Source organism: Solanum dulcamara, chromosome 7 (genome assembly GCF_947179165.1).
Source record: "Solanum dulcamara chromosome 7, daSolDulc1.2, whole genome shotgun sequence".
Lineage (NCBI taxonomy): Eukaryota > Viridiplantae > Streptophyta > Magnoliopsida > Solanales > Solanaceae > Solanum > Solanum dulcamara.
Genome location: NC_077243.1, coordinates 13,268,497 through 13,340,585, shown reverse-complemented (window position 1 = coordinate 13,340,585; position 72,089 = coordinate 13,268,497). Strand labels below are relative to the sequence as shown.

Below are 72,089 nucleotides of genomic sequence, written 5' to 3'. Positions count from 1 at the left end.
CAAAATGGTCCGTGAGTGACACCCACACTTAACCTCCTAAGTGGAAGACAACTTCACCACCACTCAATAGCTTGATGGAACTCCAATCTACAAAACAAAGAAAAAAAAAAGATTTAAAAAAAAAGTTTAGACTCGAACCTTCGTGGGTTCTTAGCCTAAATTTCAACTTCAATCTCCTATTTTCCGTGAAGAAAAAATATAGATTGAAAGCTAGAAATTTTCACAACTTTTAGGCTGGGGACAAAAGTCCAAAATACTAGCCAAGTTAAGAAAATTTCTAACTTTGGGGTGGTTAAAAAAACTCCTCCTTCTTCTTCTTCTTAATGAAAATATGAGCCTTTATATAGGCTCCAAAACCCCCAAGTTTTCCATGTATTTTCGATGTGGGAGTTTGGGATTATTTTTTTTATTTTTTTTTTTTAGAAAAAAACTAAAATTTTCAAAAATGCAAACTATAATTAAACTAACCTAACTAACATTGTATTTAGTAAAAAATAAAATCTTTTAAGGTAATTTTTGAATAACCACATAAATATTAATCAAATATATAGTTATATAGAAATATGTATATTATACTAAAATTTATAAAAAGATAAAAATAGTTAAGAATAATATGAAAATATATATATTTTTTATAAAACCTAATTGTTTCAAAATGTTCAAATTCAAAGAAACTCGATAGCTAATTTGCGTTGTGGATGGCCAAAATTGGGTGTCAACAGCTGTCCCTTTCTTTGGATATGATTGATAAAAGAGATCGTGGACAAAGAAAATTGACAAATCCAATTTTGGCCGACTCCATTTTCATCTTTTTGAAAAGGGGTTGGTACGAGTTTTGAATTATGAATGAACCCCGAAATAACCACACGCCTTCCGATAGAAATGTAGTTTATTGTGGTGGAAGTCGTTTCCTTAGCTCGTGTCCTATGAGTTTGACATTATTCTTTGGACTGTGTCCCAGTTCGCTGCTAAAAGGATTCCACGTTGTGCTGCATCCTCTTTGATGTCGTTCGCACTTTCTTTCATCCTCTTTGCATGTTGGAAAAATCCTCATTGATTCGTTGGTAGGATAATGCTGCACTATCGGTAGGATGGTGATCCATTGATAGGATACTTGAAAAAATAACTATCTGTCCATCGGTAGGACAAATGAAGATCCATTGGTAGGATATGTTGCATGTCAGTAGGATGGTGATCCATTGATAGGATACTTGAAAAAATAACTATCTGTCCATCGGTAGGACAAATGAAGATCCATTGTTAGGATATGTTGCATGTCCATTGGTAGGACGAATGAAAATCCATTGGTAGGATATATGCAATGACCTTCTTGGCAATGAATATGCAATGACCCTTTTGGCAAATGAAAATGCAATGGCCCTCTTGGCAAATTGAAATGCAATGACCCTTTTGGCAATGAATATGCAATGGCCCTCTTGGCAATGATGAATGCAATGGCCCTCTTGTCAATGATATTACCACCTCCGGTAATATAATATGAATAAAATAAAATATGAATGGCCCTCTTGGCAGATGAAAATGCAATGGCCCTCTTGGCAATGATGAATGCAATGGCCCTCTTGGCAATGATATTACCACCTCCGGTAATATAATATGAATGCAATGGCCCTCTTGGCAATGATTATGCAATGGCCCTCTTGGCAATGATGAATGCAATGGCCCTCTTGGCAATGATATTACCACCTCCGGTAATATAATATGAATAAAATAAAATATGAATGGCCCTCTTGGCAGATGAAAATGCAATGGCCCTCTTGGCAATGATGAATGCAATGGCCCTCTTGGCAATGATATTACCACCTCCGGCAATATAATATGAATGCAATAAAATATGAATGGCCTCTTGGCAAATGATATTACCACCTCCGATAATATAATATGAATAAAATAAAATATGAATGGCCCTCTTGGCAATTATGAATGCAATGACCCTCTTGGCAATGATATTACCACCTCCGGCAATATAATATGAATGCAATAAAATATGAATGGCCTTCTTGGCAAATGATATTACCACCTCCGATAATATAATATGAATAAAATAAAATATGAATGGCCCTCTTGGCAAATGAAAATGCAATGGCCCTCTTGGCAATGAAAATGCAATGGCCCTCTTGGCAATGATGAATGCAATGGCCCTCTTGGCAATGATATTACCACCTCCGGTAATATAATATGAATGCAATGGCCCTCTTGGCAATGATTATGCAATGGCCCTCTTGGCAATGATATTACCACCTCCGGTAATATAATATGAATAAAATAAAATATGAATGGCCCTCTTGGCAGATGAAAATGCAATGGCCCTCTTGGCAATGATGAATGCAATGACCCTCTTGGCAATGATATTACCACCTCCGGTAATATAATATGAATGCAATGGCCCTCTTGGCAATGATTATGCAATGGCCCTCTTGGCAATGATGAATGCAATGGCCCTCTTGGCAATGATATTACCACCTCCGGTAATATAATATGAATAAAATAAAATATGAATGGCCCTCTTGGCAGATGAAAATGCAATGGCCCTCTTGGCAATGATGAATGCAATGGCCCTCTTGGCAATGATATTACCACCTCCGGTAATATAATATGAATGCAATGGCCCTCTTGGCAATGATTATGCAATGGCCCTCTTGGCAATGATGAATGCAATGGCCCTCTTGGCAATGATATTACCACCTCCGGTAATATAATATGAATAAAATAAAATATGAATGGCCCTCTTGGCAGATGAAAATGCAATGGCCCTCTTGGCAATGATGAATGCAATGGCCCTCTTGGCAATGATATTACCACCTCCGGCAATATAATATGAATGCAATAAAATATGAATGGCCTCTTGGCAAATGATATTACCACCTCCGATAATATAATATGAATAAAATAAAATATGAATGGCCCTCTTGGCAATTATGAATGCAATGGCCCTCTTGGCAATGATATTACCACCTCCGGCAATATAATATGAATGCAATAAAATATGAATGGCCTTCTTGGCAAATGATATTACCACCTCCGATAATATAATATGAATAAAATAAAATATGAATGGCCCTCTTGGCAAATGAAAATGCAATGGCCCTCTTGGCAATGAAAATGCAATGGCCCTCTTGGCAATGATGAATGCAATGGCCCTCTTGGCAATGATATTACCACCTCCGGTAATATAATATGAATGCAATGGCCCTCTTGGCAATGATATTACCACCTCCGGTAATATAATATGAATAAAATAAAATATGAATGGCCTTCTTGACAAATGATATTACCACCTCCGATAATATAATATGAATAAAATAAAATATAAATGGCCCTCTTGGCAAATGAAAATGCAATGGCCCTCTTGGCAATGAAAATGCAATGGCCCTCTTGGCAATGAAAATGCAATGACCCTCTTGGCAATGATGAATGCAATGGCCCTCTTGGCAATGATATTACCACCTCCGGTAATATAATATGAATGCAATGGCCCTCTTGGCAATGATATTATCACCTCCGATAATATAATATGAATAAAATATGATATGAATGGCCTTCTTGGCAAATGATATTACCACCTCCGATAATATAATATGAATAAAATAAAATATGAATGGCCCTCTTGGCAAATGAAAATGCAATGGAAATGAAATGCATTGTCATCTTCTTGGATGATTTGACAATTTTTTTTATTTTTTATTTTTTTTTTATTTTTTATTTTTTATTTTTTATTATTATTATTATTTTTTTTTGAACAACTCGTGTTCGTTGGAACTCATGTCTTTGATAGAAGTTATACGAGGCCTCGGTGGCTCGCAACTTGAATTTGAGTTCGCTTCATTCTAGCAATGTTGGAGATTATTTGAAGTTGACTTCGAACTTCTGACAATTCTTGATGGAATTTTTGAGATCTTCTCAAAAATTCTGTCCCAGTTGCATATATTAACATGATATCCAATCTTGACTTGCTGGAGATAGTATCTTCTTCTGAATTTTTGAGAAGATCTCAAAAATTTTGTCCCAGTTTTCATTAAAAGGGAGAAATGAAAATCTTACGGGGAACATGACCGAGCCATTGTGGCGCCTACATATCCTGTTGGTGCAGGAATCAGGTCAAATATAGTTCCAATTCTCTGGATGATGAATGCTGCAAAATCTGAGACAAGATAATCAGTAGACACATGTGTAATATGAGCATAATGACATGGAAAACTGTATTACTTACAACATTTCCAGCTTAAAACACGAGATATTCCACCAGTTTGATATGGACGATCCAATGAAGTAAAATAGGCATCTCACATCAATGGGATTACCCACTTTCAAAGGACAAATGCAAGAGTTTTTTTTTTTTTTTTTTTTTAGTGAATGTAAAGAGATAGTCAAATTTTGACTACAATTGGTATCAACAGTTAGGAATGCATAGAAATATTTCTCATTTCCTTTCTCATAACTGAGATTGACTTCAAGGTAATTCTTATAGCTTCAAGTAGTACCTCAAACATACTTAAGTGTCGACAAGATTTTTTTCATCCTGCTTCCAACAAAGGTTTAGAATTATACCAATCATCATGTTTCAAGTGCCCTCACAATAAAGAAAGTTCTATTTCGCACATATATGAAGTGTTTGATTTTGAGAACATTTTACAAAGTGCACTCACACTCTCAAGAAAGTTCAACGCATGCAACTGTGATACCATATGCTTGGCCTGCATGTAAGTCTCCACTAATGTGAGAATATTTGGAATGAGATCATATAGGGCTTGTTTATTGGTTTGTAATGTAGGCTAAGGGAACGGGTGGGATATTAATTTGGGATAAAAGTGACTTAATCTCTCCTTGAGCATCACACTGAATTTGTGCTTTTGATGATTGATACGCCTTTGACGTCTAATCCTCTTTCTTTTGTCTCAACTTCTTCGAGTCTTTATTTGATAGAGTTTTTCCTCTTTTCACCTCTTTCTTTTGTCTTGACTTCTTTGAGTCCTTAGTTGTTAGAGCTTTTCTCTTTTCGTTCCTTTTTGAGGTTTCTCCTTTTTTGTTGGAGTAGTTTCCTTTTTGACTTACATCGACCTTGTAGGAGGTTCTTTTTTTTATGAGAAAGTCGTCTTTGCTTTCTTGACTTTGGAGACTTTACGTCTTTTGCCTTTGGCAATTTCGAAGTTGGATCTTCTTCTATAATTTGCGCGTCTTTGGTGCGCTCAAGGAGGTTGGGCCAAGAGAGGGATAGTGCATGTAAGCACTCAGAAGGAATAAGGCCAGGATGTGGTTGTCCAAAGAAAATGTTTTAGACTCAAAGTGGGAAAACTAGGGATTAATGTTATTTGGTAGGCTCTGAAAGGCACAATCGGGTCAAAAAAGGCCTACAATCCTTTCTCAAACCAAACATAACTCAGGATTTCGCCTCAACAAACATATCAGGCCAAGTTCTAGATCAACAGTGCGATGCAATTGAATTTTAATCTAAAGCTCACCACACAATGCACATGAAGCCATGAAGTTGGTTATATTCTTACCTTGAATGCCCGCAAGAGAATTTTCAAGCATCACAAAAGTACGAATGAAAGATACCAACAGAAGCTATGGTTTACCACAAAGCCAATCATTTTCATCATACCAAATATTTCGCATGCTCCTAACTGTATTCGTTCCAATCAAGAAGATATGACACTTAACATATGTACGCAATTTTTTATTTTATTTATTTTCTATTTTTTTAATCATTTTTTTTTAAAAAAAAAAAGAAATACCGAACCCAAGAAGGGCTGCCTACGTATCTCATCAAGATGAGAATCAGGTGTGCGTAGTTCTTGCAGATATGATATATAAAATAATTTAGAGCTTTAGACAAACTTGGTGTGGTCTTCCAATGTTAATATTTTCTGTGGAGATGCTGCAGCGTGCTTTATAACCTCTCTTGGTCGGAATGTTGTGGCTTCCAACTTCATTACTCCTGATTCGACTTTGGAAAGGCCAATGATGTCATTTATTAGTTGAAGAACCAAATCTTCTGAAGACAATATTACATTCACAAGCTGACGATGTTCCTTATCCAATTTTATGGTAGAAAAAATCTCGATCATATTGACCACTCCTGACAAAAGGATCTAATCTAATGAGACATGGTTGCAAGCATTTGTTTTTCTCGCATAGTTTTCTCTGTTAAGTTCAGTCTCCTTGGCTTTCTGTACAACTATCTCTTCTTGCAATTTTGCCATTTTTTTCTCTTTTCCTTATCTGATCAGTTATCTCCATTCCTATGTAATTTACACCAATTGTCTCTCCTGCCTTACTGAACACAGGTTCAACATATATTAGAGAATTTTTTGACCCAAATAATCCCTTCTTTGCCGATATTCCCCTTTCCAAAACCTCTCATTTGAAGTCTCGAGATTCCTTTACATCAGTACTAGTAAAATCTTTACATTTATTTATTGATGATGTCCTCTTCATGCAGACTTGACAAACAATTGTAGATAACATAACTCATTGTCCTGGTGACGGATAATAACGGGTGCATTTTGGAGGACAAATTGTATGAAATTATCTACTCTTTTCAGAATTTGGGACAATTCTTCTACTGGAGAGGATTGTCTTTCAATGTTTTCTATGCTTTCCTATAATTTCTCAATTAGTATTTGCATCCTGTTGAACACTTGTTTCCAATAATTTGTCCAAATATTTAGCTCTCTGCTTTCAGTATTTTATGCTGTCATACTCAGTATCTATTTCTTATTTATCTTGAATTTTTACATTATTTTTAGGAGACTCTTGGAATATGTATCTCTTTAATTTTTCATCTAATATAGACGTTGGATGTTTATCACCCTATATCTTTCTTCCTTAAATTGATACTTCTCCAATAAATCCAATTTCTTGAGCTCTGGTTATTGTTGTTGTGTTTTTCTTGAGGATTGTCTCTTATGATTTGAATTCTTCCAACTATTCAAAGAATCATACGTTGTTATAACCATCCCCGACTATTGTCGGGGACAGTTTTCCTGCAAAGATATGAGAAAAGTATGAAAGCGGGGCCATTATAAAAAAATAAGTAACAAGATATAGGAGTAAGATTTCATAGTCAAAGACTCCCCCGATTTATCTTTCAGGCTGTGTATTGGTGTCTTGTGAAATTTAATGTCATCGTTATTTCCCATTAACTCTTTGTCTCGTGATCCCCTCTCTTGAAATAATGTCGTCTCTTCTGTGTACAAAGAAAACTTCTTAGTTAGGGAGAGGGAATTGACCTCCAAATTGAGATCCTTTCATTTATCGCATGATGTCCTTTGATAACAGCCCCTACAAAGAAAGAAACAACTTTGTTGAACCCTCGATCTTTGAGAAGTAAGCAAGTTTGTTTTCCGACATAAATTAGTCTTTCCCTGAAAAAGAAAAATAACTCAAAAGCCAAAGTATTAGTTTGTGCTTATAATAATTAATGCAAAATATCACATAAAGAATTAAACACATAAATGTTGCTTTGTTTTAAGACAAACTAATCTATGGGTGAAGAAAGAGTAAACAGACAAAAATTAATTTTATGATAAATGTGTGAGAAAAGTTGACTTGTGAATCACAGATTTTTTTTTTTGCGTTTCAACTTTTGTACCCTTGTTTTTCTTAGATGCAGAAAAAGTTCTCAATTTCTTTGAAAGAATGAAGAAAACTGAAAACTTCAAAAACAGGGACCGAGCCTTGAAAGACTGCCTACGTATCTCACAAAGGAGAATTCAGGTCCTACGTAGTTCGACCACTTATTTTTTTTTGTGTGGAGATGAGAAAGCAAAGTTTATGATTTGAGTGTAAAGTTCGAATTTTGTTGGGAAATTAAAGACTCATTGAATATTTGGATGCACTATCGATAGTGATCGATATTTATGCCTATGAGGCTCTAAAAAAAATCTAAAAAAGTGGACTAGCTTGTCTCCAAATAAAGCAACATATTCACAAAACAGTTATAGCATATAGCACACAAACAATTATTGCGCATCCTAAACAAATATGTGACCTTTTTGTGCCAAAGGTAGGCCTAACGATTTGAAGGATGTATTACGTCATTTGAAACATTCCATTGCCCCCAAACTTATATTTATACAAATATTATGAATAATTTGAATGGGGATACATAAATGGAAAAAAGGGATATAAATAGTCAGTCCCACGCAGGGGTACAATCCTAACTAAGCCTTCGTGGAAAATCCTTCTTGACTTCTTGACATCTTCGAACGCCAACGCCTTTTGGATGAAGTGTCATTTTGTGAAGATCCTTCTTTGACTAGATTAAGCTACAAAATAAACTCCCAGCCCCGAGGGACAATGGTTTGCCAAACCGCGTATACAACCTTCAAACTTACACATATAGGTATGATTGTCCATTTAGGCCGAGGGCCATTTTGAACTCAAGGTGGTCTTTCTAATGGGCCCAATACGCCTTGGGTATTGGGTCGTCTTAGGCCAATGCACTAAATTAGGGATTTGGCTTTGCTCTACGCTAGGTTGACTAAGAGTGGCTTTTGCAAGACTGGTAACCCAAACGGACAACTCAGGCTGGAACTTACGACAACCATTGGACGCATGGCGTATCAATAAATTGTCGATCGTTTCCGAAAAGGGTTAAGTATAAAAAGCCCGACTGCGGTACCGCAAAATCGTTCTTTCATATACTATACATTAAATAGAAAAAATGCTATGAATGCAAATAACAATTTAATATATAAATTAAACACATAATTGCACAATTAAAAAAAACAAGAATTACTAATTATTACAAACCCAAATAGTTAGTCAAATAAATAATCAAATCTAATGGTTAGAACCTATTTAGTCCCCAGCGGAGTCGCCATTTCTGTTATATCGAAAAAAGACGGTTTAAAATTAATTTCAACTTTTTAGAGAAAAAATCAATTTTAGAAAAAAGGAGTCGCCACTCAATTTTTTTAAAGAAATTAAGAAAACTTAATTTAAAAGACCCTAACAGATTTAAGTCTTAAAAATTCAGAGAAAAAGGTACGAGGTTCTTATTTCCACTTTGAGAAGATATTAAGCATTCAAAGTGGCCGCTAACGCGCGGTTATCCGACGATTTAAAAATTATTTGACTAACTTTTGAAAATATTAATTTAAAGTGAAATGAAGACTTTAGAATTATTTTTAGAAAAAAAAAAAATTAAACTTAAACATTGAAAATAATATAGATGTATATATAAAAAGTAAAAGTTTATCAAACAACTAAGTAAAGGTAGAAAATCATTTAAAGAGTAAAATTAACATTAATGGTTTATCTTTAGGGGAATCTAATTAGGTTAAAATAAATTAAAATTAATATCTAAGAAAGTATAACTAACATAAGTAACTAAATTATTACAACCCGAATCAATATAAATACAATAAATAATACATGAACAACAATAATAATAACAACAATAATAATAATAAGAACAACAATAATAATAACAAGAAAAACAACAATAATAATAATAAGAACAACAATAATAATAACAAGAAAAACAACAATAATAAGAACAACAATAATAATAATAATAATAATAATAATAATGATAATAATAACAATAATAATAATAAGTACAATAATAATAATAAGTACAATAATAATAATAATAATAATAATAACAATAATAAGTACAATAATAATAATAAGTACAATAATAATAATAAGTACAATAATAATAATAATAATAATAATAATAATAATAATAATAATAATAATAATAACAAGAACAACAACAATAATAATAACAATAATAATAATAATAATAATAATAATAATAATAATAATAATAATAATAATAATAAGAAGAAGAAGAAGAAGAAGAAGAAGAAGAACAACAACAACAACAATAATAATAATAGTAATAATAGTAATCAACAACAATAATAATAACAACAACAATAATAAGAACAACAATAATAATAACAACAACAATAATAACAAGAACAAACAATAATAATAATAATAGTTAATAATAATAATATCAAACTACTTGGAAAAATAATTAACAAAACTAATACTTTTAATGAAATAATCCTAACATATTCTAGCTAATTAACTCTAACACATGCTAGCTAATTAATCCTAACACATACTAACTATAACAAATTTATATCATTAATCTAATTATTCTTATATACATACTAACAAAAAAAAATAAGACTATGAATCAACTAAATATAAAACATGAAATAATTAAATAAAATAAAACTAAAAAAATATTTTACCTCTTTCCAGGCCAAGATTGAAAACGATGAGCGGAAGACAACTTCACCACCACTCAATAGCTTGATGGAACTCCAATCTACAAAACAAAGAAAAAAAAAAGATTTAAAAAAAAAGTTTAGACTCGAACCTTCGTGGGTTCTTAGCCTAAATTTCAACTTCAATCTCCTATTTTCCGTGAAGAAAATATAGATTGAAAGCTAGAAATTTTCACAACTTTTAGGCTGGGGACAAAAGTCCAAAATCCTAGCCAAGTTAAGAAAATTTCTAACTTTGGGGTGGTTAAAAAAACTCCTCCTTCTTCTTCTTCTTAATGAAAATATGAGCCTTTATATAGGCTCCAAAAACCCCAAGTTTTCCATGTATTTTCGATGTGGGAGTTTGGGATATTTTTTTTTTTTTTTTTTTTTTTTAGAAAAAAACTAAAATTTTCAAAAATGCAAACTATAATTAAACTAACCTAACTAACATTGTATTTAGTAAAAAATAAAATCTTTTAAGGTAATTTTTGAATAACCACATAAATATTAATCAAATATATAGTTATATAGAAATATGTATATTATACTAAAATTTATAAAAAGATAAAAATAGTTAAGAATAATATGAAAATATATATATTTTTTATAAAAGCTAATTGTTTCAAAATGTTCAAATTCAAAGAAACTCGATAGCTAATTTGCGTTGTGGATGGCCAAAATTGGGTGTCAACAGGACTCAAGCCTCCACATTATGCTCTTTTAGGAAATGAGTTATTGGAGATTGAGTAACATTAAGTCATTTTAATTTATTTTCCTTTAATATTACCGTGTCGGAACGTGACACCCGATCCAAATATACCGTGTCGTAATATGACACTCGATCCAATAATACAGTATCGGAATATGACACTTGATCCAAATATACCGTATCGGAATGTGACACCCGATCCAAATTTAATTAATTTATCATTTCTTATTATTACATTCCACTTCGTTAGCAATATTTTATCAAGCCTTTTTTATTCAAGGCGCAAATTTTTGATAGGGCAATTTCAAGATTATGGATTTCACGATCTCGAGGTTTCAGACCAATCACAACAGCATATCAACCATCCAAACCACAACAACTAAATGCATAGTAAACTTCACACATTACTCAATGACTATCAATCTCTATTAAGAGTCTATCTATGATATAGAATAAAACCATAACCTACCTCAACTGAAGAACCGAAGTCAAGCAAGCTAATCCTCCAACGTCTTTCCTTTCCTCAATGCCTTAGAATGTTTCCAATCTAACAAATATATAATATTCGTAAGTAAATGAGTCCATAGACACCCATATTACTATATATATCTAGATTAAATCCAAAACTTACTTGAATCTATAATTAATTTCCTCAATCTCAAGCTTAGGGTTAAGCCTCAATTTCTTTCAATAACATAAATCTCATTATAATCATATACTACAATACGCCTATTATTTAATTAGCTATCTTAATATATCAAAACTTGAATTATAATGTGATAATTAATATACAAAATCTGCATACTAGAAGCTAGACTCAAGGAACGTTATTGCCAAATTATCTAATAATCACAATTCAAGAATTTCAATACAAATGATATGCACTTCTGAAAAAGAACAAAAATAAAATAAAATAAAAGTAAACATAAAATTTTATGCAGAATCTATCTATGAGCAATGCAATTCTTATCTATCCATCATTATCTCATCATCACATAATCATAGACATCATTATTATCCTTGTTCCTGTGCCTGCCACTTCTCTCAATTTTCAACCCATATCAATTCACTCATCCATCTCTCTTCTATTTTTACCAAATAGTGATTACTATCCATCCTGATAACAATTAACTATAGGCATAAACAGTGCACAAACTAAATAATTTCTCACCTGAAAACTCGATATTTCTTCGGTTTGTTTTGTGTTCACGCCAAGCCGCCCACAAACTTTTCTTTTCTAAAATTCTTTATTTATTACAATTTATAAACCATATCCTTTTACTTTAATAATTGGTATAGAGTATTAAATAAATTATCAACTTAGCCCACTAATTAAATTAGTTATTTAAATTTACCCCTAAATTATATAACTATGGTTATCGAATACTCCAAATACCCATTAAAAGTTTACGGAATGAGTCTTTTATAAAATAAAAAGTTCTAGTTCTCGAAGTGACCTAATGGGTCGTTACAATTCTACAATTTCGAGGGTTAAGAAACCTAAGGATGAGGTGGAAAATAACTTAATTGTCTAAGTTTTACAAACAACATATCTAACGTAGTTCACAAGTGAAGTCTGAAAAAAATAAAATACATTATAAATTTTATTTTTATCTTTATGGAATAAAAAGATTATTTTCGGGAGACCCTTACTCGAAAGTTACCATTTTAGTTAAATCCAATAAATTATATGGATGCATGAAATCATGAGGAGTACAAGAGAGAGCTGACTTTTATGACTTTTTTTAAAATCTTTTTTATGATGAGCACGCAGCTCTTTTGGAGAAACACAAAAGTTGGTAATTTATAAGCAACATCTTCTCAACGAAGCAAAGCACCTAATATATATATATCCTTCTAACCAAATCAGTCAAATGCCCCTCTATCTCCTTTCTTAATAAGGATCTTTGCCTTTTTTTTCCTCAAAGCTAAAAAAGCATATAGCTTTTTTCTTCCTTTCTTTTAATTTGTTACTTTAGAGCCAAAAGATTTTCAAAAAAAAACTATGGCCCCAAAAGAAATGCCACTTATTCACGGTACCAGATTTCACTCTCTAATTTAATTAATCAATTTATAATATATAGGCTTAATTAAAGAAAAGATGATGATTAGTGAGGCAATTATAACAAAGAAGAAGAGGAAGATGTGGAGAGATGAGCTTTTTAAGTCAGAATTCCAATATACCAAAGTGAAAGACTATGCATCTATCAGCTCAATGCAAAAGTAAAACATTATGACTTGAGGTTATTTTTAATTCAAATTAAAAAAAAAGGGGGCGGGGGACAAAGATTAGTTTTCTCATATTGCAAAGCTACTCCCTCTATTATTTCAAAAAATTAAAGATTAGATGTCTGAGTTCATACTAAACATTACTAAGTTAGTTTGACATTTCTATTCCGATCAAACCACATGAATTGAAACAAAGACAGTACTTTTTTTCTTCTTCTTCTAAATATTGAGGCTAACTAATAGAAGCTCGAAATGTATATTACCTACATATTTCAAATAGAACTTGATCTCTAATTGAGTAGCTATTTGATAACTTTACTTTTAAACATATTCACTTTTATGTTTTAACATAGTGTATATGTGTCCATAGGACTTTCAGTCACTATTGCTTTTTATAGAAAAATAAAGAAACGTTAGTAAGCGTGAATATAGAAATAGGAGGTTAGACATGCACTATTAATGGTTTACTTTACTGCTTTTTATTACTTTATAAGTTTGAGACAAAATAATGCATTTGTAAGTATTGGATTATGACTCAATTGTGTCGAAATTAGAGTCACAATAAAGTAAACCATTGCATGTTCTATAAAGCAATAATCTTAACTCCAAAAAAAAAAATTGTCATATGAATTTGAATTATAATATATTCAACAATAATGTAAATTATTTTATACCATTAATTACTACAATTTGACGATCATAACAAGTAATCTTTCTATAAAACTATGCATACATATAGGTAAGTTTCTAGGAAGGTTGGGGGGGGGGGGGGGGCGGGGAGGGGGACGTTTTACAGGTACTTTTTTTTTAGTCAATAGGTACTACTACTAAATACCAACTTTAGTGCTTAAATGCACGAGGGCGTGCAACTTTATTGAGCTCGTGTATCTCTTTTTCTTTTTCTAATTTACTAGTACTAATTTATATGTTGGATAATTAGTAGTCAATTCAAGTGGAAAATGCCAAAAATTGCAAGTGAAATGATATATAGATCTTTTTTTAAAAAAAAAATTCCTACCTAATTTTATTATGTTCTAACATTAAGCTTTTCAACGTTCTTTCTTTATGGTTAGATAGGAAACGACTTCCAAATGCATTAATAATTGGATAGTTAATCTATAGACAATCACTATGAAAGAAGAAAATGGAATTAGTTATGAACTTCATCACTAATTTATTAGTTAATTATTTATACAATAAAATAATAGATTTTATTATTTAGCTACAAATTTGTTCTATGCTAATTTCTATCTTTTAGTAGTGAATATAATTGAGTTTGTTTATATGAATAAATCTACCTGTAGTTCCCAATAAAAGAAGAAATAAAAGCATTATGTCAAGGTAGGTAGGTAGTTGTATTTCATGTGGAGGAGAATTTTATTCTCTTTGATGAAGCTGCTCGTGTTGTCCGCTTTTATTGCAAGCTAGATAGTATTACATCGTCTGCGGCGTTCTAAAGAATTCTAATGGAAAGCTTTTGCTTCTCTTTGAAGTTTTTAAGGATACCATAAAAGATTAACAAAAGTTACCCAATATTCTTTAACAAAAGAAAAGATAAAGGTTAAAAAAAAGAAGAAGAAGAGGAGTTACGAGTACAATACATATATAGAGAGAGATCACTTATGTATTTTAATTTTAGTACTTCCACCATCCTAATTTACATGCCATCTATCAGATTTGACGTCCAAACAAGTTTTTCTTCGTAAATTTTTCATACGGAGTATCTTTTAAAATATTTTGAATTATTAATTATTCTAACTTATAGTATTTTTTACTTAATCTAAATATATTTCAAAAAAAATTAAAGATTCCAGACCTTAATTAACAGTCAAAATTCGAATTGTGTCAAAGTATGATTTAAGGTATACATACTAATAATATAAATATTTCTTTTACATGTGTAATTCAACACGATATACAAAGTAATGTTAGTAATTAATCTATCTTATTCTTCAGATTACTCACCTCACTTAATTATGATCAATTATTTGGATTTAATAATTATAGTTTTAAGTTATATATGAAATTTGTGATCTTCAAAAATAAGATAGGTGACCTTGTATAATTTACACATTAATTAAAGACGGCATGTATAAATCAATCTTTTTAATAGCCAGCGCATATGCAAAATTACTTGAACTCTTGAATATAGAAGGAACATTAAAGGAGATCGATTAATTAGTTTGTGTTGACATATATATTATGCAGGAACTTCTATTATAGGTATACGCAAGGAATCGTAAGGATTAAGAGTTCAAACTTAACCTTACTTTAAATATAAAAGAAAAAAAAGAAAATATACTTTTGTCCCATGATCACAAAGGGTCCCCCTCTACACCTCACAAAAGATTGTTTTTTTTTTATAAAAAAAAGCTGCGTACATAAAAAAATCTATTTACATTTGTTCTTACTATAAATACTCATTACGTACTTATGCTTCTACTCACCACACTTCCAATCATACGGAAACAAAAGTCTGTCGATTCACTTCCCGTTCTCTCTTAAATAAATAAAGGTTGCCCTAATTGAATCGATCGAGTATTTTTCTATTGTTCTGTTCCCGCCGCGAGATTTATTGAATTGATGGACAAGTTCAATTTTGTGAAAGATGGAGCGATAAAACTGCCTCCTGGTTTTCGGTTTCAGCCCACTGATGAAGAGATTGTGTTTCAATACTTGATACGCAAAACATTTTCTTGTCCCTTGCCTGCTTCCATCATCCCTGAAATCAATATTTGCAATCACGACCCCTGGGATTTACCTGGTAATTAACTTTCCTCCCCTCTAATTCTTTAAAGTTTGAATTAAAGCGTTTCAACTATTTTGTTCTTCTAATTAATGAGATGATTTAAATTTTTTAAAAAAAACTTGCTAAATCTTCCATTGTGCATGAAAAAATGAGTTCCTTGTTTTTGTACTAATGATATGATTGTAGAGATAGCATAATGAATTTTTAAACTATTAATAATATATTTTATCATATTAATTTCACTTTTTATGAACAATAACTAATAGTTATTTTTTAAACAACCTTTGTAGTGCAAATATTCTTTCATAGAGTCAGTGTATATATGTTGAAGTTAACTCCTAGCATAAAGAATAGTTTAATTAGAAAATAAAATTCATCACACACAATATGACGCATGATACATGTATGATGCAGGTGACATAGAGCAGGATAGATATTTCTTCAGCAACAAGGAAGCTAAATATAGAAATGGTAATCGAGCAAACAGGGCAACTACAGGTGGCTATTGGAAGCCAACTGGTTTAGACAAACAAATTACATGCAATAAGAGGAAACCAATCATTGGCATGAAGAAAACTCTTGTTTTCTATAAAGGAAAGACTACTTCTCATGCTGATAGAACTGATTGGATTATGCATGAATATCGTCTTGTTCTCCCCAAATATTCATCCTCCAATTTACATGGCGATTTCAAGAAATCCTCTCAGGTATATAATGCCCCATTTTTCTCTATTTCAATTTATGTGACACTCTTTTTTTTTTAGTTAATTCAGACAAAAAGAAAATGACATATTTTTGTACAGCAACATACCAGTGTAATCCCACAAATTAAATAAAGTATGGAGACGACGATACATCGTATAGAGACCTTACCCTAAATTATAACAATTTAACTTCAAAATTTCTATTTTACAACACAAAAATATATGACTTAGTTTTAGATTAAAAATTTCTTTTCATTCTTAAATTTTATACCCAGTTAAACACCGTCCTTCACACTAAAAGAGAGCAATATATATACTATCATCTATATCATTGGCATGCATAGAGTGTCGGTTTATTGTCTGTTAAATAGTTTACATTGATTTATTTATTCAAAATGCATGGATCATGACAACCCTTAATATATTAAAGTGTCTCTCTTGCTAGGTGTCAAATGTTTATTAATCTAAATTATCTATTTTGCATTTGCAGATTCAAATGGGAAATTGGGTTCTTTGTCATATATTCTTGAAGAAGAGAAATGGAAAATGTGATGAAGAAATTGTTGAGGCTGATTATCATGATGATAATTACAAGGCTCATGATGTTCAACTAGCAAAACCAATAGTGTATTATGATTTTATGAGGGAAGATAATTTGAGTGATACTAGAGATGCAGCTTCCTCTTGTTCTTCTTCTTTGAGCATTAATGATGATGCAAACGACGACGTTTCTTCATCTCCAACTACTCTGCTACAACATCAACAATCTACTAATCCACCTCTTTAATTCATAATATTGTACTTTTTAAATCTTCTCATTGTTTGATGCAATAATAATTTCTTATTTTCTTCAAACAAAATTAAAACATTTATCTGGTGTATCTCTTATAAAAGGATTAATATTAATAGTAATAGTGTTCTCTCTTACTCTGCTCGAATATTATAAAAGAGTTACTTTATTTTCTTTCTATCGCATTAGTATTTAATGGTTATTTTGTACACGTGCTTAATTAAGAGTAACTAGTATATTTCGCTTTAGCACGCCTTAATTTTATCCTTTAGATAATTGAAAGTTAAACTAATTCAAAGGCTGATTTTGTAAATAATAAACATATATACGCGTAGTGTTAGAGTTTATTTTTAATTATACGGAAAAAGAATAATCCACTTTTTATTGCTTACTATTAATATTTAATAGAGCTGATACAAGGGCCTCCCTCTGAAAAAAAAATAATTAAGGAAAGGCTCAATCAATGGAAACTCAAGTAGTATAAAATAGAGGGAAATGGTTAAAGATACCCCTCTATTATACAAAATATTTTAATATTGTAATTCAAAAGAAGAGAAGTAAATTTGGACATTTTTTTCTACTTTATTTTGACACGTGGATTCGACCCAGTCAACCCTAGAACTCCAAAAACTTCTAGTGAAAATCAAGAGACGATTTACTGCAGTAAAAATATAATATGAATGATTTTAAAGTAAAATTAAATATTTTATATGATAAACGAGTATAAATCTGGCCATTGAACTTTTCCTAAAATTTAATTACCAAATCCAATGGCAATTTTACAAGTAGTTAAATCATTTGCATAATTCCAATAATTTCCGGAAGTAGGATTAGAGATATTCCCATCTCCTTCCATATTAGTTGATCATTATATTAAAAATAGTTGTTCAATATTAATTATTCACCTTACTAAATTAAGAAAGCATTCATTAATTATTTTTTTATATTTCCTTGCAATTAATTCTTTTTAAAAGTGTTTATATTTATTCATAAAATTTCCAAAAAAAAATTTAAGGAGTGAATTAGTAACTTATAAAATAAAAAATGATCAACTAAGAAAATAATATTTTTTCTTTTATATACTTCTTCTGTTTATTTTTACTTTGTCGTGCATATTTCGCTTCTCGAGATGCAAAAATAAGTCAACTAATGCAAGGAAAAAAAGGGGGGGAATTATTTCCCCTCCAATGAGAAAAAGTGAACTCAAGAATCCAACTTTTAGACATAATTTTCTAGCTAGAAGAAGCTGCGCTATGTACGAATATAAAAGATGTAACTTTTTATTATTTTTCTGCTCAAAAAATGATTAAAACATAAAGCAGAGGTTGGGGAAGAAGCAAGCAAGGTATATACTCTTTTTCTTTTACTGTTTTTCTGTGCTAAATATATTCTTTCTTTTTATTTTATTTTTTTATACGTTAGTTAGCAGCAAAATTTATACGAACCCAAAGAACATTTGCACATGCGCCTACTTTCTCCTTTCTTTTAGCGGAAAACTCTTTTGAAAAAAAATAAAATAAAATTCCCCAAGTAAATGTAAAGCCGCAAAGTTTCTCTTTTATCACTTTTTATTAAATTGGGATAGTAGAGTTGTCGAAATTAGCCCAAATTCGTCTAACTTGTACCAACCCGCTCAAAGTTTGATGGGCTTCACAAGTATTTAAATGAGAAATTGATATAAATAATTATTTCTTTCAGATATTAATCAATAAGTGTATAATATTATTTTTGTTTGAGCGATCAATCAACCGTGTAACTTTTGTTTTTATTTTGCATTTAAATCAATAGATAGTAGAGTATGTCAACATCCGAATTAAGAAATTAAAGAACGAATGAATAAAATATTAGAATGAGTTTGTAAAATTATACCCAATATTGTGATTTTTAATTTGAAGTTACTGTTTAAGGCAAGGTAATATCCGTCCATGTTGATAGCTGTAACATTTTTTTTTTATATAAGCATGTCATTTATTGGAATAAATTAGTTGTTGAAATTAAATTAGGCCATCAGATTGAAGCCTTTGATGTTAGAACCATTTCAATATCAAATCGCATGCAGGGGTGATAAAAAAGAAGACCCCCAACATCAGTGAAAATGACACTTACATGGTCTTGAACATTTTTCTTACTCTTGAGCTACATTATGGAAGTTAAGCCCAAATTCCGTTCAACACAACTTTTATTTGAAAGAGAATGTGTGTAGATTTGACAACTCAATCCAGCTATTTCTTTTTCTTATTTTTAATTCTGAAAATAGACAATCTCATTTTAGCATAATTTGTTTTAGCATAATGTCATTAAAAATAAAATGAATATTTTAAAATTAAAATATTACTAAAGATAGAAATTCGTCACTCTTGACTAAATAGAAAAGTTAGCTTTTCCCTTTAAAATATGATTTTGACATTGAGATTTCATTTGAGAACCTTTCCTTCAGAAGGAAGAACTAAAAAGAAAAACATTTTTCTGGTAAAAGGAAAAAAAACATCAAATTATATGCAAAAATATCTTTTACTCCATATTATCGCGACCTTATAAGTTTTTTTTATCATGAAAGATGTTATATAAAGCAAAATTATTGTACGCGACCTTATAAGTTGTACACATTCTATGTTTTTTTTTATTTCTCACTTAAGTATCCGTTTGACAATGAATAGTTTTTACTTCTTTCTAGAATTTTGTTCCAGATAACTGTTTGAACATATAATTATTATTCAGAATTTTTGTAAGTCGAAAAATTCAAAAAAAAAAACCTTTTTATTTTTCACTCCAAATCATTCACAAAAATTCAAAAATAATCTGTATCATGTCCGAACACAGGTCCAATTGTCAAATACAATTTCAACTTAAAAATAAATACTACTTTTTTTTTTCAAATTTAACAATTTTTATGTTCAAACGCTCACTTAATTAGAGTAGCCAATTTGGTTCGGCTACACTCGATACTCAAAATACGCATCAAAGTCTTACTTTTGGGGTAATTAAACAACACCAAAGGCAATTTCATATTTAAAGTTCAAAGTTCAAATCGTCTAAATAAGAATGATAGACTACTTATCATCCCACCGTGAGTAAAATCTCATTTTATTGCTCTTCCTTAACACCTTATTTGGATGGTTGTTATCCATTGTATTATATTATAATGTATTGTTAGCTTAAATACAATGTTTGTTTTGATTGTTACTTAAATTATATTGTATCATATTGCTTAAATCCATCATTTGGTAACGACGAAAAGACTCATTTAATGTAACGACTGATTTGGTGTGATCGCGTCGTTACCTTAATATTTTATTCTCATTTTGTCTTTATTTATTATTTAATAATTATATTTCATCTTTTACCCTACATTTTCATAGTAGCTTTATCCCGTACCCTACTTTTCTTGTAAGTTTATCTTTCAAATCATGAATGTGTAACATTATGTAACGACTGAGAATGATACAATCTATCCAAACACTGTATTTATTAAAACAATATAATAAAATACAACACAACACAATATAATATAATACGATACATTGTGAAACAATACGTAACAATCATCCAAACAAAGTGTAAAGGTCCATTTTGTCAAATTATATTTTTCTTACACGTTGCTTTACACATTCCATTGAATCATTTTATTACCTCCCTATTGCGCTGGCCAGAGCTCGAAGTACTCTTTAATTTGTTTTATGATTCCAGAGATTAATTTCACAAGATTTAATAGTCTATTTTTTATATCTAAACATAAGCTCGAGATTCTTGAAATTAATAATTTTTATTTTTCTAACAACTATTTGTTGTCTTTTCATTAATTAATTTATTAAACTTACCGAAATCCATGCTCATCCACATGTCCGTTAGCCTCACAAATCAGAATATACAAAAGAGGAAAGTGCAATTCCTTCAAAGTTCAATTAACCATATTCCATTTTGATTATATTTTTTTTTGAAAAAATAAATTTTTAAAAAATAGTTATTGTGAAAAACTCAGAACACATGCATGCATTTCTTGGATACCCTAGATTCCTCTTTCTTGGAGGATAAAACCCTTATCATTAATTATAGTAAGTTCCTACAAGGAGAGAAAAAATTTAGCCATATACAGTCAAAATCTCTTCTTTTAGGGCCATTCTTTTTCCCTTAACAATAATTAAAGAATGTGTTTATGAATCAACAAGTTTTCATTTCCACATCATGCAACAATTCCTTCAACAACTTGTTTGATCAATTAATTAGTAATCCTCATTCCGATCTTCATCAATCCTACTTGCTTAGGATTGAGGCATTAGTTATTGTTGCTTTCAACCCGTCTTACAAAAAATCTTGAAAAATGGGGAGTCAAATCTCTAAGGTAAATGCCAAGAGCAACAGGATCCCCCCAAACTTCCTTCGTCGACGATTACATGACATGAGGAAACGAAGGCGTTTTAGTAGGCCAACAAAACAAACTACACCTTCAAAGAAAGAATTGCTTTCGTATGTTATAGAAGAAGATGAGAATTTAGAAGGAAGCCTAGGAAAAAGGGAGCATGCACCTAAGGATCATATGAAAAGATTAGAAGCACATGATGATCAAGAAAGGGTGGCAAAATTGATAGAAGCAATTGTTCAAGAAGATGGAGGGGATCATGGAGATGTTGAAGATGAAGATGATAATAAAGATGATCAAAGGATGATAAAGCCTCATGCTGAGGAGGGACCTGGTTCACCAAGTTTTAGAGTATATTTCACAAATAACAATGTTGAAGACAAAAAGATTAATGAAGTAATTATTGGTATGTATTTACTTTAATCAATCACATCATCAAAAGATATTTAGAAACCATAGAATGTAATTATATAAAACTCTAGCTCAAATATATGCAAGTCCTTGTTGAAAAGCTTAAGAGACCCTCGTACTCTAGAGGTGAAGTTAGGCGTGAGCCAGAGTTCAATTGAATCCCCTTCATCGAAAAATTATAATGCCCTTAACACAAAGAAAAATTGTAATATAATGGCAAAGAGGTTTCAAAAATTTCTTTGGTCACCATAGATCTTAATTATTAGGTGTGACATTTAATCACCTGGTATATATTCCTGGTTCCGCCATTGTCTAGCCAACTCTAAATTTATTTCCTAATATAATTTTCCCCTCTAACCATTTAATTTGCAAATGCAGGTAACAAGGATGTCATTAAGAAAACAACACTAACAACCCTTATTGCTGCTACCATACCATCAATAGAGGTATATATGCATGTGATTCTTTAATTTGTGTCAAATATAAATGGCTTGGAATATTATATTCCTTGATATAAATGCCTGTTATTGAAAATTTATGCATCCTAGAGATGCCTGTTATTTCATCTTTTCCACTCTAAATAGGCAAATTGAGAATGTGTGCAGATAGGAAATGTTCCAACTTCCATAAGATTAGTGAATAATGGTTTTAGTTATTGTCAAGAAAACTTGGTAAGTTATTAAAAACAGTGATCAATGCAATAACTTTTTCCAATCTTCTGATGACAGAGATGTTGCAATTGTTAACTAGAAGCTGTAGTATTATCCAATTTATTCAGAATTAAAGAACGAGCCGTTGTGCAATGCATTAGACTGAACACACTATTTTGAATATGAAGCATAGATAACATGCCAAAACCTATGTTGCCCAAGCTCTCCAAAAATGTTGTCGCACTAGTGTTGGAACCAAAAATACACTATTTTTGGAGTATCTGACACGCACCCATCAATATTTTTGAAGAGTCCGACCAACATAGGTCAAAACTACTAAGCATTAAATATGAACTCATAATTCTAAAAGTATAACTAGTTCAGTGCTAAGAATCTTAAAGGTTGAACTTGTCAAATTTATTATCGATCCACCTGTCTAGAAAATGTAGAAAACTTCTAGTCACAAAGAACTTGGTTTTTCAAATATTGAATCGATACGAGTCTACATGATTATTGTCAATCCCAACTAGTTTGAAATTGCGGCACAAAATTGTTGTTGTATGCATGTGCCATAATCATAAACAAATATGCAGTCATTTGTTTACTTTTGAGCTTTACAACAGCAAAGATTTAACTCCCAATAAACAAACCCATAACAGGCATCTATAAAAATGCATAAAAAACAGATTTCGTTTAACACTAGAATAGCACAAATACTAGAGCAGCAAAACATAAACAGAACCGAGAATATCTGGCATATATAAAACCAAAAGAATGAATAACAGTAAAGTAAAACTTCTCTTACATTTTCATACAGGTGGTTCCTGTGGGCAACAAGGTGAAGAAAGACACGAAGAGGAAGAGTTTTAGATGTGCACTGTCAAGGAATTTGTTGAATGTTCGATCATGTTGCTCTGCAGCTCACTCCAGACCCAACCACACCCATCTTCTACCTGGAAAAGCACCTGCTTGATCAGGCACAACATTTGCTTCATTGTCTTTTTGGAAAATTAAACCCATCACCCTTTGTTTGCTATGTCTATTGGATGTAAACCATAGTTTAGCAAATTAAATAGTAGGTCCACTGTAATGAAAAACTAAGACATTAATATTATGAAATTGTAGAGACTTAAGAGATTGTATATACCTCTTAATTCCAGAATGTTTTTTTCCTTGTTCTGATCATTTGTATCATTTCACACAAATAACATTTGACATAGGACTAGACATGAATTTGAAAAGTGAGAGTAAACGAGTAGCAAAACCAAAAGACAAGGCAGCGAAGTTTAGAAGATGAAATATTATGTTCTTTTCCCCTACTGGAAAATAAGCAGAATACAAACAGAACTAATTAACAGCAGATTTCAATCTCGAATGGGATTAAACTAAATGATTCATGGAATCAACAAGCCACATAAAATAAACATCATAGAATGTGTAGATCCATTGTTGTGATGGAGAAATCTCAAACTTCTTTTCTACCAGATTTTCAGAAAATTTCTTCATGGGTGGGGAAGCCAAAAGAGAATTGACAAATGGCTCATCTATACACGCATGAGTGCACGCACAGACTACATTATGGTAGGATAAACATGCGAACTAAAGAGAATAATTTTAATTACTATAGAACTGGAAGAAGATGCAAACAGCCAATCTTAAAAGACATGAATTGAGGAATAAGCTTTTCAGCAATTGTATCTCTCAAAGTGCAAATTTAGTGAATTACACATAGAACCTTAGAGCAGCAAAATAAAAAACAAAGGGCATTAACAACTAGCAAGGACAAATAACAAAAGATCAATCTTCGTGCAAGAGAGCTCTTGCCAGACCAGAAATCCCATTTGACATCAACAGAGGGCCTCACACAACCAAAAAGTTCCTCCACACCATTTACATCCATGTCACCCTGCCTGCACAAACAGACGATTAGAGGATAGTTAACCCTAGGATGCTATATCAACCAGAGAAAATATCAACTAGATGATCAAGTTTTAACAAAAACATTCTAAAAGACATAAGTCGGTAGATAATGGGGATGGAAGATTTTAATACTCAAATACCTATTCAGAAGTGGAGGCAGAGGAGAGAAATTCTTCATCCTCCAAAAATATCTGCAGATTCTTTGTTTTCATCAAGAACTCAACAGCTGCTTCGTCAAATTCAAGGATGAATCCCAACTTGATCAATTCAGCCAGTTGAGGCACATAATCCTCTTTCTCCCTTAGAATTCCCTCGGCAACTACTTCAGAGAAATATGTAGCATACTCGAGCTTGCATTTGTAACCACCTGATTTGTCCAGCTTCTGTGTAAAGATCTTTGAGCTTTCTCTGTCCCAGCACATCATTCGGCTCACTTTCACATTTATGATTTCTCCAGAAGACAGTGACAAACTGCAATCCATGGTTATTGGTTCTAATGTCGCAAAAATACTAACATCCATGAGGCATTTGAGAGCTTCATGTCTCTTATGCACTTCCATTTGAACTAAAGGATCAGCAAGGAAGCCAAGAATTAACTTAAACAAACCCCTCCCAATGAAGGTTTCTTTTGGCTGCACCTGCTCAAGTCCATCACAATTAACAGAAGACAAGCCTTTCTTTAGAACAGATTCTGACAAATTACAAACACCAATTTTGCTGTAAATTTCAAGCAGCTCCTGTCGAGGCAAAGATGGCAAACTTGGCTGTGGATACCAAACGAACAAGTGACGAGAAGAAGACTTTTCAAATAAATCCTTCAGATAGAGATCATCACCAATAAAAACATCACGTTTGTCAAGCATCAAAATTTCCTTTTTCAAGCCTGAACCTGCAGGAAGTTTTGACAAGTTTTCAGAAAGAAATTTCTCAGTTCGTGGGCTCCAGTGCTTCACAATGAACTCCCAGAAAGTTTGACACTCTGATTGCGACAAACTGCGGTCAGCATTTTCCCATGAATTCCAAAGCTTGTGAAAATCATCTAGAGAAGGATTACTTTTGACACCAAACTTGGAGAAAAAACTGAGCAATTCCTTGTCGTAGTGCTTCTCTAGAACATGCAGCTGCAGGCCAAAGAAACCACTTTTGTCATGCAGAACACAATCATCACAATTTACCCACTCTCCATCATTATCACCATTTGGAATCCATATGTTTCTAGGATCTTCTTTAGCTGGTTCCCAGTTGAACTTACTCAAGTACTTATAGATCCGAGTGATAGTAATGCTGCTGGAATGGCAATCAAGATAATCAGCAAGCAAAGAGCATCCATCTTCAACTTCAACTACAACACCAAGAGACTTGAGCTCTTTTTTATACGACACTATGCTGGAGCCATAAAAATTTTCATCGATGAAAGGACCATCTTCAGGCAGTAAGATAAGATTCCACTGAGGACCAAATAAAAAACACTTATCTGGAGACCTGTAACCAGCATTGGTCTTCAACCATTTTCTAGCAAGCTTTGACCGCAAATTAGCAATCAAATCATCATTATGCTCCATCTCCAATTTCTGCAAGCACTCTAACAATGAGATTGCCACTGGAACAGTAATGACGCTAGGGTCATCAGGAAATCGTAGGCTTGCAGGCACAAACTTTGCCCCACTAGCAAAAGTCACCGTAACTCCCAAACTCTTAAGTTCATCCTTGTACCCATGAATGCTCCTTCCATACCGAGCCTCACTATCATCAATAAAAGGCAACATAGAGATTGAAGAGACAGCTTCCCAAGCTGAATCAAAGAGTATGCATTCTTTAGGTACTTTATCACCAATTCGAGTCCGCAACCACTTGCCCTCTTGAATGCAGCTCTTAAGATCTGCAGGAAATTTAAAGCTGGTTGTCTTCAACTTTCTGTAACATGCAAGAAGTGAATGAACACTATCTTTGTTCAAGGAACCCTTAGATGTCTGCTGCCTAAACACAGAAACAAAAGCTTGAGTTGCTTCTTCAAAAGTAACCACCACCCCTAATTTCTGCAACTCGCTTTTATAAGACAAGATATTGCTTCCATAGAAATTTTTATCAACAAGAGGAAAACTGCAAAACACCTGCAGCAGGCAGCCCCACACAGGATCGAGCAAAAAACACTCAGCCGGAGATTTGCACCCCATGTTTATGGTCTTCATACATTTGCTATCCTTGAGTGCCCTACACATATTGTCTGAAGATCTCAGATTGCGAATACACTTCAGTATCAAAAGCATAGCATCAGAACTCACGCAACCTAAGAGTGTTGGAGATCTCAGGTTGTCAACAACAAGCTGGTAATTTTGATTAAAACCAAACACCACTCCAAGCAGCTTCAGTTCTGTTTTAAAGGAAAAAATACCATCCCCATAGTGCTTATGATCAATAAATGGGATGTCACTGATCTGTGAGGCAGCATTCCACTCATTGTCCAAGAAAACAGACTCTTGTGGGCTCATATCACCTTGAGTAGTCCGCAACCACCGTTTATCATTAATGCTATTGATGAATGTATCTGGGGGAAGATATTTCTCCCTCAGATACTTGATAAAATTGAGTATTGACATCACATGGCCTTTGGTTAAAGTAGAATAAGTTGCCAGAGACATAAAATGTTCTCCAATGTATTCACATGCCTCTTTAAATTCAAACATGACACCTGTTGTGCTTAACTCCTCCTTGTACTGATTTAGTTCACTCCCATAAAACCCCTGATCAACTAATGGAATATCTACAAGAACTGATCCATTTTGCAGCAGATGTCCCCATGATGAAGCATGGAAGAATGATTTTGATGGAGGCCTGTAGCCAGGGCTACCACTCAATGATACCTTCAGCCAGCTTCCCCCCCTTATGCAGGTCAAGAATCTTATTGGCAAGGAAACCCTGTTCAATTTCATCTTTCGAATCCACTCTAACAGCAGCAATGCATTTTCCTTGGTTAACGGAGAAGACATACTAGAAATCGCTGCATCAGGAGGGGGTAGATCTGGAATGTCCATAGCTGCAACATTATTCTTGAGAAATCGCAGAAGCTCTTTCTTGCTGCTACAAACTCCAGCATAGATGCCAGAATGCAAATAATCTTCTCCGAGCTCAACATAGCCTTCGTGTCTCCACGGGTTTGAACCAATCAACTGCACCCATTTGCTTCCATTTGCAGGCACCAATACCCCTTTCCTCTGTCTGGTAACATGTCCATAGTTATCAACGAGCGGCAGTTTATCGCATAAAGCAGCAACTTCATCTTTAGATAAATAACTCCTTGTGAGGGACTGATGTAAGAAGTGGGTAAAAGCCACAGCAATCTTTCTATCATCACTGAGTGAGTTAAGAAGCAGAAGACCATAGTCATGAACATTCACAGATCTCACCTTGACCTCATCTTTAAGCCAATCCAAGACTATCTGGCTTTTAGAATGACTCTTGACTGCTTCTTGTGTTGATTTGGCAAAGAAAAGATGATTGGCAAAACGAAATTCTGAGTTCCAGTTGATCAGCCAAGAGATGTGACCAGATTCACGAGATAAAAGCAAAGAATGATTGCCATTCAATGCCTCGTATATGCTACACAAAACTACATCGTCATCAAAATCAATGTATTTCAAAAGTTGTATGTTCATCATCTCAGTTGTCTTGAAAGAAGACAGCCATTTCTCAGCAACAAATGCTAAAAGTTCTAAGTAAACATCATCTGAGACTCCCAAAACAAAATTGGAACTCTGAATGCACTTTGCATACCATCCATTGTCAACTTGTTTCACTTCCAGAAAGTTCAAAATGTGGCTGTACATTTCATTATCAAAAGCTGAGTTTACAATGAATCTTCCATGGGATGATATGTTATGCAATACAACCCCCTGCTTCCTTGCCTTGTTCAGCAGTTTCCAGAAAGCAGGAAAAAGCCTACCAACGTCATTGGGTTTCTGAAAGAACTGTTGTTTCACGTATGACTCACATGGAATGATACTTTCATCCAGCAGTTTTCTTTTAATGGAGTCTCTCACGCCATTAAGAATTGGATATTGAGATACATTCACTGGCAAAAAGCCAAACATATGAGTCAGAGTAGAATCGGGAGCACTTTCACCAGATCTCACAAGTGATGTGAAAGCACTGACAAAAGCAGAAGGAACGCAGTCAAGAATGCCCTGGTTCCATATGTCATCCAGAAGGATTGTCTCTCTTGACGATGCCAGAAGAAAGTCGGCCTGAATTATGAAAGGGAAGTTTGTGGCCATCTCCGTGGGAAGAAAAGCATAAATCCCAGGAGAGCTTGTTCCCCTGTTGAGGCGCTCTCCATTGGGAAAAGCTAAAGTTATTACCCACTCATCAACTTCCATTCTTCTATCCACTCTATGCTCCCGCTTGACAGGAAACTTCTGTTTCCACATGTAATAACTGCATTCCCCCAGACCAGATTTTTCATCAGCTGAGAGATGAAGCAGGTAGGATTCAGCATCAATGTTTTTCTTCTTAACAAAATCAGTTTCACTAGAAATGGAAATGGCACTGACTGTATTAAGCCTGGGATCCTCATTGTCTTCCCTGACTGAGAGCTTCTTTATCTTTGAAAGAAAGAGAAGAACTTCAGGATGAATGCTGGAAAGCTTCTGCTTAACAGGTTTCACCTTGTCAGGTTTCAGTGGAAGCACTAAAGTTGTGGCTGGAAGGGTAGCAGAAGATCCATAGACTTGTCTTATAACTGAAAGAGTTGGGTTTGCTTCTACCCACTCAGGTACAATATAGCCTACATTACAGTGCTGGCAAGGTTCCTCACTGAATCGTATTTGATACCCATTGCTGAAGATGTAAGGCCGAGCAGTGATGAGAAACACACTCTTGAAGCCAATGCCTGAGAGAAAAACGCATCAAGTTATTTTAGAAACAAATTACAAATTCGGATAAGGTATATGCATATTAAATTAAGTTAGAAAAACTTGTAAAGATCAGTCAAATCCTGAATGCATTTCGTTACCAGAACTCATCAAGAAACTAGAAAAAGATCAAGTTTATAATTAAAAGATAATATAATAAGAAATGAAGAAGCACCATAAGAAGGACAGGCAGGTATAAATACATGATCAAGACCAGGTGTTATTGAAGTCAAAGTAAATATGTTTTGCACTGGTCTCTGAAGTGAAAAAATTGTATGCAGTTTTACTACACTAAAGTGCAACTACCCAAGGAAATCAAGTTTGCAAGGACTCTTTTGTGTGCCCTTCTCCCAATATTTAATGTCAGATTATAAAAATGGGAAACTAACATAAAAGCTAACCTGCTATCTCATTGTTGTAATGTAAACTTAAAATATACTCCCTCCGTTAACTTTTACTTGTCGTATTTGGACTAGGCACACCCATTAAGAAAAAAATAATTGACATGACTATTTTACCAAAGATAAAAAATGGAAAAAAATAATTGTTTTTTCTGGATATGTTAATAGTGACAAGTAAAAAATGAAAATCTATTTTTGAAATAGTGGACAAGTAAAAGTGAACAGAGGGAGTAACAAATATAAACAAATCATTTTGGCAACAAAAAGAAGGATGATGAGGTCAAAATGGAAACACACCTAATCCCTCTATAGAAGCTATCACTGATCCAATAATTAGAAAAATACTAATGAGATATCATTGTTCACACTAGTAACTCTTCTTTAGTATAAAGTTAAAGGAAAAGAAAATATAACACACTTCATTTTGATGAAAGCAAGGTTTTCCTTTATGTGCTTACAAAAACGTTACTTTTCAAACAGACCTTATTCAGTTGGTTATTCTGATTTACACTATCAAAGCAGTATCTGTCCCAACATGGATATATCAATAGCAAAAGCACTTGTAAAATAATACAGAAAGCAAACAATCCCTCAAAAAATGTTTTATGGTCTCAAGCTCGAGATATTGGGGACCCATTAACTAAAACCTCAATTCAAACAAGTAGGGGTCAGATATATGAATCAATCTATACTTGTTCTACTTTGTCCAATATTGTTAAATGTGTCTTCTAAGCAAATTAGGAAGTCTAAAACCATAGATTCTCAAACCTATGGAAAACATAAAGGAGAAAATAATTTATGATGACTATGAATTACTTTCTCTATTCGTATCGGCTAACTTAAAGCTTAATGAACAATAGAAGCAGTAGCAACACTTTAACATTTTCACTGTAGGGGGGTGTTTGGAGAGGATTTGAAATCAATGATTTGAAGTTGAAGTTTCTCTTGGACGTGCAATTTAGATTTCTTAAGTTGTATTTTTTTTCTCATGAACATGAAATCCCAACAAGTTGTGAAATATGTCAAAATCTCTCCATTTCTTACACAACCTTATCAAATGTGCAAACCATAGTTCATAAACAAGACATCGAAATATCCCAAGGCGCCGAAATCGCATATCTAACATGTTCCTTTATAAATAAATGTTTGTGATTACAAACTTTCTAATACACATAATTTAATAAAAATCCACTAGTCAACATTAGTAGTAACTAGTTATTCCTTAATATAATCATTTCATATGGTGAGCATGAGACCTTTTTTGTAAAATTTAAAATGATAGGTTTTCTTTTACAAAATATAAACTTATGGATCAAGTATTACATTTTTAAAAATTTGAAATCCCAAATCTTATTTATTTATTTTTTGTAGAGAACTTGCGATTTAAAATCATGGTCTCAGATCACATCTCCAAATGATAATGTGAAATCATGATCCGAAATCACATCCATGAGAACATAAGTCTAGCTCAAGAAATTATTCATGAGATCAAAAAGCCTAACACAGAGAGTAAAATGTGGTTATCAAGCTCGATATGACCTAAGCCTATGACAAGATTTCTTGGTCCTTTATTTACATGGTGCTTAGGAGAATGGGATTTAGTGAACTTATTATCGACGTGATTTAGAGGATTATAGCCAACAATTGGCACTCTATTACTATTAATGGGGTACCATTCTATAAGGGGCCTAAAGCAAAGTAACTCAATTTCTCTAACATTATTCATCATTGGTGTAGAATTTCTTTCAAGAAAGATGAATAACCTTAATGCTAGTGCATTATTCAATGGTTCTTATATGGAGAAGAAGAGGCCTCAAATGAACAACCTCAATTTTGTTGATGATATTTATCATCTTCGCCTCTTACAGGATGGAAACTCTTCATGTTATCATGATTCATGGACTCTTTGTCTACTTACGAAGAGAAGTCTCAGAACAGAAAATCAACAAGAATCATATACTTTTGTCCGCTGTGTATTGGAAAGAGAAGAATAATATACTTTTCCAAAATTGTTTCTAAAGTGTCTAGAAGAATTGGGGGGTGGAAAAATAAGATGCTTAGCCAAGATAGAAGAGCAACTCTCATCAAACATGTTCTTCATGCTATGACCATTCACTTACTATTATATCTCTTCTTAAAACGAATCAAGAAGTAAATTGAAAGAATGACAACAGACTTCTTTGTGGGGTTTACTAATGATAAGGAAAAGTATCATTAGGCATCAAGATACTCTGTGTGCTCCCTATCATGAGGGCAGACAAGGATTCAGAAAGATAGAAGACATTTGCAAAGCTATAGAATACAAACAATAGTGGACCTTAAGAACAAAAAAGTCTATGATGTGATTTCATAAAGATCAAATATTGCCAAAAATCTAATCTTATTTCTAGGAAGAAAGAATCTAGGCATTCTCAACCTAGGGAGCCTCTTATTAATTCCGGCACTTCTTTATTCTGTTGCGATATTTGGCTTGGGTCTGAAGCCCTTGCTTCTTTCACTCACTATGTTAATGATATTTATAGAGCGGCTCCTTCCTAGAAGATTCCTTCAATATTGTCCATTCAAATATACCACCATATGTCTTCAGACTCTGCCTGTCTGTCATTTGGAAACCTAACACTGATGGAAACTTCTCTGGTGCTAGTGCTTGGAATATTATTAGAAAAGGGCATACTATCATCAACAGACTTACTTGGAAGGAAAACATCCCTTTCAATTGCTTTTTTCTTCACTAGAATGCTCTTAGGGGAAAGCTCTCTACTGGTGACAATCTGCCATTTGGAAACCTAACACTGATGGAAACTTCTCTGGTGCTACTGCTTGGAATATTATTAGAAAAGGGCATACTATCATCAACAGACTTACTTGGAAGGAAAACATCCCTTTCAATTGCTTTTTTCTTCACTAGAAAGCTCTTAGGGGCAAGCTCTCTACTGGTGACAATCTGCCATTTGGAAACCTAACACTGATGGAAACTTCTCTGGTGCTAGTGCTTGGAATATTATTAGAAAAGGGCATACTATCATCAACAGACTTACTTGGAAGGAAAACATCCCTTTCAATTGCTTTTTTCTTCACTAGAAAGCTCTTAGGGGCAAGCTCTCTACTGGTGACAATCTGCCATTTGGAAACCTAACACTGATGGAAACTTCTCTGGTGCTAGTGCTTGGAATATTATTAGAAAAGGGCATACTATCATCAACAGACTTACTTGGAAGGAAAACATCCCTTTCAATTGCTTTTTTCTTCACTAGAAAGCTCTTAGGGGCAAGCTCTCTACTGGTGACAAGATTATTAGGTTTAGTCACCATTCACTCTCTAAAAGTGTATGTTACATTGTCCCTAGAACTGAAACTGTTGATAATCTATTTGCCTCTAGAAATCTGGCAAAAATAGTATGGACCATTTTCTCCAACTTCATGGGATTTCCTTACCAAACTAAACCTCTCAACACATACTTATGCAGTGGTGGATGCTGGCTACGAAAAATGATGCTACTAAAAATGTCACATAAATATTAATAAAAATATATTTAAATTGTAAATTAAAAAGAAAGTACTTAAGTTTTAAACTTGATGGATATTATTATGTTAAATTTAAAGGTTATTTTGATCTTTCGCCAATGTTCACTACGTGAAGATAATTCAATTGGAAGCTATAATTCTTGATCTTTCAATACATAAAGACAATGGCATATGATTTATACAATGGAATTTTTTTTTCCTCAAAAATTTAGAGGATAAAGCTTCTTATTCCTACAAAAATAAAAAATGGACCCAAATCTTAAGCCAAAATAGAAGAAACACAACCCGTTTATCTATTCGGACAATGTGGCATGAGGAACTTCCAAATCAGGATCCGCCCCCTCCGGAGCTAGGGATAGAACTAGTAGAAGATAGGTTTTTATTTCTCTTTTTAGTCATTGCCGACCGGTTTACACCTTGAATAAGGAATCGACTTGTTTGCATCATAGGATGAGAGGTCAATTACTCAAGTTTATGTGCCCCTCTTTATTTCATTTATGTTTAAGGCTCAGCCACTCACCGCCACGAGGCGTGAAGGGGGGAAAACGTCTACTAATTAAACTGTATAAGCTAGTATATGAAGAGTCCCAGGAAATATTTATGAAGAACGAGTAAGCGAATTGGGCGCAGATCAAGTACCTTTTTCGCCGATGTATCCACGCTTGCGATTGCCCTTCTTGGTGGAACGGCCGACGCTGCATATGGACTCGATGTTCTTGCGGGAGAATCCTTTCTCATTATTGAAGATCAAAAGCGTCGACTGAGCTCCGGTCTCCGTTATATCTTTCGAAGTTACCACGAATTCCAGCGACGGATCCACCCCTTTCTCGTACTCGTTATCCTCCGCATTCTGCAGTTACAAATATCATTACTATTACCAGGAATGTTTGTATTGTTTACCTTCAATTATAAAAAAACCATACTTTATGTTTTCATTAAATTACTTTTTATTTGTCCCTGTAGTATAAATGAAGTGTATATTTTATGTTAAATTGAACATAAAAGTGGAAAATATTTTCAATATAGTATAAAAAAACACTTCTTAAAAAATTAATCTAATCGAAAATCGAGTGGAACAAAAAAGGAATGTTTTTTTTACAAATATATCATCACTCTACGTGGCTTGTCTCTCTCAAACATTGCTGGCCTTTTGTCAAAATTACAACAGGCACATAAAATACTTTATATTAACTACTACTAGGACTACTTTTACAACCAAACAAAAAATTTAAACAAAATGATTACTTTTAAATAAATCCATTTTCTACGAAATGTAAATTATTTAAACATTAATACCTAAAAATATAACCAAACTACAAAGCATTATATGTAGATCATACCCACATCCCGTAGAGTTGTTATACTAGTAACTAGTAACACAAATGAAACACAGAAAAATAATGATTCCGTCGTTAGGGCTTATCCCCTTCGATAAAAAACTATATTATTTATATATAATTAAAATATTTTTTTTTATGTATATATAGCAGATATCAAACACCCTTTGACTAGTTCATATATCTATAATTTCTGGCTCCGCCACTAATCCTAACGGTATATTATTGATAAATAAGTTTGGCGGAAGGAAGGAATGCATGAATTAGAGATGGACCTGGATGAGTTCCATGAGGAAGTGAACATCCTTAGCATAAAGCTCAGCAGATAGATTCTTGACAGCCTGATGAAGATCCTCTGTAAGTGGATTTGCTTCACCTCCAATGGAAAACTTGCTTCTCCTTATTTCTTGTATGTGCTCTTTTGGCGTACCCATTATCGATGATCACCAATATACTCAATATGATTGTGCTTATAGCAGACAAGTTGTAGTAATACAATGAGAGGAATATATAGAGTTATAGAGACAGTAGAATATATAGAGTTATAGAGACAGTAGAATATGGAAACTGTTGAAAATCCACTCCATGAAGAAACCTAGTAGACTTCTGCCATTGACGAGGTGGGCCCTAATTAGTATTTAATTTTTGTATTGATTTTTAATTTTTGTCCAAACAATCCAACTTATGTCTAGTGGTGCATAAAATTTTGAAGGGCGTGAGGGCTAATTTGTAGATATTATAATGCGAAAATATAAATTTATGTCCGGCAAAAAAAAATGTTATTCAATTTTTTCAGGACAAGACTTAAAGATCATCACAAAATCAAAGCGAAAGTGTAAATGACTTGATAAAATTAGCTCATAAAAATATAATCCTTTCATCTGACTTAAATTTGGACTTGAAAATTGAACTGATATATAGCTCAAATTAATCTTTAAATTTTTTTTGTTAAAATATTTTCTTATTTAATATGTATAGTCATAATAAATAAAAATTATTTTATTAAGTACAAAAATATAAAAAATAAATAAATAATTAAAACTTAATAAAAATTGAAATGGTATGTTATGATGGCTTACGAATTTTCTAATTGGTTCTTTTACTTAGATCATGACGGACCGAGTTACTAAACTTTAGCAACTTTTCTTCTCTTTATTAATATGTAAATGAATTTGATTGGGAGTTCAAAAAGGTAAAAGCTAATTACCTTGTTTTTTTTTGTTCAAGTTTCTTTAACCTTTTCGCCAAGTTCAAGTGAGAGGAGTTCTTTTATCTCAAAAATAGGGTTGATCAGAATTGCCCCAGTGGCTAATTTATGCATCTGAAATTAAAAATGATATGGTTAACTCGTTTGGTTTAGATACAAAATTTCTACATTTTTTTTTTCAAGAGAATATCAAATCAATATGGATAAGTAAAATGAAACAAAAGGGAATATAAATGAAATGTGACTTCACCGAAACTATTTCCCTAATGTTGTCCCAATTTATTTTTCTCCTTTCTTTCTCCTTAAATTTTAAGTAAAAAGTGGGAATATATTAATTTTGCTATGCGTGGCGTAACAATCAAAATCATAAAATCCAATGTGAACAATTCTCCATTGCATTTTCCATTTCATACAAACTATGCGTTAATGTGAAAAAAGATAGAAACTTCGCGGGGAAGGAGGCAAACAGGAAATTATGAAGAGGACTTGCATGAGATTTAAATGTACATGTCTTTTTCAAAGACTATTGGAAAGGACAATTACCCCAACTTTCTCCATTTTCTTTTTCCACAAGTTTGGTATCCGTGGAGTATGATGTGCACTTAATCTTTTTGTTTTTCAAATCAATTTTAATAAATCAGTAAAAATACAGTCAGTAGCCAATACTGATCTAATAAAGGGGAATTAATGAAGGGTATACTCACATAGCTTGGTAGACAATAGATTTGTAATCAACAAAGAGTCTTCTTGAGTACATAGCTTGGTAGACAATAGATTTGTGATCTACAAATAGTCTCTTTTCCTGAAGATCATTAAAAGGGTTTTAAATATTATAAAGTCAATAATAATCAATAATATTTCATTCCTTACTAGATTAGTAAAATGAATGGAGGTCGTAATGAGTACTTTATAATAAGGGTAAATACGTATAAAATGACAAATTATCTCTTATTATTTTAAATTAAATTAGTAAAAGTGGACGGAGGAAGGGAGTAGTTGCCTTTAATTATAGTGTCATATATGAAAGCAAGCAAACTTAGGAGACAAGTTTTAGAAATCAAGGGAGAAAGGAAATTGGTACGGAGCATATTGACCTTTAAACGTTCATTGGTCTTTATGGTCTTTCCGAACTTTGGCTTTAGAACCCGTTCAATTGACTTATAAGTTGTTTATAAATTATTTTTAATTTTTTTAAGTATTTAATTAATTAATTTAAAATTATTTTATGTTTAAAACAAATCTAAAAATGTAATTGGATTTGTTTGACTTAATTTATCTAAAGTAACTTATAAGTTGAAAATAATTTATAAGCCAAAAAATAAGTTGATCTACTTCAATTATTTTTTTTTCTTATAAATTATTTTCAGTTTATAAATTGCTTAAAATAAGTTAAGTCTTGACATATTCTTAATTAATCATCTTTTTCCAAAAAACTGCCTCTTAATTACGAATAATCAAGTTTGTCGTTTCCTCTTTGCATCAGTCGATCCACTTTCTTAATAAATAAATTTAATAATACAGAAGACTTATCAGGGAGTCATAATCATTTTCATAACATTATGATTTACTCCCTCCAAACTTTTTTAATTGTCAAATTTTGAATTGACATATTTATTAAGAAAATAATAATTGATATATTAAATTTATTAATTAAGAAAATGGAGCGAGTTTGTGTTTGTGGGGTGTCATCGCTAGGTAGTAGCTATGCCCTTTTTCCCGGAATTTAGTGTTATTTAAATAAAAAGTTGTTAACGACTTTTAGAACTTTTGACAATGGGATATTTCTTTCCTCGACTTTGCTATTCTCATATTGTACGAAGATAATGTATAATTGACATGAAGTGTGTACTGACGCAATTAGTTCATTTGTTGTGACATATAAGCTACCTAATAAAAATATGACATATATCTTTTACTGTAATGAGATACCTTGCTTTGAACCGTTATTTCAAAAAAAAAAAATTAAAAGATCCGCACAGTTATGAAAGATCAGGCAGATACCTTAACATGTATATAGAGGAGCTATTATTTATTATATGGTAGAAGGGACAAAAAAAATTCTTTCAATTATAGAGATATTTTCTTAAATGGAATAGGGATTAAAAGATGGGGAATCAATCTATTACCATATTAGTGAAAGTTTAGATAGTTAATTATCACGATTCAAAATGGGTCATGAGTGGCACTCACACTTAATCTCCTAGGTGGAGAACCAATGATACAAACTCCAACTAATAAATATGACAATAACATGGAAGCTCAAATAAATACGTTTTGCCCAAAACCTGAAAGTCATCACATGAAGGACATCTAAATTCTAAAACGAAGTTTGGAAATATCAAACACCAGAATAAATAAATAACAAAATGTGTCCGAAAAATAAAGACATCATGCCATAACCGAGAGAATCCATCACAAGCTAGAATGATAGCTCACCCTGAAATCTAATGGTCTTGAGACTGACTAGAGTTGAGGTCGAGTCGAAATCGATGGAAGACTCGCTGCACTCCACAAAATAAAACAAAGAAAGATACACGTAGGGGTCAGTACAGGGCAACATGTACTGAGTAGGTATCATCGGCCGACTCAAAATAGAAATCAATATGCAATAAATAATAGCGGAAAATCAACCATAGCACTTAACAGGTGGCAACCAATAAACAATTACATAACCAGTTAACAATATCAAGATCACACATGAGGACTCAAGCCTCCACATCACACTCCTTTGAAAAATGAGTTTTGGAGATTGGGTAGTATTAAGTCATTTTAATTTGTTTTTCTTTAACATTACCGTGCCAAAACGTGACACTCGATCCAAATATACCGTGTCGAAATGTGACACCCGATCTAAATATATCATGTCGGAACGTGACACCCGATCCAAATATACTGTGTCGGAACGTGACACCCGATTCAAATATAATTAATTTATCACATCTTCATGATTGCATTCCACTTCATTAATAATATTTCATCAAGCCTTCTTTATTCAAGGCACCATTTTTGATAGAGCAAGTTTAAGATTATGGATTTCACGGTCTCGGAATTTCAGACCAATCACAACAACATATCAACCATCCAAACCACAACAATTAAATGTATAGTAAACTTCACACATTACTCAATGAATATCAATCACTATTAAGAATCTATCTATGATATAGAATAAAACCATAACCTACCTCAATCGAAGATCCGAAGTAAAATAAGCTAATCCACCAATGTCTTTCCTTTCTTCAATGCCTCATACCATTTTCAATCTATCAATATATATTATTTATAAGTAAACTAGTCTGTAGGCACCAATATTATTTATATGTTTAACCTAGACCCAACAACTCATCCAAATTTATAATCAAATTTCTAAGTTTTGATACTAATTAATATCTCAAGTCTCATATTCCTAAATTCAAGTCTAGGGTTAAGTCTCAATTTTCTTCACAAATTTGATAAAATTCATATAACATAATACACCTAATATTTAATTACCTATCTCAATATATCAAAACTTTAATTATAATATGATAACGAAATAAAATAAAGTAAAATAAACAAACTAACCTACTGTATTCTCCTAAAAAGGAACCTGCAACCAATAAGTATCAATTGTGAAACCATTCCCATCATGCCATCTTTATGGCTGTCATTATAACATTAGTACTAATCCTCAATGTATGGCACAATTGTCCCCACGTTTTCAATTTACTAACGAATTACAGTTTCAATTTAGTATTCCTCCACTGTTTTTCCCACGAATCCCATAGCATGATAATAGTACAAATAGTATAAAACAATGGTGCTACTCAATTTCATGTACCTGAGATTTGTTCTCGTGGTACCTGCAATAATTTTGTCCGCCGCACAGAATTTAATTGCCTCTTTTATTCTTTTTTTTTTTCTTCTTTTCTTTTCTAAAACCCTTATGTATTGAAGTGATAAAATCTATTAATTTATTTTAATAAATATAGAATAAGTGGTATATGGTATATTAAATATATTATCATTTTAGCCTATTAACTAAATAAGTTATTTAAATTCATTCCTCAATTAATAACCATAGTTATGAAAAAGTCCAAAATACCCAATTAAAAATTTATGGAATGAATCTTTTATAAACTAAAAATTTCTAATACTCAAAACGACCTAATGGGTCGTTACATTAATCAACTGCAATACTAAAATTTCTCATTATAGAAGTACTAACTTAGATGCGGAGTTGCTTTCCCGTTTATTTAGTTCAATTATATGGCTTGATTTGATCCCTCTTGAATCTCAAGGCTTGTATTATCATTACTTGGACTTATTGGTTAAGACTGTTGTATGGCCTTGTGGAAAAGCCCAATATAATTAATCGATGGGTAAGGATGTGCGTCAATCGGTTTGATTTATTGATTTTTGATTTAAAAATATGTTAAATCAATAACAAATTAATAAGATTTTTTTATTAGTTTTTGATTTATCCTTAACGGTTCGATTTTCTATTTAACCAAGAAGAAAATGTTTATAAAATGATTATATGACTTTTCTAATAGTTTGGTGCATCAAAACAATTATATAACTTTACGGAATGCTCGTAAAATAGAAATAATAGCGACTAACATGAAAAGAACTCTATAAGTGCAATACAAATAAAAGAATTAGGACAATAATATGAATTGAAGGCTAAAGGACAAAGATAGTAACCAATAAGATATTGATATTAATATTTAATATTTATTTAGGGGTAAAGTAGCGAGTTACTATTATTTTAGTGGGTTATCGATTTATCCAATAACCCAATATTAAAAACTATGATCGAACCAATAACCCGATAATTTTTTTTTAATAAAACCATTAAAAACCCATTAACCCAAAACCATTTTTTTCGATTCGGTTTATTGGTCGGTTCGATTTTTGCACACCCTAACGATGGGACAATTTCAAATATATACAATAAACTAATTAGTTTACAACAAATATAACCATTTGTATTTACATAAAAATAGCAAAAAATCATAGAAAATATACAGTAATTATAAAATATAGCTTGCTAAAAGTCATAGAAAGCATACTGACTATACAATATAGATTACTTATACATGAGTTATACACTGAATATACATTATGATACATTCTATACATGAAATATAGACCAAATATACATTAAATAGTCATTTTTTGGGTAATTAAAATGACCAAATGATCATCTATTATAATTATTCCATTAACGATTTCGAGAAGCTCCTTTCAACATGCTCAAATCTAGCTTAAAAAGTTATTAAGAAAAATAATTACTAATATAGAAAAAGATTGGCAAGTTTGTCATAAGCATATATGGGGAAAATAATCTTAAAAATTAAGCTTAAGTCATCGATGACTAATTAAAATTGTCCATATAATTCATTTAGACACCTTAATTAAAATTAGTATCTATTGAACACTTAATCTTAACAAATTTATCTTATTATACATAAAATAACAATCAGTTTGTAAAACGTATAGAAAACCAACAAATAAATAATGACATGTATCATAAAGACTCAAAATAATAATCAAAATGAATAATTAATTTAATAAATGAAAATATTTTTAACCCTTATCAAAAAGAATAATCAGCCCAAAAAGAAAAATCGTTTTCTAAACACGCACACCCAATAAAAGTGAGAAACATTTTTTTTGCCGCATCAACATTTTGTGTTTGATAGTTAGAGTTGTTGAATAATTTACGCGTTCAATAAAGAGCAGTCTTAGTTTAAGTATCTAATTAAGAGCCGTTTGGTATGATGTATAAGTATAATGTTAAATATAGTGTAATAATAATACTTGCATTAGTTATGCTAAGATTGTTTCTTATGCAGTATTTGTGTATTAAAATGCATTGCATAACTTCTATAAAAATGTTTGTTTATAAAAATATCCTCCACACTTTTTATCTCTGGAAAATGAAAAATGTCTTTGAGAAAGATTGAAGGGGTAGTTATGTCATTAATAAATTTAATATATGTGTTGAAACTCTTTGTATTATTAATACATGAAAATTCATAATTTTAGTAATACACACCTTAATACACAATACAGTATATAACTAATATACATAGGCTAAAAAAATATACTGAATAAGATATTAGCATTACACATATCTAATACGTATATTATTTTTTCTAATACATTCTAATAAATGATCTTTAAGTGAATTTACAGACAACATTAAAAGGTCGTTGATGACTTAATTTTTTCAAAGAGGAGAGGCGTATGGTGAGTCAGAAATGCTGCGCTTGTTTTGATGTGAATATTTCTCATTAAGCCCAGCTTGCCAACTAGGCATCATTATTACTCCATCCAAATATTCGAATATTTGTTTGACTAAATTAAAATAAATGATGTTGCTCATTTTAAAAATAAATATTTTTAATTTTTTTATATTTATTTTCAGAACTCAAATTTGAAACTTCTGATTAAGAACGAGGGACTCCAATCATCCTGCTATAACTTGACTGATATTATGTTAGGTACCTTCCATCAACACAAAACTATGCCCACAAATAAATAATAAACTAAGCTATAGGGTGCATTTTTAGGAAAATATTATCATCTACAACACACGTTCAATTTAAAAAAATATTTAATTATGCAACAAAATTATATATATATATATAAAAAAGATTACTATTATAAATTACAATTCTTTTCATCTTAATACAACAAAATATATCTTAAAGTCACAATTAAAGTTCATATAATTTAACTAATGAAAAAGTAAAGTGTGACAAAGTATAGGGAGTAATAAATTAGTAACAGATTTACAATTTTATATCATATGCTTTATTTTTTCTTCAACTATGCCAGACCTCCAATGAGAGATTATTCTTTTATTGGTAATAAAATAAAATAAAGAAACAGGGAAAAAGCCAATTTTAACGTGCCTCTCTCTCACATTCCCAATTTTGTTACTCTCTGTTCGTCTCGACTATTGTTGGCGCCCGCCTCCACCAAACACCTAATTTACAGGTTCATTATCGATTAATCAGATCGAACCTTTTGATTTCTTCATATAATTTTTCCGGTATTAATTACATCAGTTTTATTGATATTATTCTTCCTGTTGATCTGATGAACTTTTCGGTGTATTTGATTTGAAAATTCGGTGGGTTATAGGTTTGTTTTGGTTGTTAATAGGGAATTCAATAGCTAGAAGGAAGCGGATATGTCTGGGATTATAGGTCGAAAAATGGCCAGCAGAGGCGTTTCTGGTTTGGTGAGAACTGAACAAGTTTTGATCGTTTTTGTTTTATTTTTCAGTCGATTTTGATATTTTTTATTTCCGAATAATGAAAATTTTGGTTTATTTGTTTTTTGGGTTTCAGAATATGAATCAGTTCCTGCTGGGAAGCAGGGTATTTGCATCTAGAAATTTTTCTTCAGCAGCTAAAGAGGTAATTTTTCACTTCCCTTTTTCACTTCAATATGCTTTAGTTATGTTGATAAAAAAAGAAGTCATTATTTAAAACTTGTGTAGATGACTGTCCGTGATGCTCTAAATTCTGCTCTGGATGAAGAAATGTCTGCGGATCCAAAGGTCTTTGTAATGGGGGAGGAGGTATAAATGATTTTCTCTTTTTCGCTTTTTTCGAATTTTCTCTTTGTGAGATTACACTGCATGTGTTGTTGTCTTTTTCAAATTTACAATGCAAATACACGCTTCTGCTATTTCTTCTCGTGAAAAATTGATCTGTAAATTTAATTCTCTTCAAAATTTTGTCATTCAGGTTGGTGAATACCAAGGAGCCTATAAGGTTAGATTTTCTTTTCTCACCTTGATTTTGTTTTTCCAAGCTTGCTCTTTAATCCTGTATTCACTACATATTTATTCTTTTTATCTGATTTCTTTGTTCTTGACCTTTTTTCTTCTTCTGTTTTTGTCTTCAGATTACCAAAGGGCTGTTGAGTAAATATGGTCCAGAAAGAGTTGTTGATACACCCATTACTGAGGTAGATCCTTGGGGTTCAATTACTAATTAGCTGCTCTTGTGAATGAATTTATATGTTAAGGTACTACATAACATTTTATGTTGTTTTCTAGGCTGGATTTACTGGAATGGGAGTTGGTGCTGCTTATCATGGTCTGAAACCTGTTATAGAATTCATGACTTTCAACTTTTCAATGCAGGTCGGACTTCTGTTCTCTCGGATACTATGTTCTTCTGAATTCTGTTATTAATATCTATTTGTTATTTCCTCGAACATAAATATGCAAAAATCATCCACCAATATCATTGCCAGAGGAGAGGCCCACATGCGGTAGCTGTCTGTATCAGTTAACTACTGTCATTTATGACGTTTAGCTTGTTGAGATGTTGTATGATATATTTGAGCACAAGTAAATTTGCAAGAGGTTGGATTATCGGTGTTGTCAAAGGCGCGCTTAAGCCCTGAAGCGAGGCTCAAAATGTGTTCAGTGCTTCGCCTTGCTTAATGTGTGCTTCAGTGTCGTCGTCAAGGTTTTATGGCATACTCTCCTTCAAAATGAGCCTCTTCTGAAAAAGCGACACTAAACAAATGCATTCACTTTATCATGCTTTTTAAAAAAAATTTCTTTGTTCATATATTTGTCATTCATGCTTGTAATTATTAGACTTGGAATATACATACATATATTTATATATATATATATATATATATATATATATACATACACATATATACATACATACATATATATATACATATATATATATATATATATTTCCCTCTGAGCTGTTTGTCATCAAAGCTCACACTCTATTTGCTCTTTGCGCTTAAAGCCCCAATAGACCTTAGAGCTTTTTGCTTTTGATAACACTGAGATTATGGCATGATCAATTTGAAATTGGATTGATAATTTGGATGGTATTGCCTGTCATTTCTGTATTTTCTGTCTTGTGCAGATTGTATTAAATTTAGTGCAAAAATCTGAATAAAATACCAATGTGGGAGGGGAAATTAGGTTGTAGTCTTTGAGTACAAAAGGTGATTTTGGTATTTTGGCTCTGAGCCTCGGAGTTGGACTACATTAGTGAACATTTTCTTCTGGTTGTGTTTCCTCAGGGGCAATGGATGCCCATCATTACTTCAGTTATAAAAGCTTGCAAAGAAGAATGCCTTATCGACACAACTAGAATATTCTTATGCTAAGTTTGTCTTAAGTTAGAGGAACTGTGGTCTGAACTAAATATGACGCGGTGGTACCACAAATGCCTTGTTTCTGAAAGAGTGTCAACAGTCTCCAATGTAAAAGAGGAAGTTGATACTAGGTCCTTGTCTATATTGAACTAAAAATTAGGAAGTTACTACAAGGTCCCTGTTTATATTGAACTCTGTTCAGTCATTGTGGACACAAGAATGATGTCTCCTGTGGTAATTTATAGCTCTAAGATGCATGTAACTGAATCTTAGTTGTGAGTTGCTGGGTTGGCACACATACTATATGATCAAGTAATTGTTGGCCAAATGGTATGTTATTTATGGGGCTTGTTTCCTTCAAATTGGAAGTTGGATTGGCTCACAGGCTATACAATCAAGTAATTGTTGGCCAAATGATATATAACTTTATGGCACTTGTTTCCTTCCAAATTCGAAGGAACAGCTTCCTCCAACTGTTCTATTAGGAGGAATGGAGATTGTTATTACTTTCTCTTGTCAAATGTTCTTGCTGCATCTTAGTCTTTCTCTTTGAATAAACAATAGAGGTTCTACTTCATCGGATCATGACATTCTAGTTCTGGTACGTGACTAGCATTTCAGTTAAGAGATTTTAGTGAAGTTACTTCATTTTGATATCATTTTTGTACAACTTGTTATATTTTCAAGATCTCTTGATTATAGTTTATACCTATGAATGCTGACTGAAGGTATAATCTTTTTGGAATTCATGCAGGCAATTGACCATATTATCAATTCTGCTGCAAAATCAAATTACATGTCTGCCGGTCAGATCTCAGTCCCCATCGTCTTCAGGGGTCCTAATGGTGCTGCAGCTGGCGTTGGTGCTCAACATTCTCAGGTATGTTAGTGAACTGAAATGTAGCTTGTTGTGTTTCCTAATGTTGCTCTTGGAGTTCCTCAAAGTTAGGTTAAACCAAGCTAAGTATCACATGTATATACTGTTAAAAGGTGCTGCAGTAAATATTGGTCTTTTTACATTGTTTTTATTTGTTTAATATCTCCGAAAGACCTATCTTTTCTGACCTTTGCCTCTCAGAGCTATTGGTACTCATTAACTAGAAAGGGTGAGAGTTCATCTTTAGAGATGGATTAACAAGAAATGAGACTTTGGTAACTCGGTCAGTTGAGACTCTTTGAAAAGGTGACGAAACTACAAAGTAGTTATTCAGTGAGTTAGGGAGTCAGTTTTTCTGGATGGAAAAGCAGTAGTTAAGAAGAGTTGAAGCCGGAAAAAAAAAGAACACGCGGTCGAGCACATTTCTAAATGATGGTCAAACAGTACAAATGATTAAAGGCTTAAACACATATGTTACACACTTATTTGATATTTGACTACTCTTTTCCAACAAGTGCATCCCATGCACGTAATATATGGGAGCTCTCAACCACTTCCATCAGCATTGCCACATGGTCAAATCCAACAATGCCCCCTTCATAGCTCTTATGCCAAAAAGAAAGGGATCATTACACCTTAGAGACTTCAGGCCCTCTACTTAGTTGGGTCTCCCTTTGAGTGCAAAATTCAAAGCAGTGTTCAGGAAAGCGAGCGCTTCATCGCTTTAAGCGGTGAAGCAAAGCGAAGTGAGGGTTCAGTGCTTCAGCTGGCTGAAGTGAGGCATGTGAAAAGAAGCGGCGGCTTCTGGGCTGAAGCGCGATGCGACTAGAAGCGGCGAATCAACAAAAGCAACTCTTTATTTTTTTTTTAATTAATAAGTGATCGATTTAAAGAATAACAGGGACGTCAACACATGGGATATCCATCTAAGAAGAAACTTACAAGACTGAGAGTTGGAGGAACTCACTGATTTATACAGGTTACTGGCAGATTACTCAATAAGTCCTCAAACTTCCAGATAACTTAAAGTGGGGGGCTCAAAGAGAGGCATCTTCATAGTGAAAACATGCTACAATCACTTGAATGCAACAAATGGAATGACAACACCTTGGCCCTGGAAGCTGATCTTGAATATAAAACTCCCCCCAAAGTTAAAGGTTTCCTTTGGAAAGCCCTTCATAATGCCATATTAACCCAGGACAACCTAAGAAAAAGAGGCATTCCAGTAGCGAACAGATGTTTTATGTGCCAAAACAACTTAGAGACTGTAAACTACTTGTTGTTGCATTGCCTTGTGGAAGCTGACCTTTGGACTAGGTTTTTGGCAATTTTTGGAATTAGCTGGACAACATAAAACAAGCAGTTGAAAGTTGGAGTTCATGGAATGTGAACAAGACCATCAAGAAGATCTAGCAAATGATCTCAACTTGTAATTTTTGGTGTTTATGGGAAGAAAGCAACAAAAGATTCTATGATGGTACTTCAACTCCCAATCGCTCTCTTAGATCTAAGTGTTTGTTCAATCTTTATAGCTGGAGCAACCTCTCCCCTGTAAATGATATCATCTATCTTCTAGATTGTATCAATTCCCTCTCAGTCTTTTTGTTTTTGGTTCTTAACTCCCAACTCTTGTTTTTTTGGAGTGTTTGGAGTTATAAACATTTGATTTGTAATCTACAACAACTTATTTCATAAAAAAAATAAAAAAATCTGATTGCATCAAGAACAATCTCTCTCAATGGTTTTAATGCTAGAGCATCATTGCAGCTTGATTATACTCAAGCGAGTGCTCAGGATGCAGTATAAACCATGTGCTTGCACAACCTTCTTGAGTTCTAATTTGTACTCAACAACACTTAAACAAAAGATATTAGTATATAGGAAGTCTTAGGTATCTAGCATCTATTGGGTAACTTGAGAAGACATCAACCAGCAAGCGGCCATTTCCTGCACAATTAATCTTTTTGTGGGAAGTATTTCCTTAAAATTTTCTAATGCTTGACTTCAGGAAATTGTTTCCTGGAAAGAATTAGAAAGGTAAAAGGGTGTTGAGTTTGCTACGTAATGAGAATGGGACAAAGTGGTTTGACAATGTATGAAATATGGTATTACAAAAGAGTTGCTGAATTTATGCTTAAGATGTGAATTGAATTATTGAATGATATAAGCATTGACGATGAATTAATAAAATATAAGAGGTCATCGGGTGTTCTGGTATATTCTGATTGAAGATTGACAAATAAAATTTAAAAAATCCTGCAAATCTTCCGCCTTTGGTGAGAAATGAAATATGATTTACTTGAAGGAGTTGCTCTTATGCATCTATTTCATTGGTTCCTTGGCATATTGTTTCTCTTGCTGATTTGGAGGTATAACATTGATCAAAATGGAAGTAGTTTTAGCAATGGAAGTATTTGGTGTTTTCTACCAGTGTTATTAAAAGCTATCTCTTCGTCGCATTGCTTTAAGGTATGCGAAGCGAGAGGTTATCGGTCTAATGAAATGTGCGCTTTGAACAATGATGTTAAAGTGATCCCAAACTAGAAGCAATTGGTTCTTTGAATCTTGACTTCGATTCAGAATAATATATGTATCATTGTGGCACCCAAGGGTGTGGTCTAGTGATCACTGAAGTGGGTTGAGAAACATGAGCTCTCAGGTTCAAATCCCAACCGAGACAAAAAATACTAGGTGATCTGTCCAAGCCTTGGTGGATAGACTATAGAGTTACCCAATACCTGTGTTGCTAGGAGGTAGCAGGTACCCCGTGGAAATTGGTATTATTGTACAATGGATGTTTGAATTAGTTATTTTAATTGCAGTTTTATATACTAAAATCATATTTGTTGGTAGCTTTTAATTTTCTGTTAATAGTGTGCTTCACTTCAATGCAGTGCACGCTTCATTTCTTGTTTTTCATGCTTCCAAGTCCCATGGACGTCTTCATATTTTGCGCTTTTCACTTTTAAAAACAATATTTTCTACCGTTACTGGCAGCAAAAGAGGACGAGAGAGGAACAGGAAATATGAGATAGTGTCAGTAGATGCATCTCCAGAACTTTGAGTTTCTTCCCATGATCATTCACTGCATTTTGTTTGATTGTGTTATTTAAGCAAGTAGACATACATGCGAATTATTAGTCCCCGCCATCAAGGTGTATGCATGTTTGTATGTCATATGCATCTAGATTGGTATAAGCCCAACATTTCTTCCTTTTATTATCTTTCCAGTGCTATGCGGCATGGTTTGGTGCATGTCCTGGATTGAAGGTGCTAGCTCCATACTCTTCTGAAGATGCTCGCGGCCTGCTAAAAGCTGCTATCAGGGATCCTGATCCTGTTGTTTTTCTGGAAAATGAGTTGCTGTGAGTTTCATTGCTGATTTAGTTATTCAAGTGCATTCACTTTTCTCCTAATATCTTATCAACATTGTGCGACTTGAATGATGCAGATATGGTGAGTCTTTTCCTGTTTCTGCCGAAGTTCTTGATTCTAGTTTCTCTCTTCCCATTGGAAAAGCTAAGGCAAGCTCCTGCTTTCTGTCATTGTTTCTGTGTATATTTAATACCTTAATGCTGTTCCTTACTTTACAAACATTGGCAGATTGAACGTGAAGGAAAGGATATCACAATTACTGCTTTCTCAAAGATGGTTGGTTATGCTCTTAAGGTTTGTCTGTACTTACCTTAGATGAAGATTTAAATTCTTGCTATGTAACATGTCCTCAATTCAATGCTTTGATTAATCCTGTTCTGCAACTCATGATCCACTTGTTTTGCTGAGTTTCATCAAAACCTAAATATTGCTTTGATTTGGTATTCCGTATTAGATATTGCATAGAAACTATATAGCATGACACTGTTTCTAGCTATAATCATTCATTTCCACGTGTTTGAATCTTGAAGGCTGCCGAAATTCTTGCAAAAGAGGGAATTAGTGCTGAGGTATGTGAGACTATAGAGTTCATAGTCTAGTTCTGTCTTTAAATTTTAAAATGTTAATGTGATTTTAGGTTTCAGCTTCATTTCACTTCTCTTTCTTTGTCTTTCTATTTTATTCGTGCTAACAGGTCATAAATTTGCGCTCTATCCGACCACTTGATAGACCCACCATTAATGCTTCCGTGAGGAAAACCAACAGACTTTTAACTGTTGAAGAAGGGTTCCCACAACACGGCGTTGGAGCTGAGATCTGGTTTACTACAAACTTCCTCCCCTAATTCTATTACAATTCCGTGCAATAACCACCCCCATCCCCCCAAAAAGAAAGCAGAAAAGAGCTTCATTTCCTACCTGTTTTTAGTCAGTCAAGCTTACTAGACTATATTTTCCTTTTGCATCAGTGCATCTGTGGTTGAGGAAAGTTTTGAGTATCTTGATGCACCAGTCGAGAGGATATCTGGGGCTGATGTTCCTATGCCATATGCAGCAAATCTGGAAAGAATGGCTGTTCCACAGGTTAGTAAACTTCTTTTTCTCCCTTTTTGGTAAATATGAGCAGCTTTCATTCGATTCTAGTTATGGTTATTGTGGTAAATATGACTGATCATTAAATGGGTGGACAAGGGTGCCTTATCAGCTCCAAAGGGTGTGGAGGTGGAGGGCGAAAAGAAGACATGATAAGCCGTTAAACCGTGTTCTCTCTGGAATGATGGCATAACTGAATGGTATTGAAAGATTAGTGTTTGATGTACTCTGGAAAGAGGATCAGCTGGTAGAACGATGCATTACGATCAGTATGCAAGCACGATGTCTTGCTATCCGGAGAACAGTTGCTTATTAAATATCCAGGAGTGAGCTGAGGATTGTTAGTATTCATATCATACTAACTAATGCAGTGTTTACCACATCTTATCAGTTGAGAAGCATAGGGAGAAGAAAATGGGAAAAAGTTTGCAACAAAATACTGAGAGATTAATACAATTGTATGCAACTGCAAGTTTATGAAGTCTATATTATCAATTCCCAAAAAAGGGTCATAGGTCATGAACATACACACAGCTATATATACGTAAATATATAAGGTGTAAAGGTGCTGTACTTAGGAAACAATGGATAACCAAGAAGCTCATAGGAAATAGATCTTCTCATCCTTTATTGGTGAATTGCTAATAACAGTTGACACCACTGGTTGTCTTTCCTTCTGAAATATTTGAATCTGCCTGTACAGATTGAAGATATTGTTCGTGCAGCAAAGAGGGCATGTTACAGAGCAGCAAAATCAGTTCCACTGGCTGCAACTGCTTAAGCTTGGTAGGAACAAAGCTGGTTTTAAGCATTTTCTTTCCTCTTCGTGGATATTGATTCTTTATCCGCCTGCGAGTGGATGCTTCTGAACTCACCATCCTGAGAAGTTTAGTTTGACCATGCAAAAGAAAAAGCTAAATGTTAGAAATAAAACTTGTAGAAAATAAATTTTGCCGTTTTCTTGCTCTCTTTACACTGGTGTTACCAAATGTTATGTAAGACAAACACGCTACTACTGATGGAAGAGAAAGTAGTAGACACCACTGCAACTTCTTTGTGAGTTTTGACTGCTGATGGTTCATGAGAACAAACTCTACGCTGCTTATATGATGTATGTTTGTACTCCTTCTGTCCAACTTTATTTTGTCCATGTTTGACTTGGCATACCACTTGAAGAAACAATAAATAGAGGTGTATTTTTACTATATCACCCCTATAATTATAAGTATCTAAATATTGAAAAAATAAATAGTATTTAATAGCAAGGGTAAAATAGACACAAAATGGTAAATTATCTCTTGATTTTTTCAAACTAGACAAGTAAAGTTGGACAAGATGGAGGGAGTATTATTTTCTAGGTACAAAACAACGAATTGATCTCAAATAACATCCATCCAGTTTTCAAAGAGGCTCAAATAACATTACTTGGTGTAACTTGTTAAATTTCTGTTTATTTAATAACCTAGGATTATTCTACTGTGATTTTTTTACGATTTACGTGGTTAGTATGAAAAATTGGTTAATTTAATAGATCCACAGTTGGCTTGAAACACTCTCTGATTCTTTTATAGTGTACATTGGATACATTCAAAAACTTCAGATAAATTCCCTCTTTCTCATTATGAGGGAAAAGAGGCCAAAGAAGTCTACACCAGTCCCAGAATGTGTCTTGCAAAACTAAACGAGCTGAACTCTTACTGAGCATCGCTTTTTTATGGATCGAGAAATCTGATGCATAGCTCGGAAATCGATGGATAATGACACCTTTACCCTTCTCCACTGAATATCAACAATTTTCTTACCGTAGGATTCCAACCTGTGATGCACCCCTAACCTACTCATCAAGTGCTGCTCTTATTACTATCACGTGTTGTGCTCCTATCACTAGACCTATCACGTGTTGTGCTCCTATCACTAGACCGACGCTTTGAGACAGCTCTACCGAGCAACTAAAATTAAGCGTTGTAACTTCTGTAATTAAGCAACAAAAAACATGTCAAGCTTATTTCAAGCAGCTAGCAGGCTACAGAACAACTTGGAAAAGCTAAGAACAAGAAAACCCAACGCTTACAAATAGATGAAAGCAAGACTTGAAAGAAAATGAGAAACCAAATAATTACCTAAAGGCTTCAATGATATTATGACTTGCAACTGTACAATGGATGTCAGGTGTAAATTATAAACCCAAAATCCATATGATACACAAAACTGTTGTATAATTTAATTACAAAGTTTAAAAATAGAATACAGTAACAAGCAAAAAGGAGGGAGTCTTTAAGCTAAAAACCAATAACAGACAAGAAAAACTCCTTGAAGCCACAAAATTTATTGCTTTGGGAAATTTTCTCTTATCTATGGTGACTAAATGTCTCTGAAACAGAAGCTCTACCCCTCAGTCTCATATCTATAGATAGTCTAACAGAAGAAGGAAGGAATGCATGGATAAGTTTACGAGACGAAGCCATATGAGGCTCTTCTTTCTTGTTTCTCCTCTGCCTCGATGTCCCAGCTGTAGTTGTGGTGCTTCTCAAAGATCGTGCCTTTGGATTGAAACTTGAATTAAAAGAAGCATCAGCTACACTAAATGATGCAGGTCCATTATGTGATGCATCAAGAGGGTATCCAACTGCTCCATCTTGATGTGGCGGAGGAAATTTTTCACTCTTGCTCTTAGCATTAGCCTGTGTCATCACCCTCCACCTCTGCAGAAAAATAAGTGGGATTAGTATGAGGATGCAAAGAAAAGAGTAATACGTGACAAAGGGAGCCAGGATGAAGGGAAATGAGTTGATATTAGGTCCAGTAATCCTTAATCCCAAAGTTATTTGGCTCTCCATGCTATCCATGTAAAGCAAAGAGCTTTATGAAGAAGAAAAGGTGATGTTCACTATTTAAAAGCATCAAAATGCTTAAAACCGTGTATCATGCCCTCTTTGCTGCACAAACAATATCTTCATACCAGAGTTCAAAATTTGAACAAACACATCACATTAGATAACACACAACTTTTTGCTAGACGTCTTTGTTAGTCTCATATGTCTAATATAAAATGAGCACCTTTCGAGGCATGATGGAACAGAGCCGGGATTTCTAGACAGGTGCAACGTGCAGAATAAGGAGAAAAAGGATAATTTTATGACAAATTATGGGGCTAAAATATACTCTAAAAAGGATTTCAAAATATGAAAAGTGGGGTGGGGTGGGGGGGGGGTGCTCTCTGCCTGTACACCCCTTGGTTCCACCACTGGTTACATGTGGCTAAGAAACCTAATTAAGACATGATAATTAGCACTGCATTTTACTGGGACAAAACCTGGACAACAAAGAAAACACAATTTGTCTCACTTACATCTAGGTTTGGTTGGAGTTCAGCATTTGCCTCCGGAGCTGGAATTGCACGGCTAACTCTCTCACGAAGTCTCACTTTCCTGGTGCCATCACCAGCGTGAGCTTTTCCGTGCAAACCACTTTGCCTAAAAATAAAATAGGTCTCAGTAGATGCAAGCCATGGTAAAATAATTTCAATATCATTTAGACATACCTCCTGGCAGCTTCATCTCTCAGTTTTACATCCATTTCCTTGCTAGGAGGATACTTTGGCAAGCTTGAAGGCTCACATGGATATGGTTCAGTTGTAAAGAACTGTACATTACAAGTACTCATGTCAGAAATAAAAAACAGCAAAGGTCTTAGGTGACTTAAGATCTAAGCACATGTGAGTCACAGCTGGTGGAGGAGAGAGGTTCCTGAGGGGAATTTAAGTACAGTGGCGAAAGATCCCCTTTATAAAAACAAAGAGACTAGGAGGACAAATTGTTCAAACACTGTTAATTCTCATAAAATTGAACAGTGTATAATGAATGAAAAAGTTTTGGAGAGCTGGTATGCTGTTCACAAATAACTAGGTATATCAAGTAAGACATTTTCCAATCATCAGCCATTATATTATCAGGATTCTTGAATACTGAGCAGACCGGTATAAAAGATTAAAAGTGAAGCAACACTTTTGACATTTCTTGTTATCCATTAATAAAAGACTTAAACACCCAATTCTGCTAAAGGGTAGCGCCCATAAATACATTTAAGCAGATTCCCGAAGTATTTCCTTGAAGAAATGCAGACAGTCAGTGTACTCTCAGTTTAGACGACAACAAGACATGTTACAAGCACAAGAATCTACGAGCATCTAGATTCCCAGTAAAAGAAGAGTCAGAGTCTATATAACAGGTATCTTCTAGAAAGCAACCAAAGAAAGAACCAGATAGGAGGAGTTACACGACTTCCACTCTGCAGAAACTAAATAAATGCCGCTTAAAAAAAGAAATACTAATAGACATATTAACAGCGAAACAGAGAATCACATACCAACTAAGCCATCTCTAAGGTTTAACAGTATTGATTTCATTTTAAAGAAATATCCAAATGATCAGATGACTTACTTCGCTGTTCAAAGCTGCAGTTGCTGTGCCTCTTTCATCGGGATCGATAGCAAGAAGTGTTTCAATCAGAGGAAGTGAAGAGGGTGGAAAATCCTTGAATGTATCCGCAATGCAGCGTTTATAAGATTGTTGTGGTTTAAACAGAGTAGCATTTGGTAACTTGAATTTCTTCCAATATTCCTCGGATGGAGAGCCACACAACTTAAATATTTTATGGAGTTGCTCAACCTATGCAACAAGAAGGCAAAGAGTGTCCAAGTCAGTCACTTTACTTGACCGCTATTGCCTCAAGGAAAAAAAGAAATAATTAAATAATAAAAATATTTAGCTATGTGGCTGCGTACACTCTACCCTCCCCAGACCCCACGTTGTGGGATTTCACTGGGTTGTTGTTGTTGTTGTTGTATTTAGCTATGTGGCTTGAAAGTCAGATTATTAAATTGGGCAACCAAGAATGTAATCAACAGCATCTCAATAGATGATTTTCTGGAAATAAGAAGGCAGTTTATATCAAATGTAGCACAAAGAGTACAGCACCTCCGTTCTCCCTGGCATTATTGGCTTCTTTGCAAGTAACTCAGCCAAAATGCACCCAGCACTCCACAGGTCAACACCAACACCGTAATGAGTAGCTCCAAGCAGAAGTTCAGGTGGACGGTACCAGAGAGTCACAACACGACTAGTCATAGGTTGCTTGTGTTCAGGATCATAAAATGCAGCTAATCCAAAATCAGCTATTTTCAGAATTCCTTCGTTATCAATCAGCAAATTGGAACCTTTTACATCACGGTGGAGGACTCCATTATTGTGACAATGCTCAAGACCAGACAGTAACTGTTTCATGTAGCACTTTACCTGCAATAAGATACAAACTAGACAACTCAGCTAGTAACTAATACCTGCCACTTCATTCAGGTATATATTGAATAAATAAGGCAATATCTTTCATGACCACAGATAATTGATTAGCTATCAATTATTTATTCTTGTAGGGTGTGTTCGGTATGAAGGAAAAATATTTTTCATAGAAAATGTTTGTTAGGAAAATAAGTGAGCTTCTTACTTATTTTCTTGTATTCGGTACGTAAGCAAAAATTATTATCCTAAAAGCATTTATATATAATCTAGACAAATACTATGAGAGGTGGGGGTGGGGCTGAAGATAAGGTATGTTGGAGGGTGGAGAGGACACAATCTTGTGGAATGCCATTTATGGAACTTATTTTCCCTACTTTTATTGGGAAGTCATTTTTCTCACTTTTAAGGAACTTGTTTTTTTTAGAGAAAATGTTTTCCAAAAATTTTAACCAATGGAACATGAGAAAATTGGAAAACATTTTGTGAAAAACATTTTCCTCCGTACCGAACACACCCGTAGTTGGATAAATACTGGTACATGGTTTTCTTCAATTGACCTTAGATAGGAGGTCATGGAGGACACGGATTAGGGTTAGTTAGATAGTTGAACGTTGTCCTGTTTATTCTTCTTGGATGTATAAGAAATATCCATATGCCTTTTCAATACATGAAACTGTGCAAACTCAATATATTTTCTGAATATAATTCTACTTGAACAGAACTATCATTCAGAAAGCAATTTCAACAGGAAGATCATAATTATTTGTTTAGTGAGGTAATATCCCTTTGCTGAGTGAGTTAATAGAAATTTTTGATACATTGAAGGTACCATTATCTCACTCAAAAGGCACAATTAAAATGCAATATCTGTAACCAGCTCAGCAATGGATTCCCAAACTACCATGATCGGACCCAATGGCCTTGAGAAAAGACCAGCAGTAACATCAGAAAGCACAAGAATTAAAGCTAGAAGACAAATGACACTACATAATTAGAGCAGATACACCACGTTACATAATGAAAGGAAAGCCAAATTACAGAAACAAAATAACAAAACAAAGCAAAAAAGGGTAATTTTGAAGAATAGTACACAGATAAGCACACTATTTTTGGGGAAACCAACTACCAAGTTTGACTAATACATTAGACAAAAGCCAAGATAACACCAAGAAAGCATACAAACACCCAAATGAATATATGAAGTTAAAAGTACATCAACCAACCTCCTCTTCTGAAGGTGAAAAGAGACATTAGTCATACCTGTGATTCAGTAAATTTGACCTTTTGAACAGCAGCTAGACCAGCCAGATCATGCTCCATGTACTCGAAAACAAGGTACAAACTAGACGACATTCTTGAAGTTACCAAACCTTCAAGTTTGATGACATTGGGATGGTTCAATTTTTTCAACACTAGTATTTCTCTTGCCATGAACTTAACACTCTCTGGCTCCAGTGTATCAAACCTAACTTTCTTCAATGCAACAATCTTCCCTGTTATCAAGTCCTTTGCTTTATATACATTACTATATGTTCCTTGCCCAATCTGCATTCACACAGAAAACAGGCAAATTGAACAACAAAAGTACAACCACCAAAGACTATTATATTAATTCCTTCAAGTCCACCCCTCGGCCCTAGAAATTGTGTATTCCTTTTGCAGCACTTTTGAGATTTTATTAGAGGTTGTACCTTCCCCTGGCATTATTACTTTGCATCTAAGAATTCATTATTGCGATACAATTAAGGAACATTATTACACACACATAATTAACATTTGGCAATGTCAAAGTAACAAACTACCCCGTAAAAACAAAGTACATTGCGCTAAAACAGTGGTACATATACCGGGCATTAATAAAAAGAGGATCAGATGATTGCCTTATCAAGTTTCTGGAAGGTATTCGCTCGGCGTGGAGTCCAGTCTTTTATAGCATCTCCGGCAACGGCTACAAGCCACGACGGCCACCCTTGCTGATTCGTCGCAAAAGAGTTTCCCGATGTTCTGAAACTGTAATACTCAGACACCGACTCAGTGTGATTTGGTCCTTTTGCCTCCACCGCTGATGGCGGCGGAGGTTGAGTGATCTTCACCTCATCCCCGGTAGCCCCAACAACGGCGTCCCGATTGTTAGAATTCTGTCTCCTCCGACTTACGATATGAATCTTTCCAAAAACACATCCCATAATCAGTGAAGTAAGTTTAACCAGTCATTTGTGGTGAATATTAATGTCACCAAAAACAGGGCAGATGAAAATAGCTAGATTTTTTGGCAGCATTTATTGCAAATCATGAAATCCTCTGTAATCTATGGAGTAAGGGGTGGGGTGGGGTGGGTATGCCACTGTGTGAGAGAATAAATTTAGAAAGAGGACACTATGGGCTGTGTGAAGTGAAAAAGGGGGGTCAGTTTTTCAGTTGACGGGACTTTGGGGCTTTCTCCTTTTTATTTTTAAAACTTTTTTTTTTCTTATGTTTTATAAAGTTGTACTATTGATTAGGTCAAGCTGTTTGATTAAAAATTGATAGTCATAAACTTAAAAGTCAAAGGGTGGGTTGGTTTGTGAAAGACATACTTGGGAACTTTTGGCACTTTCTTTCATTTATATATTCCAAATTAGCCATCGGGTTTTACTTTTTTAGAGTTAATGCCATTCATTTTTAAAATTAAATTAACTGATATTTTTAATTAAAATTTATATAGAAAGTATTATTATAAATTACCATTTTTTTCATGTTACTTTTCTAGAGTCAATGTGATTCATTTTTAAAGTTAAATTAGTTGATATTTTCAATTAAAATTTAGATATTTAAATTCTATACGGAAAGTATTATTATAAATTGTCATTTTTTTCATATTACTTTTCTTGAGTCAATGCGATTAATTTTTCAAGTTAAATTAGATTAAATTAACTTATATTTTCAATTAAAATTTAGATGGAAAGTATTACTATAAATTGCCCTTTTTTCAAATTAATATGATGGAAAAATATATATTAAAAATTTTGATAAAAATTTATATTATTTGATTTTAAAAAAAATTGTGATAAATAAAAAGAGACGGAGGGAATTTTTTTTAGTTCAATCGTCATTTGTCAAACATGCTTCTCTAATTAATGACATGATAGATAACGGAATTTATTTATTATTAATGAAATGTGAAAAGTAGTAAATGATACTATTAAGTGTTATTCTACTTGTTATATTGTCTTAGACTAGATGCCCTACACTCTAGGATCACCATGGATATTAGCTACATGATCTACTTGTAATTAGGAGTAGCATAGCACCATAAATATCGAATATCATATCAAAATGAAGATTTTTGATATCGTGGCTTTTAATATTATAGCATTTGTTATGATATTTGATATTTATTTTAAAAAAAATTAGACATTTGATGCAGTATTCAATATTTTAAAAAAAAGAATCAAAATATCGAATATTGTACGAGTATGTAGTTATATCTCAAATTCATATATTGTAATAACCTGACTTTTTGAAGGCTCGTACCCTCGCGATAAGACAAGAGAGTTATTAATAAATTAAGAATCATGTGGTATATCACATTTTAAGTGTTCAAGGTTCATATTTTAAGTTTTGAAGTTTAGCAGGTTGTAAAATAAAAGTTGGTGAAAATTATCGTAAGTTCCTTTATAAAGATTTCTCTGAAATTTGGGTCAAATATCTTGAAACTTTTCTCCCAATATATAAGGATTTGTGGGACCCACAACCTATCAAATCGAAGGTCTACGAGTCTAGTTTCCAACGTATCAAACCGATCATCAATACAACTTCAGAATAGAGAGATATTTACGTTTTTGTAACACTACTCAAGCAAGCACGTGAAGCGGGACCCTAGGTCCGTGGAACTTTTATATATATATATATATATATATCTTTATCTTCACTTTTTCAGTAATAAACTAGAAAAACCTTCTAACCCATTTCTAGGATCACTCAAATTAGTAATTTTCTCGATCTAAGTCCTTGATGGAAGTCGTTCTACGTGTTGAGCTCGTCATCGTGGTATAATTTGTTTTATAGATTTCATAGCATATCACACTTTGGTGTTGGATCAGCAAGGTTTTGACCATATTTTAAGGTTTTTAGGTGTTGGAGCAACAAGATTTTGGCCATATAATATCTATTATAACGACCTAGCCCGTCGTTACTAAAAATATCTACGGTGAAGGTATACGAATCTCTTTCTCATAATACTAGGATCAATTCCTTGGTATGCGAGTGAATTAGTTGTGAATTAAGGTCGTAATATGCTTCTATCTCAAAGTTAAGTTGAAAGTGACTTTCCGATTTAGTTTTGGACTTGAGTTTAAACTAAAGTCAACTACAAATGACCATATCTCTCAGACTATAATGAATTAGGTGGCACATGACCTATCAAATTAAAGATCTTTGAGTCTTCTTTACAACCCCACTGACTTTGCCTCATTTAGAGTTCGGAGTAAGAAGTTATGCCTATTTTACTAGACACTTTCCGGGTCAGACCGCCAGAGCGGGATTGAGGCCGCTGTAGCGGGATCCGATGGGACAAAACTTAAAAGTGACATATTTTTACTATCTCCTTCTTCGCCTAAGTGCCAAAATAGATGAGGGTTACCCTAAAACCCCCCAAAAAGCTATTCTAGGCTTGAAGAGAAGGGGAGAAGAGATTTCTAACGCAAAGAAGGCTACAACCCACAGATTCAGGCCCGTCTCCATAGATTCTCCTTCCAAAAGTCAAGGATCGTGCTATATTCCTTCTACAAATGCTTGGCGCCCAGGTAGGCTAGGTTTCTCTACTTGATTAGTAGTAAATCTATTCCCATGTATTTTATATTGTAGTTGACAGGAGATTTCATGCCTAGGCCTTCGGACACGGAGTTTGGATGGCTGAATGTATTGTTATGGTTTTTAGGATATGAATATATCATGTGGGTATGATTATCCCGTGACTAGTGATGATAGTCTAATTCTTGGTTGATAACTGTAATACCGTTTGTTGATATGATTAATGGTTCTTGTAAAGATTAAGGTGAAGAAAATTATCGGGTTAGAGTGAGATCTTAAGGCTTGTGATAATCAAGGAGGGTCCATAGCAATATAGGGGCTATATATTACCTCATCCCCTTACTTCATGATTCATATTACTCAGATAATTCACATAGAACCATCAATATGAACTCATATATATATATATATGAGTTCATATTGATGGTTCTATGTGAATTATCTGAGTAATATGAATCATGAAGTAAGGGGAGGAGGTACTTGATTTAGTATTGATAAATCTCTTGAATGAACCTATTAATTATTTGTGGTTATAGGTTATGGTTAGTATATATTATAGAGAGACTCTCAATACTGATTGGGTAAGGTTATGACGTCTTCTATGTATTTAATTGTTATGGTTGAATGATTGATAGGTTGTTGTAATGGGTCTACAATTCCAAGATTGTAAAAATTCATAATCTTGAAATTGCTCTATCAAAAGTGATGCCTTAAATAAAGAAGGCTTGACAAAATATTGTTAATGAAGGAAAATATAGAATGTAACTAATGAAATGACTATTGTGAATAATTACATGCAATGAACCTGTTACTTGATAGTGCAAGTATGTGAACTATTCATGATAGACTGTGATTGTGGTTGTGATTGTGATGTTGGATCGGGTGTCACGTATCAACATATATATTAAGTCGGGTGTCACGTTCCGACACATAAATATAGAATCGGATGTCATGTTCTGACACGTATATAGGATAGAGTGTCATGTTCCGACACATATATAGAATCAGGTGTCACGTTCTGACACATATATGATTTGGGTATGGGTTCCATGAGGAAACCTATGTGTGACTATCATCTGTGAATTGATCTTGATTATATATGTGACGATAGAAAAATTGATTGATTTATAATTGAGCATGCTCATCCTGTGTAATAACTGATATGAAAGGACCGAAGGTCCTAGTGTTATTATGTTGACTGTTGTAATTGAGATTTACCTTGTGAAACTGTACATTTCTCCTAAAATAGTAAATTGATAATGTGTTCATGTATATGCTTGATTGGATTATGTTATAGGTGCTAGATGCATCCGCATAGTAGATATGAGGTTGTGGGTAAATCAGTGGAAAGCAGTCAGTGTATTGTTAAGGAAGATTAATGACTTAAAGTCAGTTATTATTGATGTCCTATGGGTACCTGGGTTAAAAAGATGATTGAGAGGTTTTCAGAGATTCTGCATCGGGGCAGGCCGCCCTGGGGGGAGGAATCCTGTTGTGGCAAGGCCACCAGAGCGGGATAGGTCCCGCCATGGTGGAACAGTAGCGGTTAGGAGGTGAGCTTTAGTCCCCCAAATGTTTTTCTCTTCCAAGTGAGATGTTAATTATCCTAAGCCCATGTGATGATGTGAAATTAAATATAGTAGACGAGTTAGGCGGAGTTAGTATTAGCCCATAGTTTGAAAACTTCTCTATGTGATAGAAGGGTTAGGCCTTGATATGTATTAGAGTTGACAGTGGACCAATTAGAAAGGGTGAAATTTAAGCTTGAACGACTCTAATGAGGTTAATGGGAATGATAAGAGTTTTGCATAAGTTTTGGTGGGGAATCTCTAAAGATCATGTTTCCTTCTTGTCGATTCCTTTATATTATGCAGTGGATATCGGGTTGATCGATGATGCCTACCAATACATGTTATTTGTACTGATACTACTCTTGCTATGCCACTTGTCATAGTCTAGTTGCAGGGTCAGTGATGTTTCATAGGTGAAGACGAAGATGAGTCTCTGACAACTTCTACTTTTCCTTCCTTATGGTGGGAGTTGTGACTTATTTTTATTTATACGCTGTATCTTTAGAAGCTCTTGTACCTACTTAGACTAGTATTCTTGGAGGTGTTAAAAGTGTTTTCTTGTAATCAAATTGGAGTTTTAAAATTTTTATTTACGGTGTTTTCACTACTATTTTTGGCTATTAATGAATTTTTGTCAAACTTTCGCATGTATTTTTTAAGGGTTCTCCTATCTAGGTATTAGAGTAGATGCTCGCACGGCCAGGTGGGTTGGATCGTGACCGCTATGAGTTGACTATGAGGTTATATTGATGCCTAAAAGAATTATATGCTGCCTATGTGGCTATATTATTGCCTAGGAGGGCTATGTGACTGCCTACGGGGCTAGGGGACTACCGATAGGGGTATATAGACTGAATTGTCACTTCTGGGCTTATGGGGGCCAAGGTAGGTGGTCTTGATTGTTGTTTGTACCTGCCGAGCTTATGGGGGCTTGGTCAGGTTGTTCTATGATTATTTTTGGTATGGTTAGATTCTGAAGCAGGTTAGTATGCTTATCTTAATCTTGATTCATTTATCTGATTACTCTCACTATATTATGATATCTGCTTATAGTTTATCGCCTTTCATATTCGGTACATTATTTGTACTGATGCCTCATTGCTTGGGGGCACTGTATTCATGCCTGCAGGTCCCGACAGATGATCGGATAGACCTCCTCGGCAGCAGGGTTGACTTCTAGCAGGTTGGCTAGCCCCTTTCTTTTACAGCTGCCAGAGTTTGGATGTTTGTTAGCTTTTATTGTATATATTCTTTTTGTGTAAGCCGGGGCTCTGTCCCCCCAAGATTTACTACTCTTAGAGGCTTGCAGACTAGTGTGTGGGTTGTATAGCTACGTTATGGCCATGTTGGTCTAGCTTGTTGGGTTGTTGAGCCTTGTTAGCTGTTTGATGTATTGTCCTTATATATACCTGCTTTTAATTTTGGTATAGACATCATGGTGGTCTTGACGGCCCAATTAGGACTTGTATGTTAGGTTGCTATTTATATTAACTGTTGGAAGTAGTTGTTTTGTTTATAGGGTTGTTGACAGGGGCCTTGTCGGCTGAGGGTGTGATTTTAAGTTGAGATATACCTATTTGGTTTCTTGATTGCGGGTGACTGCCATGCGCTAGTAGAAAATGGTTCAGCAGGGTCGGCTAGGGCATGAGTGTTGACATTAGGTGTCAGTTGCGCCCCTTGAGTTTTGGGGCGTGACATATATATTATAATATTAACAAATATATAAAAATAATTTTAGATAATTAATTATTTAGATATTTAAATTTTGAATATTTTATCTTGATTGAAATATTTTTTTTGGGATGATTGATTAACAATGTGAATTACTTGTACTTTCTTTTGAATAATTCCACACATGTAACTGTGTAAGGTGTTAGTATAATATGATTAAAATGTTTCTTGAAAAGTTGAAGTCATAGTTCTCTATTATATGAGTATATGTAAGTTAAAGTTGACCAAACTATGGCTACTGATTATCGTACCGTAAAATATCTAAATCAAACTTTAAACACCGAATCATAATTTAGTATAATATTAGCATAGTATACTAAAATCCAAAATTTGAAATTATCGAACTACATACTTTTTTAAATTTTGTGTCAAATTATAATCAAACAAACAAGTTGAAAGGAAGGGAGTAGTTCAAAGATTAGAACCAAGCGAAAGAACTTATTACCATCAGCTGGTTGAACACCTCTATACAAATACATAATTATAAATTTTATGGCATGTCTTATTTGGACATTGCTTAGTTTTTTTAAATTATTTATACTCAATTTTAGCAAACATCAGACATAACACACTGCCTCTTCTTACGAAGAGTAAGTTTAAATGAAAGCGAGGGTACTACAAAACTTTGAAAATATTGACAAATTATTTTTGTTATAAATGACTTTGTTAGATTTGTTGTTGTTTTGAGAAATCGACGATTGAGATTTATTTTTGATGATGTTTATAATTTATGTTTTGAATTTAAATTTATTTAAAATAGATTTGAATATTGAATTGTGATTCGTGTCTTATACATGTTATTAAAATTCGAACAACAAATAATTTTTTTTGGTTGGACAAGTATTATTTACTTAAATTTCATATATAAATGTCTAAACTTTAATCATATATGATAAAAATTCATACAAAAATGATTAAATTTTAGTCATATATATTTAAACTTTAAAAAAATCATGCTAAAGTGGAACTTTAAGAACCATATATATTCTCCTTCTAAATATAATTTTTACTTCCAAATGCCATTCTTCAAACTGAAAACTCTTTATTTCAAGTTTCAACTACATTTATATCCAAACCTACACAGTATTAACCTAAGCACTTTTTTTTAGTATTATAATTTATAAGCATTCTTTCAAAATGCTTTCATATTCTTGAAAATTATTTATAAATATTACGTAATGTTTTTATTACACATACATAATTTGTGCCAAAAATATTAAATTTCATGAACTTATAATTGGAATGCGAAACTCCACCCTCTGTTTATTAAATACTTGACACTACATTAGTTATTATAGGAGAACATACCTATGGTAAAAATTTATAAATCCCAGATGCGACAACTATTAAAGTTCTTGTAATTATTAAATTGAATGAACAAAGCATTAGAAAATGGTTTATATATTGGTCAGAAACCCACCTACCTCTCTGAAGGTATTTAACAAATAGCATCTTTTGCATTTATTACGATTTTTTGGTTGAGGATACCAATTGAAGTCGGCCCCTACATCATTTCATAAAAAAATTCCCTCTGTTACAAAATAAATGTATTAAGAACTAAAACGCCACGCCAGATTATAATGTAAACAACTAAAACATCACGTCGAATTCTAATGTAACTACCTTCTGCTTTGATTAGTAAAACTTATTTTGTTGCCTTTCTAGTATATTTTATTTTTTAAAGATTTTGACATCTCTCAATAAAATTCTGACTCCGAAACTGATGATATGCATTGTTGTTATGAGTAGGATAATGTTAAAGTATCATACAACATGAAAAATTGAATGAAATAAAATGTTGATTTCTATAGTGAAATATTGTTTTAGTCTGTTAGAAAAAGATCTCATTATATATAAATCCTCTCATACAACTTCTTTCCTAATTTAATAATGTTGTATAATAATGAAAGGAATAATGTCATTTATGATAGGAGAATTGTCTTTAAAATAAGTTGTGTTATTGACTAAAAAGATCTAAATTGTGGACTTAGTCGTTTGAACTGAAGAAAAAAGAGAGGCTTTAATTTGTAGTAGCTAGTTTGAAAGGAATAAAATGTAAAAGACGCTATGAAAGACTGAAAATGACTGAAATTTCAGAACTCACTATACAAAGTCCAAGAACATAAAAAGGAGGACTTTTTTTTCTCCTAAAAATATAAATAAAAAGAAGTTTCAACAATTTGGGGGTTGATGTGGGGACATCATTAGAGGACCACAAGAAGAATATAAAGAAAAGTTTCTCAAGGTATAGGTAGTTTTCCATGTTCTAACTATAAATTTTTAATATATATATAGATTTTATTTTATTTTCAAAAAAGAAACAGAATCAAGATAATTATTTCAAAGGGGGAATACAAACTGATACGTTGAAAATTTGACAAGAAGAATAAATTACGTGTGTTTCTCAATGAAATGTCATAGCTAATCTTATTAAAGATGGGGTTTATGTGGAAAAGATAAAAATGACTTGGTTCATAGAACTCCCATCCTATGACCAAAGATACTCTAGTGCATTTTACTCCTACCGTTTATTTTTTCTTATTACGTTTCACAGAGTTATATTACATGAATTTTAATCAACATTTTGCGAAAAATTGCAACTTATAATATTTTTATATAATTTTCAAACTTCTAAATTTAATATTTTAAAATATTAAATTAATCTATTTCAATTTAATTTTGAAGATTAATAAAAGTGGAAAAAAAGTATATTCTAATCATGATTATATGCTTATAAAGTAAGTATATATTTTATTATTAAGAAAAGTAATGAGGGAGAATCATGAAAGTCACCACATTCAATGTGGTAGGTGATGGGGTGGGGTGCATGATGGTATTGCGAAATTTGATAAAATTGAGTACACAAGAAGCTCAGTGCTAGTTCACAAAATCAAGCTAGCTTAATTCTGCATCCTCTTCTATGATGTCTAAGACTGAAGATGGAAGAAGAGGGGCTTTGAAGACAGAAAACCCTGACTCACGAGTTTTGTTTAATTTAGGGCTATAAAATTTGGATTAAAATTTTAAAATGAGCTGGGTCATAATTAATATATTTTGGATCAAAATATATAAATATTATAAATTAAAATATTATTTTAAATTTATTTAATAAAATTTTGATTCTTCGGTGCACTGTGGAATTGTGACCCTTGAATCAAACACCGAATCGAAGTTTTCGAAAAAAAGAATCGATATCGAATCAAAACACCAAAGAACCGACACCGAAAAATTAAATTAGTTCGATTCGGTTTCATTTTTTGATTTATCGATATTTATGCCCACCCCTATATTCTAATGAAAAGTAAAGCAAATACTCACACATGTAATGGTATGATTGAAATTTCTCCATTTTTCAATCAGGGCTCATATGTCCGAGTCCGAAAATAGAGAACATTTTATGGTGTGTTTGGCACGATTTTAATTTTTTCATGTTTGATAGGTCTAAATGTTTATAATTTTTTTTTTTGGGAAGTTAAAATAGGTTTCTTAATTAAGAAAATGACTTTTATGATGATAACAACAATAACATACAATGTAATTTTACAAATGAGGTTTGGACAGTGTGGGATATATGTAGACCTTATTTCGATTTTTGTGGGATAGAAATACTGTTTTCGTAAGATTCTTCGACTAAAAAAAAATGTTTTTACAGAAAAGTACAAGCGTAAAATAAGTTATGATGAAAATATTGAAGACCAAAAAAGTACTGACATCAAATTCAATTCCTCTGTTTTAATTTATTTGACCTAATTTTCTTTTTAGTTCGTTTCAAATGATCCTTTCCCTTTTTAGCAACTCTTTAACTAATTTCAATTTTTTACCTGAAATGTTTAATACCACAAGATTAAAAGACATTTTGGTACATTTGACATATTCTTAATTTTGAACCACAAGATTCAAAAGTCTTCTTTACTTTCTTAAATTTCGTGTCATATCAAAATAGGCCAAACAAATTAAAACAGAAGGAGAAGTAAAGATAACCAAAATATATGAAACAATAATAGTAATAATATTGAAGAATATGATAGTGCTCACAAGATTGATAATACTCGTAAGGAAACAAATAGGTGTTCTAGACTAGACTTATGCTCTACTACTGAAAAAAAGAGATCACTCGACTATCTACTAGCCATCTACCTTAATCCTCGATCTCTCACGTTCTCTTATTTAGAGTGTCATGTTATCGTTAAGCTGAATTAGATGTGTCATTTCATGTGTAATCATTTCTCCCCAATTCTTCCCTGATCTACCTCTATCTCTTCTTAGACCTATCACTGTAAACTTCTCGCACCTCCTCACTGAGACATCTGTCCTTCTCCTCTTCACATGTCCAAACTTCTCAACCTCCCTTTCCATATCTTATCCTCCATGAAGGCCACTCCCAACTTGCCCTGTATATCTTCGTTTCTAATCTTGTTCCTCCTATTATACACACACATCCATCTAATTAAATATTCTCATTTCTGCAACCTTTATCTTCTGAATATGAGAGTTCTTCACTAACCAACACTCTCTCCTATACAACAAGGTTGGACTAACAACTACTAAATAACTTACCTTTAAATCTCGATGACACAAAAATAATGAAAAATAAATTCCATAAATGTCATTTCACATTAATTGTCTTTTTCATCCACCTTCCTTTGCCCCCCGCCCCCTTGCAATCCACAATTCCACGAATCCCGACAACCACCCCGTACCAACCAACCCCTATATCATTCCATCTCCCTCCTCATAGTGTTTGCCTAAATTATACATAAATGCTCCTTCAATAGTATGTTCTGTTTATTTATTAAACATTATTAAAAAAAAGAAAAGTATTATCTTTCAGAGAAAACAAATTTAATGAAAAAAATATTTTCTTTAGTAACAAACACACCCTTAGTAGAAAAATGCATTAGCTCTTAACGAGTCTACTTGATAAGATTTCAAAGTTGTCGGACCAATAACCTTCAAATATAGGATATAATGCCCCCCAAAATAAAACATTTTACACCTTGATGTACGTGGCTTGCTAACTGCAATACTAGTCACCAGAAAAGTGAAAGATGCTTAGTTGATTAATAATTAACCATAGGTTAGGGAAAGTGAAACAAGCTGCAAAATTATGATGCTTTTGGAGCCCCCAGGTTGTTTGCTCTGATTGGGAGAAAAAGTATTTGAAAAATAAAAGTATGATGGGTCTATAAATAGTGGAAAAGCAATTGTAAGATTATTGAGGCCATTTGGTTCAAATGTTATTTTTGTGGGGATTATAATGCATTGAGATTTTATGAGAGTAATAATAATGAGAGAATTAATGTTATACAATAATTAAAAATAAATAAGACTTTATACATGTGAATCACATCCCATACTTGCATTCTTGTTTTATATTCTATCTAGCATAAAATAATGTTAGAACTTAGATTATTGCATAATTTAATGCTTATATAATGTATAACATCAATCAAACACTATTTAATTATGCAACAATCATTTCTTTTTATATGACCAATTAATTAATTTTATATTATTTTTATATAACATCAATCAAACACTACATTAATTACGAAACGATTACCTATTATCTCCTCATTAATCACCAGGTCAATTCAGAAGATTTATTAAATGAAGAAGACAAGAATAGATTCTTCAGAGTTGATGTCTGATTGGATATTTGTTGTTATAGTCACTAAATTAACAAATTATTTCAATTCAGATTTGGACTTAAAAGTTAAAATAGTTGTAACTGTTTGTCATCTTCAAATCTTAAATTTGATAGGAAATACTCCCTTCATTAACTTTTACTCGTTGCATTTCATTTTTCGACAATTAATTCAATTAATTTTTGGAGCTAAACTAACTTAAATTCAATTAATATTTTAGAATTAAAATTTAAATATTCAAATAATATACGAAAAATAGTATAAATTACAATTCATCTTATATTAATATAATAGAAAATACATCTTAAAATGTTGGTTAAAATCTATATAGTTTGACCCTCAAAAAATAAAATATAATAAGTAAAAGTGAACGAAGGGAACTATCATCCCTATTTTTAAGGGCATTTTAGTCAAAATGGCCCAGAAGCTTACTTTTTGAGTAATAAGGGTTCGAGTCCTGGATATGAATTTTTTTTTGTTGGGAGCGCCACCCCCAATATGCCCTGCAGTGCGAGATTCTGATTTAATCGGAGTTCCACGGGCTTCGAACACCGGGTGAAAAACCGAATAAAAGAAACGATTAATTCTGTAGCTTTTTGTGATCTTGGTTTGATGAATCGAAACACAAAAGTTCAATAGTTCAAAGAAATTTGATGAACTATGGCAAATATAAGAGTAGTTTTCATTGACAGTTACTACAATCATCATTCCAATATGTATAAAGATTGATTGTAATAAGTAAAACTTACACATTTGGCTGCTCGACCAACAATTTTTATATCCGCTAATTAATATACATAATATATAATCTTTCTTTATGAAATTAGAGAAAATGCAATCACCGGTAACGTTAAATGTCATCAAGTCATGGGAACACTCTCATTTCGAAGTGTTCTACCATGATTTCCCTCACAGAAATTTTCTCGAAAACAAATAAATTTTATGGAGGATTTTAGTAGCTCAATTAATTGACTATTTAAATATTCGCAGGTGAGAGTTCGATTTTCCTTGGGTTTAATCATCTTTGTCTTGTAGTGGCCAGTAGGAGTAATAATCTTCAATAATCACTATTCACTATAATCAAACTTGACTTCAATTTTCCAAAGTAAAGATAAGTCATGTAACACAAGGTTTGAATTTGAAAAAAAGTTTCCCTTTGAATTTCGGGAAAAGAACAGTTATAACCCCAAAAGGGAAAGCATTTACTCTGAAATGTCTTATTATTTTTATAATTTTTTATATTTTAAAATGACATAGATTTATTTTAAAATTCGCGCGCTCACGTCAGCGTTTAGGTATCAATATATCGACAACAGTCGTATATGATACATATATGACATCAATATATTGATGGAGTATTACAAATGATTAATTCATAGCAGTGATGCTGACATCATGCTGTCATTAGGGGTGTACATGGACCGGGTTGGTTCGGATTTTTTACAAACCAAACCAAACCATTTGTGTCGGGTTATTAAATCTATAAACCAAACCAAACCAATAAAAGTCGGGTTTTTCGATATCAATTTTTCTCGGGTTTTTCGGGTTTATTCGGGTTTTTCGAATTTCTCGGATTTTTTGAGTTTTTTCGAATTTTTTCGGGTTTCTCATAGTATCTAATAAAAAGCACAGAGCAGTGCTTCTTAAAAAGAGTTCTAGTACAAAATATCAACATATAAGATGGAGGCACAACACTGTTTGAAGTTTTAACTTTATAAGATAAGTTTATAAGATAAGTTTTTTTTGTATATTATTTAGATGGGCTACTCAAGTCCAAATCTAAATGTAAGAAAGAAAACAAAAATTATGAAAAAATTTTAAAAAAATATTTATAAATTATATTTTAATAAATATTTTTATGTATAACATAATTTAAAAGTAGTATATCTATAATCGGGTCGGTTTGGGTTCGGTTTGACTTTTTTTAGTTAAAACCAAACCAACCCTATAATGGTCGGGTTTTTTTTTCAAACACCAAACCAAGTCAAACCAAACCACTAGTCGGGTTTTTTTTCCGGTTTGGTTCGGTTTGTCGGTTTGGTGCGGTTTATCGATTTGTCTTGTACAGCCCTAGCTGTCATGATGTGTAAAATAAAAAAAATGAGAAAATAGAGTAAGAGGGTAAATAGTTTGGACTATGGGTCCATTACGGTAAATAGTTCGAATAATCCAATTTGAATAAACAGTTTCACAATTGAATCTATTTGGAAAAATTACTAGAAAAAATACTTTTTAATAAATAATTACTGATTTTAGCGATTTTTATTTATTTATTACCATTTATAGCAATATATAACAATATTATGATATATCTACTATGTATTAAAAGTGAATTATGCATGCAATATAAATGTATTATAAGTATTTTAAAATATATTATACTTGTTTGATAAGAAATTGACACAATATATTATAA

At 33.0% G+C, this 72,089-nt stretch overlaps 5 protein-coding genes across 7 annotated transcripts; 3 read left to right on the top strand and 2 right to left on the bottom strand.

Moving 5' to 3' along the window:
• Nucleotides 1–15,637: 15,637 nt before the first annotated feature.
• LOC129895208 (NAC domain-containing protein 83-like) lies at nucleotides 15,638–17,574 on the top strand. Its single transcript, XM_055970890.1, has 3 exons — nucleotides 15,638–15,958; nucleotides 16,358–16,650; nucleotides 17,138–17,574. The coding sequence occupies exons 1-3, from the start codon at nucleotides 15,778–15,780 to the stop codon at nucleotides 17,432–17,434; spliced, it is 771 nt and encodes a 256-aa protein (XP_055826865.1). The 5' UTR covers nucleotides 15,638–15,777; the 3' UTR covers nucleotides 17,435–17,574.
• Nucleotides 17,575–21,478: 3,904 nt separating this feature from the next.
• LOC129896038 (uncharacterized) lies at nucleotides 21,479–24,009 on the top strand. Its single transcript, XM_055971857.1, has 3 exons — nucleotides 21,479–22,200; nucleotides 22,584–22,651; nucleotides 23,673–24,009. Exons 1-3 carry the CDS (start codon nucleotides 21,756–21,758, stop codon nucleotides 23,826–23,828), a joined length of 669 nt encoding a protein of 222 aa, XP_055827832.1. The 5' UTR covers nucleotides 21,479–21,755; the 3' UTR covers nucleotides 23,829–24,009.
• A 446-nt stretch (nucleotides 24,010–24,455) lies between these two features.
• Nucleotides 24,456–35,457, bottom strand: LOC129896657 (uncharacterized). 2 transcript variants are annotated; one of them, XM_055972591.1, is made up of 4 exons: nucleotides 35,220–35,457; nucleotides 34,247–34,457; nucleotides 24,916–29,660; nucleotides 24,456–24,765 (listed from the first exon to the last, which is right to left on the bottom strand). In XM_055972591.1, exons 1-3 carry the CDS (start codon nucleotides 35,376–35,378, stop codon nucleotides 24,916–24,918), a joined length of 5,115 nt encoding a protein of 1,704 aa, XP_055828566.1. In that variant the 5' UTR covers nucleotides 35,379–35,457; the 3' UTR covers nucleotides 24,456–24,765. The 2 variants fall into 2 exon arrangements, with proteins under 2 accessions (XP_055828566.1, XP_055828567.1); XM_055972592.1 differs by having other exon boundaries at nucleotides 24,456–24,761.
• A 7,539-nt stretch (nucleotides 35,458–42,996) lies between these two features.
• LOC129896659 (pyruvate dehydrogenase E1 component subunit beta-1, mitochondrial-like) lies at nucleotides 42,997–51,757 on the top strand. Of its 2 annotated transcripts, none has more exons than XM_055972595.1 (15): nucleotides 42,997–43,141; nucleotides 43,310–43,388; nucleotides 43,498–43,566; nucleotides 43,650–43,730; nucleotides 43,900–43,926; nucleotides 44,060–44,122; nucleotides 44,214–44,300; nucleotides 46,047–46,172; nucleotides 49,401–49,534; nucleotides 49,621–49,693; nucleotides 49,773–49,838; nucleotides 50,075–50,113; nucleotides 50,239–50,363; nucleotides 50,512–50,626; nucleotides 51,339–51,757. In XM_055972595.1, the coding sequence occupies exons 2-15, from the start codon at nucleotides 43,338–43,340 to the stop codon at nucleotides 51,414–51,416; spliced, it is 1,134 nt and encodes a 377-aa protein (XP_055828570.1). In that variant the 5' UTR covers nucleotides 42,997–43,141; nucleotides 43,310–43,337; the 3' UTR covers nucleotides 51,417–51,757. The 2 variants fall into 2 exon arrangements, with proteins under 2 accessions (XP_055828570.1, XP_055828571.1); XM_055972596.1 differs by having other exon boundaries at nucleotides 43,039–43,196.
• Nucleotides 51,758–52,750: 993 nt separating this feature from the next.
• LOC129896658 (probable serine/threonine-protein kinase At1g54610) lies at nucleotides 52,751–58,352 on the bottom strand. The gene is made up of 7 exons (XM_055972593.1): nucleotides 57,813–58,352; nucleotides 57,193–57,477; nucleotides 55,612–55,929; nucleotides 55,075–55,302; nucleotides 54,177–54,277; nucleotides 53,985–54,108; nucleotides 52,751–53,337 (listed from the first exon to the last, which is right to left on the bottom strand). Exons 1-7 carry the CDS (start codon nucleotides 58,116–58,118, stop codon nucleotides 52,984–52,986), a joined length of 1,716 nt encoding a protein of 571 aa, XP_055828568.1. The 5' UTR covers nucleotides 58,119–58,352; the 3' UTR covers nucleotides 52,751–52,983.
• Between the last annotated feature and the right edge of the window lie 13,737 nt (nucleotides 58,353–72,089).

Bases quoted from the DNA above. Each gene is read 5' to 3' on its own strand.
- LOC129896659 (XM_055972595.1), top strand. From the start codon at position 43,338: ATGTCTGGGATTATAGGTCGAAAAATGGCCAGCAGAGGCGTTTCTGGT. The intron at 44,123-44,213 runs GTAGATCCTTGG...GTTGTTTTCTAG, and splicing joins TTGATACACCCATTACTGAG to GCTGGATTTACTGGAATGGG. The intron at 44,301-46,046 runs GTCGGACTTCTG...GAATTCATGCAG, and splicing joins CTTTCAACTTTTCAATGCAG to GCAATTGACCATATTATCAA.
- LOC129896038 (XM_055971857.1), top strand. From the start codon at position 21,756: ATGGGGAGTCAAATCTCTAAGGTAAATGCCAAGAGCAACAGGATCCCC. The intron at 22,201-22,583 runs GTATGTATTTAC...TTGCAAATGCAG, and splicing joins GATTAATGAAGTAATTATTG to GTAACAAGGATGTCATTAAG. The intron at 22,652-23,672 runs GTATATATGCAT...ATTTTCATACAG, and splicing joins CTACCATACCATCAATAGAG to GTGGTTCCTGTGGGCAACAA.
- LOC129895208 (XM_055970890.1), top strand. From the start codon at position 15,778: ATGGACAAGTTCAATTTTGTGAAAGATGGAGCGATAAAACTGCCTCCT. The intron at 15,959-16,357 runs GTAATTAACTTT...TGTATGATGCAG, and splicing joins CGACCCCTGGGATTTACCTG to GTGACATAGAGCAGGATAGA. The intron at 16,651-17,137 runs GTATATAATGCC...TTGCATTTGCAG, and splicing joins ATTTCAAGAAATCCTCTCAG to ATTCAAATGGGAAATTGGGT.
- LOC129896657 (XM_055972591.1), bottom strand. From the start codon at position 35,378: ATGGGTACGCCAAAAGAGCACATACAAGAAATAAGGAGAAGCAAGTTT. The intron at 34,458-35,219 runs GTCCATCTCTAA...TTGTAACTGCAG, and splicing joins TCCTCATGGAACTCATCCAG to AATGCGGAGGATAACGAGTA. The intron at 29,661-34,246 runs GTACTTGATCTG...TTTTTCTCTCAG, and splicing joins TGGATACATCGGCGAAAAAG to GCATTGGCTTCAAGAGTGTG.
- LOC129896658 (XM_055972593.1), bottom strand. From the start codon at position 58,118: ATGGGATGTGTTTTTGGAAAGATTCATATCGTAAGTCGGAGGAGACAG. The intron at 54,278-55,074 runs GTAAGTCATCTG...TGTAATGTACAG, and splicing joins CTGCAGCTTTGAACAGCGAA to TTCTTTACAACTGAACCATA. The intron at 54,109-54,176 runs GTATGTCTAAAT...TTTTATTTTTAG, and splicing joins AGAGATGAAGCTGCCAGGAG to GCAAAGTGGTTTGCACGGAA.